This window comes from Bos javanicus, chromosome 24 (assembly GCF_032452875.1).
Source record: "Bos javanicus breed banteng chromosome 24, ARS-OSU_banteng_1.0, whole genome shotgun sequence".
Taxonomy (NCBI): domain Eukaryota; kingdom Metazoa; phylum Chordata; class Mammalia; order Artiodactyla; family Bovidae; genus Bos; species Bos javanicus.
In genome coordinates this window covers 2,873,786-2,945,874 of record NC_083891.1, presented here as the reverse complement: position 1 = coordinate 2,945,874, position 72,089 = coordinate 2,873,786, and the positions used below count along the sequence as shown (strand labels likewise).

General features: G+C 42.7%; 1 long non-coding RNA gene across 1 annotated transcript; it reads right to left on the bottom strand.

Annotated features, from left to right (window-relative positions):
• Nucleotides 1–25,863: 25,863 nt before the first annotated feature.
• Nucleotides 25,864–43,967, bottom strand: LOC133237453 (uncharacterized). The gene is made up of 2 exons (XR_009733200.1): nt 43,759–43,967; nt 25,864–26,182 (listed from the first exon to the last, which is right to left on the bottom strand). It is a non-coding gene; the product is annotated as an uncharacterized LOC133237453 (long non-coding RNA).
• Nucleotides 43,968–72,089: the final 28,122 nt, after the last annotated feature.

The window sequence follows — 72,089 nt, the reverse complement described above, 5'->3', positions numbered from 1 at the left end:
TGATCTGATATTATGCTTGAGTAATATTCTATTACTTTATATATCATTCACTTACAAATTGTATTATACTTTAAAAATATCTTTCAGAGCTTATACTCTTAAAACACAAAAATAGTATTCAAAATTTAAGATACAAACATCGGAATGGACAGAGAGAAATAACAGAAGATCTGTTTATTATTGCAACAATACTTGTACATTTGTGTATCAATTTATATTTTGCAAATCACATTTCAAAAAGCCTCATTTAATTACACATTACAGTCATCTGTGAGCCTCTTAGCAACCAGGGTGAAAAAAAAAACAATCAACTAAAAAAAGGAAGCTTATGAATTTTCTTGGCCTATTTCCTGAGAGAACCTGTTAATTGGACCTTACTTTAATAACTTCAGGAAACATCTAGTGTTTGTCTTTATTAATATTTTGTAGAGTAACAGAAATTGTCTTCCTATGGACTTCTGCTGATTCATTTCTCTATGTTTACAGAGCTTCTATCTGGAAATCCTAATTCAGCGCTAACAGGTCTTTGAGAGCATAAGCTTATATGGCCCAGATAAAATGAAAAGCACACCTGGAATCTTTTCATTGTATTGAATGCTCACGCTAAGAGTTAATGAAATAGAATATGCCTGAGTGTGTGTGTGTGTATATGTGGGTGAGCGCTGTGTTCTAATCAATTAAATAGGGAACTTTATAATTAGAAACATTAAAATTCAGGCACTGAATGTGGAAGTAAATGTCAGTTATTACAAACATTTAAAAACCATAGGCAAGCAGGAGTACAGTTTTTATTCATCTTTATGGGCGATGCAACGAACAGAAAAAGTAAATTAATGTTTGTGAGACGGAGCAGTGGACCTGGTGCTTGACAAATATTTTCTCGTTGATCTTCCCAGAAATAGTCTCATGAAAAGATTTTACCATTTTACGAAAGAGAAAGCCACTGTTTGGGAAGATTCACCAGCCCAGAGTCTGAACAGGGACCCTTGACGGCGTTGCTATCACGTTCCATTCTGCCACCCAAACACTCTAGCTCCTTTTTATTTCGTATAAAATCGAACCACAGTCATCAGACCCAAGATCAATATTGTCTCAAGTATGGATTTCAGTCTATGACTTCAAGTTTTTCAAACAAAATTCTTAGATCCATTTTTTATGTATTCTTACATTAGTGGTACCTGTTCCTTTTTGCTCACAGGAAAAAAAATTCCTGATATTCTCTTATGGCTTCATAGATAGGCAAATGGTCTTAACTTCAATTACATTTACTACATCAGAAAACAGAATATGCTTGATTTTGTCCTTTAGACATAACCTAATGACAGGCCAATATTGAAAGTAAGCAATTGCCCGAAGTCCATTTCAATTCACAGCATCCAATATGTCTAGTATAAAATAATAAAGTGTTCCTAGAAATATTAGAAGAAACACCATTATTTAATTACCATAAGGCCTTCCGGGACAGAAATAAAACATGATTTACGTGGAAGAGCAAGGGGGTGGAAGGGGGAAGGATTGAAAAGATATTATACAGATGAAACATAAAATGCTAAGAGAAAAGAAAGCAAATTGTGGACCAGTGAGCAAAATGATAGATGAAATGCTAAAATGAAATAAAATAATAAAAAGGGAGAAATAAATTCTACAATAATATTCTGTATCATTGAGGCTGAAACAAATAGTTGGAGCATAAAGGGGAAACAACGTTTCAGAGATTCAATAAAGGAACGTTTTTCAAAGTCGACAGGAGAAGAAGTCATGGAATAAGCTTTAATTTTTATTTCTCATAAGACGGCATATTCCTTGTAGAGAATCAGATGAGTTAAGAAATTGATTTGGTCATAAAAGCCATTGGTTCTATAAATGGATGACCTAGATGGCTAGAAACAAAGTAACAGATATACAAGCAAGATCTATTCAATGAAAGACTGATTAAGAAAAAAAAAAAACAACTAAGAAATGTGCTTGATATCCCTTGTAATCAAGTAATCAAAATTTACCATAAAACATCCAATGTTTTACCATATAGTTTTGACATTCACTCTTCAGAAATATAGATAGCCCATGGTTAGAGATGTTTTTGTTTAGTTGTGACGGACTCTGCGACCCCGAGGTCTGTAGCCCACCAGGCTCCTCTCTCCCCTGCATTGTCCGGCACATACTGTATTGCTGGTCTCCAGGGTAGTCAGTGGCTGGAGATGCCAGATCAATTGCAAAAGTTTGGATACACATCAACTGACACAGCAAGTTAGCATGCAAATTCACTTTATAAAGAGCTTCAGATTGTTTATGCTGTGTGTGGTTTAGGTCGCTTCCTCTCCCTGTGAAAATGTTTCTTTCTTTGTGTTAACCTGAGTATCCATACCTGCATTGTTTTATAGGATTCTTAAATGCATTACTCCTTGGAAGAAAAGTTATGACCAACCTAGATAGCATATTGAAAAGCAGACACATTACTTTGCCAACAAAGTTCCATTTAGTCAAAGCTATGGTTTTTCCAGTGGTCATGTATGGATGCAAGAGTTGGACTGTGAAGAAGGCTGAGCGCAGAAGAATTGATGCTTTTAAACTGTGGTGTTGGAGAAGACTCTTGAGAGTCCCTTGGACTGCAAGGAGACCCAACCAGTCAATTCTAAAGGAGATCAGTCCTGGGTGTTCATTGGAAGGAATGATGCTAAAGCTGAAACTCCAGTACTTTGGCCACCTCATGCAAAGAGTTGACTCATTGGAAAAGAGTCTGATGCTGGGAGGGATTGGGGGCAGGAGGAAAAGGGGGCGACAGAGGATGAGATGGCTCAATGGACATGAGTTTGAGCGAACTCTGGGAGATGGTGATGGACAGGGAGGCCTGGCATGCTGCAATTCATGGGGTTCCAAAGAGTTGGACACGACTGAGCGACTGAACTGAACTGAACTGAAATGCATTACAAAGTTGAGGTTTTGGACATGTTGGTATCTTATTTCCCTTGGCGACATAATGATAATAATAGTTATTTGGGACTTCTCTGGGAGTCCTGGTTAAGACTTCACCTTTCAGTGTGTGGGTTGTGAGTTTGATCGCTGGTCGGGAAGCTAAGATCCCACAGGCCTCAGGGCCAAAAAACCAAAAATGTAAACAACAGAAGCAATGTTGCAAAAATTCAATAAAAACTTAAAAAAAAAATAGTCCATTTCATAATAAAAAACTTTAAAAAATAAGGCTAATTATTTCATTTGAATTAATATAAGTAATTGGGGCTTCCCCAAAGGCTCAGCAGGTAAAGAATCTGCCTGCAACACAGGAGACGCAAGAGACAATGATTTGATCCCTGGGTCAGGAAGATCCCCTGGAGGAGGAAAATGGCAACCCACTCCAATATTCTTGTCTGGGAAATTCCATGGACAGAGGAAACCTGGCGGGCTATGGTCCATGGGGTCACAAAGAGTTGGACACAACTGAAGGGGCTTAGCACACACTCATGCACCTCTTGTATGTCAGTCTGTTCTCTAAATGTCTAAAACCAAGCCGCCGTCCTGTGTGGAAACATTCCTTGTATCTGTGGATAGGGCTAAGCCCACATCCCTCAGCTGGGCAGCCAAGCCCTCCAGCTCCCCCACACCTAGGGCTCTGGATCTCTGTATCCAGCTGTGGCCAGCTTACTCAACACTGCCCCCGCTTCAAGATGGCAGCTCTCTCAGCCCAGGGACAGTTATTTGAGTTTTCTTTCAATAAAGCTGTGAGGTGGTTTTTTTTTTTTTCAATAATCTTTGAGTTTTAGACAAGGGTTTCACTTCTTGAAAGTTTTTGACCAGGATGAAATTGAAAAAAAAAAAAAATTAGCCAGATCAACAAATAAGGAGAGACAGACCCAAATCGAAACCTGTTATGTATGAGAAATTTATATTTGACAAAAATGGCAATCCAAAACAATGAGAAAAAAGGGTTATTTGATAAATGATTAGCCAGTTGAAGGAAAAGTACAGAAGTAGCTTGCTCTCACAGTATACACCACAGTAAATCTCAAGCAGATCAAATTATTAAGTAAAATAATAGAATAACAATATTAACATAAGAAAAATATATATAAAAATACATGAGCTCTGGCTAAAAAATAAATGTCCATTAATTAATAAAATTAGCATATTTTATAAATTTATTTTATAAATTAATAAAATAAATCACAAAGAAAAGCATTACTAAACCTATTATACAAAAATATAAAACTTCTGTATATCTGTAAATGTTATAAATAGAACTTAATTTTGCCTTCTTTGGCAAATACTAGGTGAGGAAAATATTTTCAACAAACTGATGGACAAGGATATCTAAAGAGTTCTAAGAACAGATTTAAGAAATAGATTTCAAAGGAAACATGTTCAGTGACAGAGAATGTTACTGTGCAAAATATGACATATAAATATGTAATAACTATATTGAAAATGCAAATCTTATTAAAAATCAAAATTTTCAAATTTGAAAGCAAAATAAAGGGTTGTCTTTCTAATCCACCTCATTAGTGACTTGAAAATAGAACTGAAGTTATATAATTCACATCCTTTGAGCCTAGCAATTCCATTCTAGAAGTGTTTCTCAAGATATAAAAAAGAGATGCCGCTAAACACCTGCTTTCAAAAATACTTGTTACAATGTCCTTTTTTAAAATTGTGGAAAATTGGAAGCATCCTCTATGCGCAAGTAGAAGACTGACTAATTACAGGTTCGACAGCGCCATAGCAGCCGGGAGATGGTGTGGGTACATACTACTTAATGATGAGGGGAAACGCTCACATGTAATGCTTAGTGAATACATAAACCTCATAAAAATCCACATGTAAGTTTCCAGAGAACAGGCCAAAAAGGTGATGCAGCAAAAGTGTCCACGGTACTTATCCTTAGGTCAAGTGACAGCAACTACTTCTATTTTCTTTTCTTTATAGTCATTGGTATTTTCCAAATTTTCTGTGATGAAGATGTGTTAATTTTAGAATTAGAGTCGAATGATGAGTAACTTACAATTATAATACTTAATGTGAGTGTGGGTGCAGTGAGCCATGAAAGCTGGTATTCTGTGGGCGGGAGGAAGAATTGGTAAAACCGCTCCAAACAGCAAAATACTGAGACTGTCTTAAAGGCATTCATGCCCATTGAATCAGGGATGCTAACTTTAGAAAGATAGCCGAAGCATATAATAAAAGTGTTGTTTATTAGACACTAGATTTCTATACCTAAAATTAAGGAAAATATGACTATACTTGCATACACAAAATATGAACCTTCATTAATCTCTAAATTCACAAATAAAGTTTAATGTTTGCCTACTTAGGCAAATAACAAGTGGGGAAATTGTGTGATAAACATCTTATTTTTTAAAATGCATATCCATATTTATATTTCATAAGCACTTATATATTAATATGACTGTATATAATGTACAAAAGATACATGTGTTTTTGCAGTTATATTTATCCTGTGCATGCTCAATCCCTCAGTCATGTCTGACTCTTTGCAACTCCATAGACTGTGTAGCCAGTCAGGTCCCTCAGTCCATGGGATTTCCCAGGCAAGAACACTGGAATGGGTTGCCATTTCCTTCTCCAGGGAATCTTCCTGACCCAGGGATCGAATCCAAGTCTCCTGCATTCTGGGAAGCCCGTATCTATCATGACAAATATTCAAAACTGGGACAGAAATTTTCCTAGAGAAAGCAACCTCAATTAGGCAAAAATTTTGAAGTGGAGAAAAGACTCAAGGAAACACAGGAGTATGCTAGGTGCATATTATGGAACTTTTTCATTTATATCTGGGGATATTTCCCAGTGTTTCCTCAAAGTGTCCTTTTGTAGCAAAGAAAATCTATTTAACTTTTTCAAAGTCAAAAGAAATATTGATTGGAGTAAAAAGAGAATTATTAAATAATTTTGACTCTGAATCTTAAGATTCCAGCACATCCCAAGTACCAGCACAGTCATTCTGACCATTAATTTTTTCAGGAGGAATATTTTAACATTTTTCCTTGCCTCATTCTTTAATTAGTATGATATTTATGCATCAATTCAGATATCTAGCTCAAAGAAAACCAGTGAAGATTGTTTCATTACACATTTTGTGATGAGAAGGGAAATTTGCCTTGACAAGCTGGCAATAAATCTACTCAGAATAAGTAAATCATTTTGGGTGACTCATATACACCAATGTGCCCTTTTGTTGTGGGTAACCCTTCTAAAAAGCTTCTTGAATGAAAGAAACATTTATGACATCAAGTCACTAAATTACACTCCTACCTACAAACTGGTGGAAAGGAAATAAAAGCAACCCTCTTCAATCCAGGCGAAGAAAGATTTGGAGAGATGAAAGATCCATCAAAACAGAGCACTGATTGAAATGAACGGTACCCACAGGCTCACAAAATCTAGCCACAGCCAAAACCATTCCAATCCTCGTAAGATTTCAGCAAGAAGTAAAGGACATCCCCATTTTCTGATTCTACTAAAATATTGACAAATACCATTTTCCTCTGGTCATGGTTCTGGAATTAGGGGGAAAATGACTATAGAACCACAGATGTTAATGAGAAACCTGAGTTACTCAAAAATTCACCACCTATGCCTATAAAGATGGATAATTCCATTTATGAAATTATGAGGAATATTGAAAAGAACAACTGTCGAGGCTGATGACCTGATTTGTAGTTCCAGCTCTGTGACTGACCAAAAGACTTTCACAAATCATCAGATCTCTTTCTTTTCCTCAACCGTATATCTCAAAATGTGATTTTTGACGCTCAGACTCAAAAAGAAAAATAAATAAGCCCTATGTAAACAGAGAGAAGCCCTGTAAACTGTAAACAGTTTTACAAAGGCGTGACATTTTATCTGTGCGTTGAACACGGAGCTTCCTAACCAGCCAAGCATCCTGCATTGGGGATGTAAACGATGGTTTCAGAATCTCAGACATGCCTTGAATTCATCTCGAAATTACAGTCAGAAGACTGATTGCACCTCCTGGAGCAGTCCAACGTAAACACGCTCTGCTGGACTCACCTGGTCATCCACTAAGACAGCTGCCCCTGCAAGACCCACTCCTGACCTCTTGTTCTCCCAAGGTCCCGTCAATATCGGAAGGAGATCTGTAAGGCACACATGCTAATGATTCTGCAGCCATCTCAGTCCTGACCCAGAGAATCTCATCTGACATTAGTAAGAGGCCAATTGCTTTTTAATTTAAAGCAATTAGAAAGGAGGGTGCCACCAAACGCCATTTGTGAAGAAAGTATCACATGAGAATGACTGAAGAAATGCAGGTTGAGCATCAGTGAATTTTAAATGTGCTTCCGTGCATAACTGGTCTGAAAATGCCTGAAAATCAATGAGTTGGAAAGGAAAGTTATTATATCTGTCCACAGTGGTGTGTGGCCATAATTGTAATTGTTCCCTTTTAAAATACGAATCCTTTGAGTTTCCTTTGTAGTAACTCATCTTGAACCTTCATCACAACCCTGAAAGCTGCCCTGAAACTCAGAAGACAAAGCCATCCACTGGGTCTAGAAACCAGGAGAAGGAGCTACGTGTCTGATCAGCAAGAAATGAGAACCAGAAAGGGCTCCCTGTTTTTCTTCTTCTCTCCCTTTGTCTCTCCCTCCCCGCTTCCTTTATCCCTCCTCTTCCTTCCCTTTTCTTCCTTCCCTGTTTCCTTCTTTTATTTCCTCTTTTCTTCTAGCATTCAATAAATACTTACTACTTCCATGCCATGCTTATGGGAATATAAAAATGAAACAGAACTGCCATATTTCTAAGTACAACACAAAACTGTAAGAAAGGAGAAGCACCAAATTTATTATGTGTTTTTCAGAGGCTTTCAGAAATTCTTTCTATGATATATATCAAGGAAAATATGCAAGAGTTCAGGGAATAGTGGAATTTGGGGCTTTTCCTAAACTGGCAAAGAGAGTGACTTAATTCAGGGCCAGTATATATTTAAATCCTACAATTTGAAAAACATCTGTTCCCTGGACAATAGCAAATAAAATGAAAAAAATGATGGCTGGGTTCAGGGGTTGGTGTACAGGGGATAGGAGTAAATATGCTGAAAAGAATACAATGTCACATACCGTCTATACATTTTAGTGCGGTAACTATTTTAAATACACATGCAGGCAAGAGGACCGGGTTTGAATTGGATTTCTTTTTTCACAAATGAAAAGTTCTCTAGCAGGAGGTCCCAAACACTGTGCTAAACCTACTGGGAGCTACAAGGATGAGTCAGAAAGGGCCTCCAACTTCAAGAAGCTTATAGTCTGGAGAAGGAGAAAGAGTATTTATCTTCTCATGCAAAAAAGTGTGATGAACACGGGAAGTAGTGCAAGCAAAGAAGAGCCCAGAGCACAGAAATACAAGGCTGGAAAAGGATGAGAAATGCCTCTTGGCTTCTGGGACTTCACAAAGGTGGGCAAGGGAAGAAAGAGAGCCATGGGTTTAAGGACAAGCAGAAGCGGAGGTGAGCGAGGGTGGACCTGCCCACGCACTCTATGCTGGATGGAGACAGGAGAGGCCAGCGCGGAACTGGAGACCCCCCCGAGTAAGGGGAGCTGGGTGGGCGGAGAGTCACTCATCACAGGGATCAGGCCGTCGCCACCAGCCACAGCTGGTCCCCTCTATCACTGACTCAGCCTGGCTGTCCTCTGGCCAAACACAGCTGCAAACGTCAGAACCCGCAGGGACCCGGCTCCCCTGGGATCCCTGTGGTGAGCAGTCCTCCGCCTGTGTTCAGCAGCGTCTGAGGTAATCCTGGAAGGTCACGGGTGTGGGGTGATGTGCAAGTGACACTGTGGAGCACATCACTTTCCCCTGGGGCTAGTCACTAGGGAGAGGCATCGGGTGTATCTCTCATTAAAACATGTGCACGCCTTAACCTGTGTCTACCTTGTCTCCTAACACTCCTGCCGTGACGCTACTCTTGAACATTTCTGAATTTACAGCTATTAGGCAGCTAGTCACAGAGAACAAAAGCATCGCCAGAGCCTTGCTTATTTTGAACTCGGCAAGACCCCTCTTCCACTGGATGGCAAAGCCATGCCCCCAAGCAGCCTATCTCCTTCGGCGTGGGCATCCCTCAGTCACAACATGCCGCCATGTGGTCCCTATCTTCTGGAAACGTGCATGTTGCACATTCATTTTAATAGTGAACAATGAAGAAATTGCAATTGTTTCCATTCACGCATAGTTTAATGAGGATCATGGGATAATAGCAGCAGTTGCAAGAAAATCTAAAACTTTTCAGTTACAGAAAAAGCTCCAACACATGGGTAATTGTGTCGCAATTCAGAGGCTTTCCAGAAGAATGAAACAATATATACACAGTTTTATTTTGCTTTGTTTCCTCCCGGATCATAGCGGACGAAAGGAGAAAAAGGGGGGAAATAATATCCTGACTAGGTATGAAAAACTGATTGTGATGGTAATAGACGATTACATCATGTATCACCATAGCAACTCAACTTATAAAATAACAATTATGTTAGCAGAAGTTATTTGAAATAGCTTTCTTGATAGTTGATATACAACCCCGGTGAAAAGATGAGACAGATAAATAGAAAGATTTGTTCTTTCAATTGAGGTTTGATTCACATTTGTCTCTGTTCTTGATTTTTCCCTATTATACTCTGAACTTCTTTAGAGGGAAGAAAGATCCTTTTGTCTCTTTGATGGAATAAAAGCAATGCTTAAACCTTTCTCCCTACCTTTTTCGGTTTGGGAAAAGCTCTACTATTATTTACTTTACTCAAAAGGGAGCAAAGCCCACGTTCAACAAGTATAACATATGTAACAATAAGAAAAATACCATGGGGAACTATTTTCCCAGAACAACAAAAAAATAAAATAAAATGAAAATAAAGCGTCAGTGAAACCAGATACAAAGTTCACTTCCATTTTGAAGGCACAAAGTGTGTTCCTTGCGTAAGTTGGGTTTCATTTTGCTTCAGATCCACAGCGTGAAAGAAACATAACGGGCTAGATTTACCTTGTAGAACTGGAATTCTTACTCAAATCTACCTTGCACCCACCTTCCAACAAACTCCTTTTAATGCTTTTGAAAAGCTGTTTGATGACCTACAGAATTAAAATGCTCCTAGTGTAGGCACCTAAGAGACTTGCTTCACAATGAGTGTTTTCTTTCTTTTTTCCTTTTCTTTCCTTCTTGCTTTTCTTTTCTCTTTTTTCAAGAAATGTGGAAAACATTAGCTAAAATTGTGTTGGTCTGTACAATTTTATTCTGTTAAAGACAGGTTTTATGATACAGTTAGCCCTTTAAATGACACTAATAGTCTCTGGAGACACATGGGTTTTCCTCTCGTGTAACAATTAAGTCCATTTCAATGCTATTTGGAAAAGTTGAAACAATTCAGTTACTGTATGTCTGCTCCTAGGTCTGGACCATAGGCCCAGAGGAAAGCACTGAATATGACCTAAATAACAAAGCTTTAGCCAGCTTCAGACATGTACCAAAGCATTAGCTTTTTCCATATTTCACTCCTCATTTCACTTCTCTTATTTCTTGTGGGAGGGGGATAATAAGAACTTCTGAGGTGTGTGCTGGTCACAGGAAGGACTCGGTAATGGCCTTATGAATCACACGGGGTGCCTTTCTGCCCTCCCTGGAGTTCCAAGTTCCAACTTCCCACCAGAAGTAAAGGCAGTTTATTCGATTTATTATTTATTTTTTAATCAAGTAACAGGATAAATACACGTGTGAATTAGACACACACATTTTGCTTTTCAGATGAAAGGTAGCAATCTGTTCTGAATATGTATTTGTATATCACCCAATTATAAAGCTCAATTATAATCAAATTATTGCTGCCTGAGAAATAAGGAAGTCAGAGGAAGTCATTTAGTGAATTCCAGATCCACACGTTTGGCCCAGCTTCTACTTTTAAGTTTAATCGTCAGGAGGAAAGTAGAAGGCTAGGAATTCATCCACTTCAGCAAAAAGTCCCCAGGTAATATTATTCACTTCTCTCAGACATCTGATCTGTTGAAATTACCTTATTAGAAAAATTGCTGGCCTAAAGCGTTATGTGTGTGTGTGTGTTTAAACATGAGCACATGTTCTTTTGTCATTCTTTCAGAAAAGAAATGGAGAATGTTAATAAAGCTGAAAAAATGATTGGGAGATTTTGAAGACTTGGAGGAATTATTGCTGAGTTTCCTTGTTCCTTTCCAGTCTCTGAAAGCAGAAGAAACGTCGAGAAACAGTAAAGGAGAATGACCGCCAAACAAACAACAGACCAGTCCCAGGGCCCTCCACAGGAGCCTGGTTTCAACTGCCAATCAAATTGAGATCACGATAGACGAATTTTCACAGGTGCTGCATTTTTTCACAATTTCTTCCTGAATTCATTAATATAATAATATACAGGAAGTAGAGAATCTTGTCCCTGGTCATTGTGTGATATCTAGGATGGGTCAGAAAGATGAGTTTTCTTCATTGTTTGTCTCCAGACAGTAAGAGTGCCAACCAGCATGAAGTAAAACTCTCTCTGCATACTAAGCTGGTTCAGTCATGTCCGACTCTGTGTAACCCCATGGACTGTGGCCTGCCAGGCTCCTCTGTCCATAGAAGTCTCCAGACAAGAGTACTGGAGTGGGTTGCCATTCCCTTCTCCAGAGGATCTTATTGACCCAGGAATCGAACCTGTGTCTCAGGGGCATTCTTTACCACTGCAATACCAGGGAAGCCCAAATCTCTCTCAAGCCTAGAGCAATCCGTGTTCTTCCAAGAGATGCAGTTTACCTGCTCCTCCGGTAGCAAGCAATAGCACAGGGCATCACCAGCTCCTCTCCACATGGGTATGCCACTCTCCACTGCGGGTTTGTCCTGCACATCTGCACATCCTGTCTCCCCAGGGAGAATAAAACATCCTTAAGTCATGAAGCCTAGCTTCAGCCCTCGTTGATACCAATGAAACTACCATGGTGCGAAAAGTTTTGTGAGCTGAAGTCAGGCCCGCCCAGGTTTCAGGGGTTAAGAGCTAGAATTCTCATTGTTCAGTCACTAAGTTGTGTCCAACACTTTGTGGCCCCATGGACTGCAGCACACCAGGCTCCACTGTCCTCCACTATCTCCCAGAGTTTGCTCAAATTTGTGTCCATGAATCAGTGATGCTGTCTAACTATCTCATCCTCTGCCACCTCCTAATCCTTTTGCCTTCAATCTTTCCCAATATATATCATTGAAACATACAAAAAAGGAAGAAAGAGAGAGAGAAAGAAAGAAATGGAGGGAGGAAGAAAGAAAGAGGAGACCAGGGAAACCAAGGTAGTAAGTGTCTTACCATAAAAGCATGAAAAAAGAAATTACTTCTGCAAATCCAAAAGAGAAATAAACATGGATTTATGCATTTTTTGTTACAGAGCAAATGAGGATTTTCTTCAGTATTTGGATTAAGCACATTGAAGATATATGTATCTTTATAAAAATTGAGAAATTTATATAGCTAATGTTGAATAAACAGTTATTTTCTCAGCAAGTTTTCGGGTTCAAAACTGTATAATACACCATTTTATCGTTTGAAAGAAGAGAGTTGTAAAGATAAATGAAAACGTCTGAAAGGAACTTTAAAATAGTCAGAGAAGGCAATGGATTTTAATGCAATGCATTTTTAAGTAATTAATTTCTGTAAAATGCTTTCAAATTGTCCATAGGAATGCAATTTCTATGGTAAATGTAAAGTGGAAGGTTTGAAGCTTATACTAGAACTGCAATATTGAAAGGCTAAATATACACCTTCTCTTTCTTTCTCTGTGTAATTGGACAAAGAGAAAGTTAGTTTAGTGCCCTGACTAATATATTAAAACAGGAGAAAAAGATCAATACAATTTTCAAAGTAAATAAGCTCTCACTGCTGTTTTTATTTCTTCTGTCATTTATGAAACAAAAAGCTGTCAGTGTTTCTGTGCACATTTTTAATACAGCAAAAAATTCTCTAAGCCAGACAACGCTAATATAATTATAATGGTTACCTAAATTCCTCCTGAATATTAGAATGTTAAAATATCATTTCATATTGTTAATTTTCCTTCATAACCAGATGTCTCATCCAATTTATCTTAACAGGATTGTTATCAAATTCATCCAATATTTGAATATATATATATATGTCAGGAACCATGTAAAATGTTTACAGTTTAAAATAAATAAAGCGCAGTTTCCAAGATTTAGGAGTCATAGAATTTGGTTAATGTTGAGTTCAATTTATGTATGATTTCTAACCAAGAACATGTTGACCCAATTTGAAAAATTTATAATTCCAGGGGGAAAAAAGTTTGTGTTGTTCGTAATTTTATTTTCTTATTTATGATTTATCTCAAATGTTAAGTTTAACCACAAAGCAGTGTGTGCGTGCTAAGGGGAGATGGTGAAAGGCAGAGGAGCCTGGCGTGCTGCAGTTCATGGGGTTGCAGAGCAACCGAACAACAAAAATTCAGTCAACATATCTCCTAACTACATGCTCTGACCCAGGGATGCAGGCTTACAGGGTCCTGGGGCAAATAAGCCATCATCTCATGGTAACTCAAGTTCATTAACCAGACAAAATGTAGCCTGTCTTTGAAATTACAAAAATGTGATCATTATCAATAAAAAGTACCGGTATGTGTGGAGATTTAAGATTTAAAATGTTTGCAGGTTGAACCTACACTTTCTGCCATGGAGCAGCAGGCTGCTGGAAGGTCAGATCACTCTTAATCATTTATTTTCAAATTTGAAGTAAATAGAATCCATAAACTTCTTACAGCTTATGGATTCTATTTACTTCAAATAAAGAGGCCAAGTTTGTTTTGCAATAGGTCATTAAAGGAAGTGCTTGTCACAGTAATGGCAAGAGGAGACCAGCTGGGTGGACTTTGAAGTCTAGCACAACAGACTCTAGTGCCAGCTCCTCATGTCTGGGCTGTGTTAATTTGGATAAACTACTTAATCTCTCTGAGCCTCAGCATAGTCACTTAAAAATGGGGCATCAATCAGGCTATCATAATTTCATACAATAATGCCTTACAAAGAGCATAGCACAGTACTTGACACAGATAGTTCAGTTCAGTTCAGTCACTCAGTCGTGTCTGACTCTTTGTGGCCCCATGAATTGCAGCATGCCAGGCCTCCTTCTCCATCACCAACTCCTGGAGTTTACTCAAACTATCGAGTTGGTGATGCCATCCAGCCATCTCATCCTCTGTCGTCCCCTTCTCCTCCTGCCCCCAATCCCTCCCAGCATCAGACTCTTTTCCAATGAGTCAACTGTTGACATCAGGTGGTCAAAGTATAGGAGTTTCAGCTATAGCATCAGTCCTTCCAAAGAACACCCGGGACTGATCTCCTTTAGAATGGACTGGTTGGATGTCCTTGCAGTCCACGGGACTCTCAAGAGTCTTCTCCAACACCACAGTTCAAAAGCATCAATTCTTCGGCACTCAGCTTTCTTCACAGTCCAACTCTCGCATCCATACATGACCACTGGAAAAACCATAGCCTTGACTAGATGGACGTTTGTTGGCAAAGTAATGTCTCTGCTTTTGAATATGCTGTCTAGGTTGGTCATAACTTTCCTTCCAAGGAGTAAGCATCTTTTAATTTCATGGCTGCAATCACCATCTGCAGTGATTTTGGAGCCCCCCAAAATAAAGTCTGACACTGTTTCCACTGTTTCCCCATCTATTTCCCATGAAGTGATGGGACCAGATTCCATGATCTTTGTTTTCTGAATGTTGAACTTTAAGCCAACTTTTTCCCTCTCCTCTCATTTTCATCAAGAGGCTTTTTAGTTCCTCTTCACTTTCTGCCATAAGGGTGGTGTCATCTGCATATCTGAGGTGATTGATATTTCTCCCAGCAATCTTGATTCCAGCTTGTGCTTCTTCCAGCACAGCGTTTCTCATGATGCACTCTGCATAGAAGTTAAATAAGCAGGGTGACAATATACAGCCTTGACGAACTCCTTTTCCTATTTGGAACCAGTCTGTTGTTGCATGTCCAGTTCTAACTGTTGCTTCCTGACCTGCATATAGGTTTCTCAAGAGGCAGGTCAGGTCGTCTGGTATTCCCATCTCTTGAAGAATTTTCCACAGTTTATTGTGATCCACACAGTCATAGGCTTTGGCATAGTCAATAAAGCAGAAATAGATGTTTTTCTGGAACTCTCTTGCTTTTTCCATGATCCAGCAGATGTTCGCAATTTGATCTCTGGTTCCTCTGCCTCCTCTAAAACCAGCTTGAACATCTGGAAGTTCATGGTTCACATATTGCTGAAGCCTGCCTTGGAGAACTTTGAGCATTTACTTTACTAGCGTGTGAGATGAGTGCAATTGTGTGGTAGTTTGAGCATTCTTTGGCATTGCCTTTCTTTGGGATTGGAATGAAAATTGACCTTTTCCAGTCCTGTGACCACTGCTGAATTTTCCAAATTGGCTGGCATATTGAGTGCAGCACTTTCACAACATCATCTTTCAGGATTTGAAATAGCTCAACTGGAATTCCATCACCTCCACTAGCTTTGTTCGTAGTGATGCTTTCTAAGGCCCACTTGACTTCACATTCCAGGATGTCTGGCTCTAGGTGAGTGATCACACCATCATGATTATCTTGGTCATGAAGATTTTTTGTATAGTTCTTGTGTGTATTCTTGCCACCTCTTCTTAGTATCTTCTGCTTCTGTTAGGTCCATACCATTTCTGTCCTTTATCGAGCCCATCTTTGCATGAAATGTTCCCTTGGTATCTCTAATTTTCTTGAAGAGATCTCTAGTCTTTCCCATTCTGTTGTTTTCCTCTATTTCTTTGCATTGATCACTGAGGAAGGCTTTCTTATCTGTCCTTGCTATTCTTTGGAACTCTGCCTTCAGATGCTTATATCTTTCCTTTTCTCCTTTGCTTTTGGCTTCTCTTCTTTTCACAGTTATTTGTAAGGCCTCCTCAGACAGCCATTTTGCTTTTTTGCATTTCTTTTCCATGGGGATGGTCTTGATCCCTGTCTCCTGTACAATGTCATGAACCTCTATCCATAGTTCATCAGGCACTCCGTCTATCAGGTCTAGTCCCTTAAATCTATTTCTCACTTCCACTGTATAGTCATAAGGGATTTGATTTAGGTCATACCTGAATGGTCTAGTGGTTTTCCCTACTTTCTTCAACTTAAGTCTGAATTTGGCAATGAGGAGCTCATGATCTGAGCCACAGTCAGCTCCCGGTCTTGTTTTTGCTGACTGTATAGAGCTTCTCCATCTTTGGCTGCAAAGAATATAATCAATCTGATTTTGGTGTTGAACTTCTGGTGATGTCCATGTATAGAGTCTTCTCTTGTGTTATTGGAAGAGGGTGTTTGCTATGACCAGTGTGTTCTCTTGGCAAAACCCTATTAGCCTTTGCCCTGCTTCATATAAACGGCCCACAGATGGCGGCCGTTATAATATTGATGACACTGTTTATAATCAATGCTGATGATTGTGATGATGCTCCAAAGTAGACCTTCCAGGGAGACAGTGTAAACATCTATGTCTTTTAAATCATGGAAGCACTGCTGTTAAAGGATTTGGCTGGACCAGAGCTTTAGTATCTCAAGAGTGGAGATTTCCCAGCTCTATGGGGAGTTGAAATGGATCTACATTGAGGAAGCCCAAGACTGGAAAGACTTATTTCCCCATCCTGTGAATTCCACAACTTTAACCTGGAGCTCAGTTCAGGTGAGTCGTAGTCTAGTAGATATTTCAGCTTTAATATTTGGAATAGGCCACACCTGAAGGAAAAGAAGAGGCTTCCCATGTGGCTCAGTAGTAAAGAACCCTCCTGCCAATGCAGGAGATATAGGAGATACGAGTTTGATCCCTGGGTCAGAAAGATTCCCTGGAGGAGGAAATGGCAACCCACTCCATTATTCCCGTATTCTTGCCTGGAGAATTCCATGGACAGAGGAGACTGGTGGGTCATAGTCCATGGGGCTGCAAAGAGTTGGACACAACTGAGTGACTGAACACATACACACATAACGAGGAGAAGAAACTGATCATTGGTTGGTTCTCAATCCATAAAAACATGATATCTTTTTTATCTCAATTTATAAAAACTAGATAACTTCCCAGAGCCAAAATAAGCCAAGCAAAGTACTCTTATCAATGAGAAGCTAACAAGAAAAACTTCAAATATTCTCCAAACATCTTTATGGGAAAGTGCTCTTGGGTTACACATTCATGTATTCCATGGCCAGGATTGATTTTTATATTAGTGAAACCATTTAAAAACACAATTATGCAGAATCAGGGAACCACGGGTCCTGTTGCCTCCCCAGGCACAGAAGTACATGGACTAAAAACCTGTGCTGAATGACATGCTAGTTCTGCGTCCTGATGCAAAGAGTACATGAGTCATGGAATTAGGGTCCCCAGGATGTCATTTCAAGGCTCCAGTGATATGTCACTTCTCAAAAGATTTGTCCCCATCATGTTGGGCTCCAGTCTCATCTTTCCCCCACGCTGCCCTCATCAGATCACAACTTCATTCTTTGGTTTAAAGACTGTCTCATACTGCAACCTCCAAGAGGGCAGGAAGCAATGGTTTTCAATTCACTAGACTTTCTTGAGTAGGGTTAGAAAACGGTGGGGGTGGGGGATCTACCCTGTGAACCTGATCTTCTTTGAGAGCAGGGGTGTGAGCATGTTTCCTCAGTGTAGCACAGCAGTGAACAAAAACGGACCCAGAACATCTTGTTCAGCAGTACTGGGAAAGAGGCGAATAACGCAGAGACGTGTCCATACACGTCAAGTCGCAGAAGAACGTGCCACCTGGGGGGGTCCCTGCCGAAGCCAACATCCAAAAAGCTGTTCTTCCACAATGATCGCACTTGACACTCCAGGAGAGAGAGGTGCCATGAGAGATTTCATCACGGTACAGCACCAGAGTTAGCAATCAACTCTTCAAAGGTATAATAAACTAGGGAAGATTTCAGGTCAGTCCTGGAGTAAAAGGCCTCTCATCCCCTTACATTCCGATAGGCTTAATTGAGAGTGATGGGAGGTTAGGATAATAGAATTCAGCCTCATTGCCGTACTCTCAGCCTGTAATAAGCACAATTATTGACACACCATCGATATCCCTAGCAATTAGAAATATTGCATTGTTTCACTTTTGGGCAAATTCAGGGCCTGGGGAAAGGAACTGTGTTCCCACACATCATAAACCTCATCCTTCAAGTGTGTTCCTAGAAAAAAGACCAGAATCACTGCTCTAGATCAGAGATAAGCAAACAAGCAAACATTTTCTAGAAGGGTCAAGTAGTAAATATTTTAGACTTTGTGAGCCCTGTGGTCTCTGTGCGGAGAAGGCAATGGCACCCCACTCCAGTACTCTTGCCTGGAAAATCCCATGGATGGAGGAGCCTGGTAGGCTGCAGTCCATGGAGTCGCACAGAGTTGGACACGACTGAAGCGACTTAGCAGCAGTAGCAGCAGCAGTGGTCTCCGTGGCAACTAATAAACCCTGCTACTGCTAAAGCAGCCTTCAACAATACATACATGAGGGGCACTGCTGTGTGCCAATAAACTTTATTTCTGGAAACAGAATCACAAAATATGATTCATCTTCTGATTTTTAAAAAATCATATAAAAATGGAAAACCATTCGTAACTCAGGGCCATGCACAGTTAGGTGGTAGCTGGATCTGGTCCACAGACTGGAGGGCAAGAATCCTTTCTCTGAATCATCAAAAAAACAAAAAAGACCAATAGTGAATAAGTTCATGATAGATTAGAACTTGCAATAAACACAAAAATGATTAAACATATTCAAATATCCAAAAAGTTTTTGCAAATATAGAGGATAAGGAATTTACAATTAAAAAAAACTTGTTTTAAAACATAGGATATAAACAGGTTAATGAAACTGGAAATGCAGCAGAAAGTAGTTTTTAAAATGATAAATTCCTTATATGGCATAAAGGGAGAAAATTTCTCCCATTTAAAATCTTAATTAGACTAATGCAATATTTATTTGAAAAGTTTTAGCTAACCACTGGTAAAATTTAAAACATGGCATTAACTTTCTAAACCACAAGAGAACAAAAAAGAAGGCATAAAGTGAAGAAAATGCAATCTATATTGCAAAAGTCAGGAAACAAATAATCAAGAAAATAATTCTTTAAAATTACAATGTTAAAGAACTAAGACCCCACATTGTTTCATGTGTTTATTAAACAAGTGATGACCTTTGGAGTCAAAACAACGATTCATTTAGAAAATGTAATAAAACAGGAAACGAATAATAAGAATTTAAGGGAAAAAATTCTTCTTATATACTTAAAAGCACTCTTTCAAATGACTACATGGTCAAAGAGGAAATTAAAAGTGCGATAATAGAAAAAATAAAACATGACTATTATAGATTAAAATCTGTGCCCACAGCATTCACATTCTTTCCATACAGAAGGCAAGGACTCCCTCATCTGCATTCTGTATGGAAAGAAAGCAAACGAAGTGTTCATGTGTTTAAAGATAATTTCAACATTCCTAATTTAAAGAAAGCAGAGGGGGAGACTTAATAAAGAAAAAAAGCAGAAAACGATACATCAGAAGAGCAAACTCTTGACTGGGAGAATGAATCAGCAGACTGGAGATCTGGAGGAGAGTGAATGAGGCCCTGGGGGGACTGGGTGGCAGGTCCGTGGTCAGAAGCCCACTGGAGCCGGGGGAGGGCCATCCTGCTGGACGGAGGTGGGGTTTCCTTCACTGAGGACCCTCTTATCCAGTGCTGTTCCTCTGGCCAGTGCTCTCTGACGGTCACAATGCAAGATGCAAGCAATGCAGTGAGCACGCATCACCCCCGCGCCCCCAGGCCCACACACGCCCCTCCCCCAGGCCTCCTTGTCTTGAATCCTCCAATCCTGCTTCTTCCAGCCAAGCTCTCGGCCAACTCCCAGGATCCATGTATTAACATTACTCATCTTGAGAACTCTGTATGCAGGTCAAGAAGCAACAGTTAGAACTGGACATGGAACAACACACTGGTTCCAAATAGGGAAAGGAGTATGTCAAGGCTGTATATTGTCACTGTGATTATTTAACTTATATGCAGAGTACACCATGAGAAATGCTGGGCTGGATGAAGCACAAGCTGGAATCAAGATTGCTGGGAGAAATATCAATAACCTCAGATATGCAGATGATACCACCCTTATGGCAGAAAGCAAAGAACTACAGAGCCTCTTGATGAAAGTGAAAGAGGAGAGTGAAAAAGTTGGCTTAAAGCTCAACATTCAGAAAACGAAGATCATGGCATCCAGCCCCATCACTTCATGGCCAATAGATGGGGAAACAATGGAAACAGTGACAGACTTTATTTTGGGGGGCTCCAAAATCACTGCAGATGATGACTGCAGCTATGAAATTAAAAGACACGTGCTCCTTGGAAGAAAAGTTATGACCAATCTAGACAGCGTATTAAAAAGCAGACACATTACTTTGCCAAGAAAGGTCCATCTAGTCAAAACTATGGGTTTTCCAGTAGTCATGTATGGATGTGAGAGTTGCACTATAAAGAAAGCTGAATGCCAAAGAATTGATGCTTTTGAACTGTGGTGTTGGAGAAGACTCTTGAGAGTCCCTTGGGCTGCAAGGAGATCCAACCAGTCCATCCTAAAGGAGATCAGTCCTGAATATTCATTGGAAGGACTGATACTGAAGCTGAAACTCCAATCCTTTGGCCACCTGATGCCAAGAACTGACTCATTTGAAAAGACCCTAATGCTGGGCAAGACTGAAGGCAGGAGGAGAAGGGAACAATGGAGGATGAGATGATTGGGTGGCATCACATTGGGTGGCATGTCATGACTCGATGGACATGAGTTTGAGTGAACTCCGGGAGTTGGTGATGGACAGGGAGGCCTGGCGAGCTGCAGTCCAAGGGGTCGCAAAGAGTGGGACATGACTGAGTGACTGAACTGAACTGATTTCTTATTTCTCCTTTTCCATTCAGAACTCACTTTTTATTCATTCTTCTGAGACATGTTTTTATACTGTTCATCTTTCTCTTCACCTTTTCAGTATCATCTACTGCAGACATGTTTTTCCCAAAGCATTGTACTGTTAAATTAAATTGTGAGCTCCTCAGAGGTGAGATTTATTCACCTTTGACTCTCTGGAGTTCAGTGAAGCACCTGTTACCTGGTGAACATTTTGTGTTTATTAATTGGATAAATGATCTACTATGTGCACAATAGCTAGTACATTTGTAGACTGCATTTCTACATAAACGTATGATCTACTATGTGCACAATAGCTGGTACATTTGTAGACTGCATTTCTACATAAACATATCCCTTACCCTCCATGAAAAGCTCATGTCAACAGTTATCCCCACCCTGTTTCAAGCCTAGCATGACCTTTGGTCTAAATTCTATTAATGCGATGCTGAACATACAATCTGATGAGCCAATGGCACTTGTAATTTAAATCCTTACGACCACCAGTCTGGCCCAGACGTGGTGGAGACCAGCACCGGGGGCAGAAGGGCAGATGGAAATCTGTGGTCTCGGAGGAATTCTAATGTGACTCCTTCCATCCCAATCATCTGTTCTCCTGAGGCCAGTTGTCATCTGCCGGCCACGAAGTGAATTCGAAGTTTTCCATTCCTTGTGCTGGCACATGACATACTGTATTTAATTCCCGTAAGAGGACATCCCTATCTGGGTTGAAATGAAGGAAAAGGTTGAATGCAAAGGTCGCATGTTTTTCTTTGTAAAGACCACTAAATAGTAGGATATGAACACGCTGTATATTTGAAGTAGAATACAGAGATGTAGAAAGATGAATTTATTTCCTTTTCAAGCTTGGGTTTTATTTGATCTCACTGAAATAATTGCCATTGAGTATCTTCCCACAGGTCAACACTCTATCCTCTCAGAAATGGACAACCATGGGGAAAAAAAAAAAACAACTTCACTCAGCATTCAGGCTGAATTCGAAGGAGGCCAAATCAAAATGTGCAATAACATTTATCTCCTCTCTCAAAGCTCCTTTGTCCTGTTTTTTTTTTTCTCCCTCAAACCCACTCCACATTAATTCATTGTTATTAGCCTCTTCCGCTGGAACTCGTCTGTCATACAGTGGATGTAATAATATGCTGCTTAGCATTCTCTGCATAAGGTAATACAGGCCTTGAATGACAATGCTGGTCATTTCTTTGTATGAAAAGCCCTGTGATAATGTTAGGTATCATGAATATTTAACTGGAGATGTGTGTTTGTGAATGTGTGTGTGTCCGCGTGCCCATGTGTTTGCCAGACTATGCTATCCACAGTGAAATGATCCCTAACCAACAGTGTGCGAATAAACAACTCATGTAAATTCCGAACACCGCGGGACATCCAGCATCAGCGCTCTGGGATATGATTAGCTTCTGAGTCCTGGGACTCTGTGAAGCCAAGATAGATCTCGATGGAACTTAACATACAATGGGAGAAAAACAGATATGGAAAAGGAAAAAATAGAGTCAGAATGAAACAATAGACAAATAAATACGAGCTGAAAATCATTAGTGTCAATTACCCTGGTTCGGCTTATGTGTGACCAAATATAAAAATGGTTTGGGGGATTGAGTTGCTGAAAAATTCAGCAGATAGAGGGAACTGGGGCATGTTAGCATCTTTCTGGAAGGCTTAATTTGGGGTGTGGGGGAATACAGTCTCATATTTTATGTTTTTAGTCCCTCTGATGGGCAGCACGTTCTAGTAAGACAGTGAAAGTGACAGCGAGTGGATTCTGGGGCTGAGAGGACAACAGACGGATGCTCTCTCCAAAATGCATCCTTTTTAAAGCAGGAAAAGAGCTACTCTTATGATATCAGATTAAAATGACAGCATAAACACTTGGTAAACAGGAAGAAAAAAAAATAGTTGCTTTAACCAGGGCTACTTAGGGGGCTGCACGTCTTCTACGACAGGCACTGCACCTTGACACATGCAGAGGGCGGAGAGGTTGATGTGAGCACCAGCCCTGTGCCTCCCCCTGCACATGCATAGACTGGAATAAGGACCAGGAGACATGCATCCAGTTAACGAACCCTTAAACACTTACGTATACGTGAGACTCAAACAAAAGGGCAGACCAAGGAGCGTATAACTTCTGGGCCAGGGAATTAGAACACTGGGGAGGATTTCATGGGACCTGGTGGAGAATCAAGTGACGTGTCATCCAGTCTTGGCGACCAAATCCCTGAAGAGGCTGTCACTCATAACTTTTGAGTTTGATTTCTCTACCATTAAAGTAAAAGCATGGAACTTAATGATCCTAAGGACATTCCTGGTTTTGTATTTAAGGAAAACAAGATGTGAGTAAAATCTGATGCATGCCCACATTTAGGACAGATATGTTTAGGCTGAATATATCTTTACTATGCTGCGTTTTCCAGTTCATGAACTTTCCACCGGTATAGCTCTTCTTTGATTCTTCCCTCGCCATTTGCTCGTTTTCAGCACTACATTTTATACGTGTTTTGTTAGATTGACTCCTAAGCATTTGGACAGTTAGTGGTTTTTTGGAGCAATTATAAAAGGTATTATCCTTGCCATTTTGGCTTCCACATCGTCATAGTTAGTATATCTTCAGGTAAATACAAAGTAAATCAACAATGAGATGTCACCACTCACCTGCTGGAATGGCTACAACCTGGAACTCAGACACCAAACGCTGTCAGTGACATGGAACAACAGGGACATTTTCTGTCACTGGCGGGGGCACACAGTGGTGCAGCCACTTCGGAAGACAGCTCGTCTTCTTTGGTGGCTGCTTACAAAACTGAACACACCCTTAGCACACAACTCACCAGTCATCAGATCAGTCGCTCAGTCGTGTCCGACTCTTTGCGACCCCATGAATCGCAGCACACCAGGCCTCCCTGTCCATCACCAACTCCCGGAGTTCACCCAGACTCACGTCCATCGAGTCAGTGATGCCATCCCGCCATCTCATCCTCTGTCGTCCCCTTCTCCTCCTGCCCCCAATCCCTCCCAGCATCAGAGTCTTTTCCAATGAGTCAACTCTTCGCGTGAGGTGGCCAAAGTACTGGAGTTTCAGCTTTAGCATACCTCTTAATAATTACCCAAAGGGGCTGAAGGCTTATGACCACATGAAACCCTGTACATGATGTTTACTACAGCTTTATTTATAATCATGAAAATGTGGGAGCAACCAAGATGTTTCTCAGTAGATGAATGGATAAATACACTGGGGTCCATCCAGACAATGGAATATTACTCAGTCCTTAAAAGAAAGGATCTATCAAACCATGAAAAAACATAGAGGAACCTTGAATGCATATTACTGCATGAAAAAAGTCACTCTGAAAAGACTACATATTGTATGATTCCAAATATAGGACATTTTGGAAACTATAGAAACAGTAAATCAGTCATTGCCAGGAGTTGAAGGAGGAATGAATAAAAGAAACACAGGAAAATTCCAGGGCAGTGAAAACCATCTGCATGATACTGTACTGGTGAATATGTGTCATTATGCATCATCCAAACCCACGGAATTCACAACGCCAAGAGTGAACTGCACTGTAATCCATGGCCTTTGATGGTAATGACGTGTGTAAATGCAGGTTCATCAGTTCCTGACAAACGCAGCTCTCTGGTAGGGGATGTTCATAGTGGGATGCAGGAGCTACAGGGATATCTCCATAACTTCCCCTCAATTCTGTCGTAAACTTAAAACTGTTCTAAAAAGGTCTTACTTTAAAAAATTAATATAAATGACAAACACAAAAATGTTGCAAAACTTTTGACAAATTACCTTTCTATATGTAAAATATCTGACAAATCAAAGGACTCAAGAAATTAAAAAAATTAAAAATTGAAAATAATGACTATCAAATCATTTTCTTAAATTGGTCGTTTTTTTAAAAATCCAGGGTTGAAAATTTTCAAAAGATAGTTTTTTCAAAATGAAATAAATGTGTATACACATATACACATATGCACACATATTATACAAAGTTTTCATCTTAAATATAACAGGAAAAAGTGAAAGTGTGAGCCACTCAGTTGACTCTTTGCAACACCATGGACTACAGCCTGCCAGGCTCCTCTGTCCATGGGATTCTCTAGGCAAGAACACTGGAGTGGGTGGTCATTTGCTTCTCTAGGTGATCATCCCGACCCAGGGATCAAACCTGGGTCTCCTGCATTGTAGGCAGATTCTTGACTATCTGAGCCAGCAGGGAAAACTCAAAAAAACTGTTACAGGGGAAAAGAGAATTTCAGTAGGAGACAAGGGGAAGAATGAATGTAGTTGATAAAGAGAAGTCCCAGAATGACGAGCGTCAAAGAGCAACGTCCTGGCCGTGCCCCGAGTATTGCCGTCAGCTCCGGCGGTGACCGTGGGCCGCAGGGGCTGTTTCCTCCCGTGACTAGCTGTACTGGAGGAGATGCTGGTCTTCCTGGGCCCCCATCCGGGACACACTGGAAGCAGGACCTGGAGAGGGTGACTTCATAAGGCCATGGGCTCCCCGGGTCCAGGCGGCAGTGACAAGATGCCTCAGTGAACTGCTGGGGAGTGAAGTGCTCACTCTTTCCACACGAAGCAGAGTGTTGTGTCCCACCCTGCCTGCTGTCCTGGGTCCCAGGAGGACGGGCTTCTCCTGCCCTCATCACCGCTTTCTACCAGAGGGCCCCGGAGACCCCTGCTGCTCCGTGCCACCAGACTCTCCAGCCTCCCTCTGTGGATGTTTATACATCGTCTCCATCAAGTGAGAAGGAGACTTCCTCCTCTAGTGTTTTGATCGATTTTATTAATAAAAATGCTGTGTCTTCACACATTTTCATTCCATAAATACAGGCCAGACAATATCTTCCTTCCTCTAAGCATCCCATATTTATTGCAAGGTTTTATTAAAAACAGGAAATAAAGGGAAATAGAGGAACAGTAATTAATTCTCCCGTAGAGACTGAAACTGTGAGAACAAAACAGAGTTTGCTGGTCCCACAACTGTGTCTTCTCAGACTAACGCTGCTGAGCACCAGGTCTTCGCTTCCCGGGGTCCCTTCTGTGTGCTCTCGTTTCCTCCCGTTCCGTTCTCTCACCCTGCGCGCCCTTTAGATGTGACACGGGTGACGTCTGGCCACGCTGTATCTTCTGATACAGGTGTCTGCGGAGAACCTCTGTGGCGTCTGCAGGTAAGGTAAACAAGGGGGCTCAGGTGATGGCAGTCCTCGTCAGCTTGTCCCTGGCTTCACATCACGCTCTAATCCGGAGTGGAGAGGTTACTCTTGATGGGCCTGGTCTGCTCAGCTGCCCCCATTCCTGTTGCTCCTGGAGGCTCGGCTCTCAGGAAAGACCTGCTCTAGAGAGGCTCCCTGATGACCTGTCAGCCATGAGTGCTCCAGGTGCGCCAGGCACGGGCACCCCCAAGCCAGGCACGAGGCCTCCGGACGCATCACGAGGGCAAAGCTGCCTCTGTCGAGACCTGCAGGCCAGGGGTTCCTGCCGCCTGACGCACAGTTGCCAGCGGGGTGGTCGCAAGTCAGGAAACGCTTCACTTTCCCCCGGCTCTTCAGTCTCCCCTTTCGCTGCCTGCCAGCCTGGCCCACAGCTGATACCCCGTGTGTGCGGGACAGAACTCAGCTGTCAGCTCAGTGATGCAGAAATGTGCTGGCCAAAAAAGAAAAACAAAAAAGGACCATAAACTTTTAGCAAGATGTGAAATGGTAGTTTCTTGGTGAAAAACTGGCGGCCCAGACACCGCAGAAAGATTTAATTTTTGCAAGTAAATTCCCCCATGAAATCTGATCACCCCCTCCTTCCCCACCGGCATAAGGCTTTCACCTGCGGACACAGCTCTGAGCCATCAAGGGAGATAAGGAGCATCCACAGATACCTGATCCATCAGCTCTGAGTACCAACCTCCATCAGGGCCTCAGCCCTGCTTATCCCTCTAGAGGAGCCCTAACAAAGGTAACCAAGGCCGCCCTGGTTCCTGTAATAGTCACCACGTTGAACAACTTAACTGGTAGAGCCAGGCAGGCCCCGTCAGTCTGACACTCTGCTGCACGACAGGGCTTCCTGGGAAGAAAACAGGCTGCAGAAACCAGGTAGCATTATGGGAATGCTTTTAGGTTTTCCAGTGAGGATGCGGAATGGGGAGGGAGCAACAGGGGGAGAAAATGGAAAAGAAGAAAAGGAGGCAAATTACTGAGATCTAGCAGAGACAAGTACAAATCAATTATCCCAAAAAGCAGATGTAAAATGAAGCCGCATAAATATCCCAGGCACTTATGTTGTATTAAAATAATGCTGAAATCACAGAGCTGTCACCCGCAGACCCACCTCAGGGGCCACTCCCTGCACCCTGTGGTTTAGCGCCTTCTCAGGAGGATGGAGGGAGACTGACCCGAGAGGCCGGGCAGAGGCCGCCAGGAAACCGTGCAGGCCACCTTCTCCCACCGTCTGTGGCTTCAGGGGCTGTGAGCTCCCAAATAGCAGCTGTGCATTCAGCCACAGACACCCTCTGCTCTAGCAAACCAGCCTCCTCCCACCCCCACCAAAATGTATAAGATAAACCCATCACTGATCGTGGTTTGTGAGAAGGTAACATTGTAGACACTCTGTTTCCTTATGGGAGTAAAAGGATTACTCTGAAAAGGACAACAAGAGCTTTCTTTCTCAAGTGCCAGCAGTGGGAACTAAAAGGGCTTCCCCGGGGATAAAGCAAAGATGCCTAAATTCCCACCTCCACCAGCAAAGGCAGGAGTGGACGTTTTAGACGGACGATTCAGAGACAACTTTTCTACAGCACCATTTTCCAAATTTCGCTCCTCTTAACCTTTGAAACGACACTGGTAGGTCATTTTTTAAGCCAAATACTTTGCATATGTTTTCACCTCTGACAAAGAAAACAGAACCCTTGGGTTCTTGCAGCATACACTATTTAGTTTAAAAACGAAAACTCCTGCGACTAAAGAAAACAATGCTTTCTGCCATGAAGGAATTGCCTGATGTTATGCTCAGGAGGGCCGGGCAATCCCTGGGTGGGACTGCGGGAAAGATACAATAACTCCACCGCGGAGGAGAGCTCTGTGCGCCCGGAGGTGCCATCTGGCTTTGTGTGCGGCTCCCAGTGTCTTCTGACAGGCTGCGATGCCATTGTTCCACTGAGAGCTGGCTTGCAGATAAAGGTGGCCCTGTCAGAAGTTCTGAATAGCTGGAAGCTAATTGCTGACCCTAACAGGCCCAATTAGCTGTCGCAGGCTCAGCCAGGCTAGCCCCTGGGACCCAGCCTTTCTGGCTCACATTTTGTGAAACTCTCCCTGCGCGGCACCTTGGCTCGGGGGCTTTGTAGTCCCCATTCAGCAGATCAAAGGTTTATTAGAGAGAATGGCTGCCGTGTCGGTCTCTGTCGGCGCAGACACGGGCGTCCAGGACAGCCACAGGCACAAGAGAAAAGCCCGACGCGCCCGTGGGGAAGAGCGTGAACCCAGAGTGCTGTTTTTAGGGCAGGTCTCAGAGGACCCCTTGATGGCTGTAATTTGCAGAAATAATCCCAAGCCTTTAGCTCCAATAAACTCATCAATCATCCACACTGGTTTATCGTCCACCCACTGGAAAGAATGGATACACAGCGGGCATGGGCCTCCCACCTCCAGACCTGCCTGGCCCCTCAAGAACAGCCCTCCCACCCCAGAACACACACACAGGGCTTTCTCTTGCTTTTACCAAAAATTTAACCATGTTCTTCTTGCTCTAGAATTCATACGTGATCACGGTAGAAACTACAGAAAACAGAGGAGGAGAAAAAAAAAGGGGAGAGGCTCATCCCCCTATACAACATTTGGACTTTAGGTTACTGGAACGTTCTATTATTTAAGATGCCTCAAACGCATCATGAATATTGACAGCATAATATTCCATCTTGTGTTTCCCTTCGTTTCCCATTCTCCAATGCTTTTAGCCATTTTATACTCTTTTCAATGTTTTTGTTATTATGTGCACTCTACATAAAACTTTTTCTACAATTTTGGGTGCCTGTCTTAGGATTTCTTATTTATTTATATTTATTTTATATTATTCAAAGGATAGTGATCCATACCTTGTCATAAAACAGAACTGAAACATCTTTTTTCTCTGTGAAGAATTTTTTGACAATGGTTTATGAGATATTCACCAGAATTGTCTTATATTGGAATATTTATCAAATTTTGTTAGGTAATTGTTTCAATTAACTTTTTCCATTGGTTTGTTAGTGGAAAGTTTTTACATTTTATCCACTTATCTATTAACTTTTTAATGTTTTTTCTAATTGATTATATGATTTCTTTCAGTTCAGTTCAGTTCAGTTGCTCAGGCATGTCCAACGCTTTACAACTCCATAGACTGCAGCATGCCAGGCCTCCCTGTCCATCACCAACTCCTGGAGTTTACTCAAACTAATGTCCATTGAGTCGGTGATCCTATCTAACCATCTCATCCTCTCCTCCCACCTTCAATCTTTCCCAGCATCAGGGTCTTTTCAAATGAGTCAGTTCTTTGCATCAGGTGGCCAAAGGATTGGAGTTTCAGCTTCAACATCAGTCCTTCCAATGAATATTCAGGACTGATTTCCTTTAGGATGGACTGGTTTGATATCCTTGCAGTCCAAGGGACTCTCAAGAGTCTTCTCCAACACCACAGTTCAAAAGCATCAATTCTTCGGTGCTCAGCTTTCTTTATATTCCAAATTTCACATCCATACATGACTACTGGAAAACCCATAGTTTTGACTAGATGGACCTTTGTTGGCAAAGTAATGTCTCTGCTTTTTAATATGCTGTCTAGTTTGGTCATAACGTTTCTTCCAAGGAGTAAGCGTCTTTTTATTTCATGGTTGCAGTCACCATCTGCAGTGATTTTGGAGCCCAAAAAAATAAAGTCTGTCATCATTTCCACTGTTTCTCCATCTATTTGCCATGAAGTGATGGGACCAGATGCCATGATCTTCGTTTTCTGAATGCTGAGTTTTAAGCCAACATTTTCACTCTTCACTTTCACTTTCATCAAGAGACTCTTTAGTTCTTCACTTTCTGCCATAATAGTGGTGTCATCTGCATATCTGAGGTTATTGATACTTCTCCTGGCAATCATGATTCCAGCTTGTGCTTCTTCCAGCCCAGCGTTTCTCATGATGTACTCTGCATAGAAGTTAAATAAGCAGGGTGACAATATACAGCCTTGACGTACTCCTTTCCCAGTTTGGAACCAGCTCCATATCCAGTTCTAACTGTTGCTTCCCAACTTGCATACAGATTTCTCAAGAGGCAGGTCAGGTGGAGTGGTATTCCCATCTTTTTAAGAATTTCCCACAGTTTATTGTGATCCACACAGTCAAAGGCTTTGGCATAGTCAATAAAGTAGAAATATATGTTTTTCTGAAACTTTTTGCTTTTTCGATGATCCAGTGGACGTTGGCAATTTGATCTCTGGTTCCTCTGTCTTTTCCAAATCCAGCTTGAACATCTGGAAGTTCACGGTTCACATACTGTTGAAGCCTGGCTTGGAGAATTCTGAGCATTACTTTGCTAGCGTGTGAGATGAGCGCAATTATGAGGTAGCTTGAGCATTCTTTGGCATTGCCTTTCTTTGGGATTGGAAGGAAAATTGACCTTTTCCAGTCCTATGGCCACTACTGAGTTTTCCAAATTTGCTGGCATATTGAGTGCAGCACTTTCACAGCATCATCTTTCAGGATTTGAAATAGCTCAAGTGGAATTCCATCACCTCCACTAGCTTTGTTTGTAGTGATGCTTTCTAAGGCCCGCTTGACTTCACATTCGAGGATGTCTGGTTCTAGGTGCATGATCACACCATCGTGATTATCTGGGTTGTGATCTTTTCTGTACAGTTCTTCTGTGTATTCTTGCCACCTCTTCTTAATATCTTCTGCTTCTGTTAGGTCCATACCATTTCTGTCCCTTATCGCGCCCATCTTTGCATGAAATGTTCCCTTGGTATCTCTAATTTTCTTGAAGAGATCTCTAGTCTTTCCCATTCTATTGTATTCCTCTATTTCTTTGCATTGATCACTGAGGAAGGCTTTCTTATCTCTCCTTGCTATTCTTTGGAACTCTGCATTCAAATGGGTTTATCTTTTCTTTTCTCCTTTGCTTTTGGCTTCTCTTCTTTTCACAGTTATTTGTAAGGCCTCCTCAGACAGCCATTTTGCTTTTTTGCATTTCTTTTCCATGGGGATGGTCTTGATCCCTATCTCCTGTACAATGTCAGGAACCTCCATCCATAGTTCTTCAGGTACTCTATCATGTCTAGTCCCTTAAATCTTTTTCTCACTTCCACTGTATAATTATTATGGATTTGATTTAGGTCATACCTGAATGGTCTAATGGTTTTGCCTACTTTCTTCAAGTCAAGTCTGAATTTGGCAATAAGGAGCTCATGATCTGAGCCACAGTCAGTTCCCGGTCTTATTTTTGCTGACTGTATAGAGCTTCTCCATCTTTGGCTGCAAAGAATATAATCAATCTGATTTTGGTGTTGACCTTCTGGTGATGTCCATGTGTAGGGTCTTCTCTTGTGTTGTTGGAAGAGGGTGTTTGCTATGACCAGTGCGTTCTCTTGGCAGAACTCTATTAGCCTTTGCCCTGCTTCATTCTGTACTCTAAGGCCAATTTTTCCTGTTACTCCAGGTGTTTCTTGACTTCCTACTTTTGCATTCCAGTCCCCTATAATGAAAAGGACATCCTATGGGGGTGTTAGTTCTAAAAGGTCTTGTAGGTCTTCATAGCACCATTCAACTTCAGCTTCTTCAGCATTACTGGTCAGGGCATGGACTTAGATTACCATGATATCGAATGGTTTGCCTTGGAAACGAACAGAGATCATTCTGTCATTTTTGAAACTGCATCCAAGTACTGTATTTTGGACTCTTGTTGACTTGATGGCTGCTCCATTTCTTCTGATTCTTGCCCACAGTAGTAGATATAATGGTCATGTGAGCTAAATTCAGCCATTCCAGTCCATTTTAGTTTGCTGATTCCTAAAATGTCAACATTCACTCTTACCATCTCCTGTTTGATCACTTCCAATTTGCCTTGATTCATGAACCTAACATTCCAAGTTCCTATGCAATATTGCTCTTTGCAACATTGGACCTTGCTTCCATCACCAGTCACATCCACAGTTGGGTGTTGTTTTTGCTTTGGCTCCATCTCTTCATTCTTTCTGGAGTTATTTTCCCACTGATCTACAGTAGCATATTGGGCACCTACTGACCCGGGGAGGTCATCTTTCAGTGTCCTATCTTTTTGCCTTTTCCTACCATTCATGGGGTTCTCAAGGCAGGAGTCCTGAAGTGGTTTGCCATTCCCTTCTCCAGTGGACCACATTTTGTCAGGACTCGCCACCATGACCTGTCCATCTTGGGTTGCCCTACGTGGCATGGCTCATAGTTTCATTGAGTTAGACAAGGCTGTGGTCCATGTGATTAGATTGGTTAGTTTTCTGTGATTGTGGTTTTCAGTCTGTCTTCCAACTGAGGGAGAAGGATAAAAGGCTTATGGAAGCTTCCTGATGGGATAGACTGACTGAGGGGGATACTGGGTCTTGTTCTGATGGGTGAGGCCATGCTCAGTAAATGTTTAATCCAATTTTCTATTGATGGATGGAGCTGTGTTCCCTCCCTTCTATTTACTGCAGCAGCTGCACAGGGCTGGAGCGGTGACTGGTGGGGAGGAGATACCCCACCTCCAAGGTCAGGGGTTGTGGCTGAAAGGAGGTACCCCACGTTCAAGGTAAGGAGCGACACCTGCGCTTTTCTGGAGCAGCCGTGAATAAGATACCCCATGTCCAAGGTCAGAAAAACCCCAGTAAGACGGTAGGCACTGGAGTGGCTGTAAGGAGACACCCCACATCCAAGGGCAAAGGAGAAGCCCCAGCAAGACAATAAGAGGGCTGAATTCACATTTAGAATGAAGTCCTGTTCTTGCCAGAGACGCTCAGAGGGCTCAAACCAACCTTGTGCGCACCAGGACCCAGGGACCCCACAGAGACTGAGACAGAACTGTGTTTGAGTGTCTCCTGTGGACACTTGGCAGTACGAGTTGGCAGTGGCCTGCCACAGGGACAGGGGCTCTGGGTGTGGGTATGGCCTAAGTCCTCTTGGAGGAGGTCACCATTAACCCCACTATAGACCTGCCAGAACTTACATAGGACTGGGAAATAGACTCTTGGAGGGCACAACAGAATCTTGTGTACCAGGAACCAAGAGAAAGGAGCAGTGACCCCACAGGAGACTTGCCTGGGGGTGTCCAGGATTTCCCGTGAAGGTGAGGGTCAGTGGTGGCCTGCTGCAGGGTTGCAGGCACAGGCTGCAGAAGTACATGCCTGGGATCTTTTGAGGGAGGTCACCACTATCTTCATTACCTCCACCATAGTTTCAGTTCAGTTCAGTCGCTCAGTCATGTCCGACTCTTTGAGACCCCATGAATCACAGCACGCCAGGCCTCCCTGTCCATCACCAACTCCCGGAGTTCACTCAAACTCACGTCTATCGAGTCAGTGATGCCATCCAGCCATCTCATCCTCTGTCGTCCCCTTCTCCTCCTGCCCCCAATCCCTCCCAGCATCAGGGTCTTTTCCAATGAGTCAACTCTTTGCATGAGGTGGCCAAAGTACTGGAGTTTCAGCTTTAGCATCAGTACTTTAAATGAACACCCAGGACTAATCTCCTTTAGAATGAACTGGTTGGATCTCCTTGCAGTCCACGGGACTCTCAAGAGTCTTCTCCAACACCACAGTTCAAAAGCATCAATTCTTCAGTGCTCAGCTTTCTTCACAGTCCAACTCTCACATCCATACATGACCACTGGAAAAACCATAGCCTTGACTAGATGGACCTTTGTTGGCAAAGTAATGTCTCTGCTTTTGAATATGCTATCTAGGTTGGTCATAACTTTCCTTCCAAGGAGTAAGCGTCTTTTAATTTCATGGCTGCAGTCACCATCTGCAGTGATTTTGGAGCCCCCCCAAAATGAAGTCTGACACTGTTTCCCCATCTATTTGCCATGAAGTGATGGGACCAGATTCCATGATCTTTGTTTTCTGAATGTTGAGCTTTAAGCCAATTTTTTCCCTCTCCTCTTTCACTTTCATCGAGAGGCTTTTTAGTTCCTCTTCGCTTTCTGCCATAAGGGTGGTGTCATCTGCATATCTGAGGTGATTGATATTTCTCCCGGCAATCTTGAATGCAGCTTGTGCTTCTCCCAGCCCAGCATTTCTCATGGTGTACTCTGCATAGAAGTTGAATAAGCAGGGTGACAATATACAGCCTTGACATACTCCTTTTCCTATTTGGAACCAGTCTGTTGTTGCATGTCCAGTTCTAACTGTTGCTTCCTGACCTGCATATAGGTTTCTCAAGAGGCAGGTCAGGTGATTCGGTATTCCCATCTCTTGAAGAATTTCCCACAGTTTATTGTGCCACACAATCAAAGGCTTTGGCATAGTCAATAAAGCAGAAAGAGATGTTTTTCTGGAACTCTCTTGCTTTTTCAATGATCCAGCGGATGTTTGCAATTTGATTTCTGGTTCCTCTGCCTTTTCTACAACCAGCTTGAACATCTGGAAGTTCACAGTTCACGTATTGCTGAAGACTGGTTTGGAGAATTTTTAGCATTACTTTGCTAGCATGTAAGATGAGTGCAATTGTGCAGTAGTTTGAGCATTCTTTAGCACTGCCTTTCTTTGGGATTGGAATGAAAACTGCCCTTTTCCAGTCCTGTGGCCACTGCTGAGTTTTCCAAATTTGCTGGCATATTGAGTGCAGCACTTTCACAGCATCATCTTTTAGGATTTGAAATAGCTCAACGGGAATTCCGACACCTCCACTAGCTTTGTTTCTAGTGATGCTTCCTAAGGCCCACTTGACTTCACATTCCAGGATGTCTGGCTCTAGGTCAGTGATCACACCATCGTGATTATCCGGGTCATGAAGATCTTTTTTGTACAGTTCTCTCCTTGCTATTCTTTGGAACTCTGCATTCAGGTGCTTATATCTTTCCTTTTCTCCTTTGCTTTTTGCTTCTCTTCTTGCAGGAAGAACACAGCTCCACCCATCAACATGATTTCTTTACATAGTATAAACATTTCTCCCCCACTGTTATTAAATAAACTCAATAAAAACAAGCTACCTGATTAAAAAGATAGGCAGAACTGAATAGACATATCTTTTCAAAGATACACAAATGGTAAACAGATACATGAAAAGATGCTCAACATCACTAATTATCAGGGGAAAGCAAATCTACATCACAGTCAGAGATCTCTCACACCACTTAGAGTAGCAATTACCAAAAAGATAAGCCATATGAAGTGTTGGAGAGGATGTGGGGAAAAGGGAACACTTGTTCACTGTTTATGGGAATGTAAATTGCTGCAGTTTTTATGGAAATATGGAATTCCTCAGAAAATTAAAATTAAGCTATACCATGTGATCCAACAATTTCACTTAGGGATATATATCCTAAGAAAATAAAATCACTATCTCAAAGACTTGTGTTCATCCCTGTGTTTATTGCAGTATTACTCATGGTGGCCAAGACATGGAGACAATTTAAATGCCCATCAAGGGTTGAATGGACACACATATGTTATATGTGTAATGGAATATTATTCAGCACTGAGAAAGAAGGAAATCGTACCAATTGCAACAAATGGAGGTAACTTGAGGGAATTATGATAAGGAAAATAAGTCAAACAAAGACAAACACTGAATAATCTCATATAATAAGCCAATATATTGATAACTATAGGAGTCAATAAAACACAATTATGCCATCATAAAATAATACTTGTATTCATTTTAGTAAAATGAGTTTAGTACTTCTACTTTTTCCCCTCCTCCTTCATTAATTTTTGCTGGTTTCTAAATCTTCTTTCTCTTTCCTTTGTTACAGGTAATAACTTCCAATAAAAAAGTGGGAAATATCAATTGAACCATATTTTGACATTTAAAAAATTTTAATTTACACTTGTGCTCATAAGTCCTCTCCATAGTTTTTGTATTTTTATTTATTGCAATTTTCTGAAGTGTTTCATTAAATATTTTATATAATAACACTACTTGGCTAAATACAAAATTATAGGATTTTCTCCACTTTTTTCCATACCTTTGTAGAAGATGCTCTACTGTTTCTTGTACTTCAGTAGTTGATATTTTTCTTGCAAAACAGAAGATTGAAGTTTATTATTGGTTAAAAATTGGCTTTTCCTTTCTAGACCCTTACATGCAGTTTTACCGTGAAGATTAAAAATCCTAGAAAGGTTATATCTATGTGTGGCTATCATCTTATCAGCTTCCCACTGAAAACAGTAAGTTCTCTCAAGTTTTATTTGAGCTCTACATTTCTTAATAGGAAGTTTTTTTTTTTTTCTTTTACGGTTCTGATTATTGCTTCTGTTGTTTTATATTATGTCACATTCATACATGTGTATCATAAGACATATCTATTATTCTCATCTTTTCATCCCAGTTTTCAGTGTTTTCATAGAATTTTTATGCTTTTATGATTTCACTGTTTTGATGCTATAGTACTGCTAATTTCTTTTTGAGACATCCATTGTGATTTCTGTATGGCAAATATCTTTTTCATCTCTACTGTACTTTTGTTTATCTTGGTTAATCCTTTCTTTACTGACTTTTTAAAAGATAATTGTAGAGTCACTTGCAGTTTTCTGAAATAATACAGGTATTCCTTTTATGCTTTGGCCACTTTCCCCAATGACAACATTTGGCAAAACTACAGCACAAGATCATCACCAGGATGTTGGCCCTGAAAGTCCGCTGACCTGTTTCTAACTTCCAAGTTTTCCTTGTGCCCGTGAGTGCAGTTGTGTATTTCATCTACTGCCATCCCAGACAACATACCAAATGGTTCCCTCATCACAAAAACCCCTCTTTTCTCGCTCATCGTAACCATATCCAGCTAACTTATTCCATCCCTCACCTTCCTGCCCCTAAACTTTGGCAACTTGTCCTCCATTTCTAAAATTTTGTGTAATAAACATGTTCATTTCAGTTCAGTTCAGTCACTCAGTCATGTCCGACTCTGTGATCCCATGAACCACAGCACACCAGGCCTCCCTGTCCATCCCCAACTCCTGGGGTCCACCCAAACCCATGTCCATCGAGTCGGTGATGCCATCCAACCATCTCATCCTCTGTCGTCCCCTTCTCCTCCCACCTTGTCTTTTCCAGCATCAGGGTCTTTTCAAATGAGTCAGTTCTTTGCACCAGGTGGCCAAAGGATTGGAGTTTCAGCTTCAACATCAGTCCTTCCAGTAAATACCCAGGACTGATCTCCTTTAGGATGGATTGGTTTGATGTCCTTGCAGTCCAAGGGACTCTCAAGAGTCTTCTCCAACACCACAGTTCAAAAGCATCAATTCTTCAGCGCGCAGCCTTCTTTCTACTCCAACTCTCACATCCATACATAACCACTGGAAAAACCATAGCCTTGACCAGACGGACCTTTGTTGGCAAAGTAATGTCTCTGCTTTTTAATACACTGTCTATGTTGGTCATAACTTTCCTTCCAAGGAGCAAGCGTCTTTTAATTTCATGGCTGCAATCACCATCTACAGTGATTTTGGAGGCCAGAAAAATAAAGCCAGCCACTGTGTCCACTGTTTCCCCATCTATTTGCCATGAAGTGATGGAATAACAAACATGTTTTATTAATATAATTACCTGGTATCCAACCTTCAAGGTTCACTTTTTCACTCTGGAGATTCATTCAAGTCTCTTCCTGCATTAACAGTTGATTCCTTTCATTGGGAACAGAATCCATGGTATTCATATAAATGGTTTGTTTAACCATCACCTGTTGAAGAATGCCAGGGCTGCTTCCAGTTTTTGGCTAGTACAAATAAAGCTACTATGAACAGTCTTCATGGAACAAAAGTTTTCACTTTTGTGGGATAAACACTGAAGAGTACAACAGCTGGATCATACAGTGGTTGCATGGTCAGTAAGAAACTGCCAAGCCATGGTGGAGAATGGCTGCACCATTTAACGTTTCTACTGGCAATTTATATCTGATTCTATTTCGCTGCATCTTCCAGCACCCCTTGACGTGATCATTATTTTTTTATATTAGCCATTTTGATAGCTATATTTTGATGTCTGTATAAATTGTGGTTTTAACTCGTGTCTCCCTTCTGGTTAATGATGAACATCTTTGAGTGTGCTTATTTGCATCTATATTTCTTATTCCTTGAAAACTCTCTTCATGTATTTTGCTTATATCCAAAGGATCTAGTTTTGTTTCATATCCAGGGTTCTTTGATGATTTACAGAAATACAACTGATTACTGTATACTGGCCTTTTTATTTCACAACCTGCTAAAATGATGTATTACTCTTATTATGTTTTGGTAGATTCCTAGGGATTTCTACAAACACAATCACTTCATTCTTCTCACTGGGATTTTAGCTTTCAAGAACGGATAGGCTGATATCCTTCAATTTTCTTATAACTCCATTGGCTTCTCTGCCTGTTAGTCTTGCTTTGGCATCCCAGAATCTTCCTCAGCACCAGAGCTGGGCAGATCCAGGGATCAGGTGGCTGCAGAAAGTTAAGTTCATGCAATGCCATTACCTTCTCTTCAGGGTCATCACCCGTCATTTCCAACAGCCCTGGCGACCTCCAATGATTTCAGACAGATGCGCTTCATGTTTTATTCATATTTTTTCTTGAGTTTCTAATTGACTGCAGCCATAAAATTAAGATGCTTGCTTCTTGGAAGAAAAGCTATGACCAACCTAGACAGCATATTAAAAAGCAGAGACATCACTGTGCTGACAAAAGGCCCATATAGTCAAAGCTCTGGTTTTTCCAGCAGTCGTGTATGGAAGTGCAAACTGGACCATAAAGAAGGCTGAGCACTGAAGAATTGATGCTTTTGAACTGTGTACTGGAGAAGACTCTTGAGAGTCTCTTGGACAGCAAGACCGAACCAGTCAATCCTAAAAGAAATCAATCTTGAACATTCATTGGAAGGACTGCTGCTAAAGCTATAGTTCCAATACTTTGGCCATCTGATACGAAGAGCCGACTTATTGGATAAGACCCTGATGCTGGGAAAGACAGAGGGCAGGAGCAGAGGGTGACAGAAGATGAGATCGTTGGATGGCATTACCAAATCAATGGATATGAGTTTGAGCAAACTCTGGGAGATAGTGAAGGACAAGGAAGCCTGGCATGCTGCAGCCCATGGAATCTCAAAGAGTCAGACACAACTTAGTGACTGAACAATTGTTTTCAGCGGGATAGACAGTCTGCCACAATTTACTCTGAGCTACAGAGTTCAAAGGAAAGGCACAGATGTGTGTGTGTTGGCTCAAAAGTGCTACTTCAGGTTTTACCTTATTGAATAATATATTCTTTGAAGCTACGTTAAGTTGTTTCAGTCATGTCCAACTCTTTGCAACTCTATGAACTATATAGCTTGCCAGGCTCCTCTGTCCATGGGATTATCCAGTCAAGAATACCGGAGTTGGTTGCTATTTCTTCCTCCAGGGGATCTTCCCAACCCAGGGATCAAACCCAAGTCTCTATGTCTCCTGCACTGGCAGGCGGGCTCTTTACCACTAGCACCACCTGGGAAGCTCTTTGATGGAGTCCATTTATTTTAAATGATATACATACAAGCACTTCTTATGATAAAAATATTTTACAGGTTTTAGTAGCTATTATTTCAAAATTAAATGGTGTAGCTTTTGTAAGTAATTAGTAACCAGGCAAGGATATTTGGTGGTGACTTTCTATGATATATTAATAGAACGAATTGAGCAGTATCCACTGAGACCACCCAAGTTATGTTGATTAGTAATATTTTCCATGCAGGTCAATTCAACAAATGTTTATTGACTATTTAGTGTATGACTTATTTCCAGGACTACTTATAACCCAACCATGAAATCAGAATCATCCATTTAATTCATCTTACAACACAGGAATGCCATGAGCAGATTGCTTTCTGCTCTGTGAGTCCTGGCTCCTTGTCTTGCCCTGGACATCTACCTTTGACCATCTCAAATGAGATGTAGAGACCGTATGTCTACAGTATTACTGATTCTGCAACCAAGGAAGCATGTGAAATAAGACAACTCACATAAACAGAAAGCAGCTTTAAAATAGACAGAAAAGGACTTTTCAGCTTTTATATTACTGAGTTCTCATTTTCAGGATTAAGAAAATAGAAAGCAACAAAGATTCAATTTCTCTTTGTATCACTAATTCTCATTTGTTTGGGATTCTCAAGGCTGAACAACATGTAAGTAACCAATGTGGTACTTTTTCTTCATACCTTTTGGGCCTGAATATCTGAGAAGAAGCAAAGGCCAAGCGGAAATTATTACACAGCATGGAAAAAATCCACAGCAGTGAAACGCAAGTCCTCCTCCCCAAAAGAGACCCCTTCTCTAAAGAGAAGACTTCGGATTAACAAGTCAAGCACACCAGATTCAAATGCCAGCTCTCATATTTCTGAAATAAAGGAATTTGGGCAAATGTATCTTAAGCTGAGTCTTTGCCCATCTGTACAATGGAAACAGCAACAGTTACATCACAGCAACCTTAGTATAGCTTCTTCATCACCACCAGTAATCGCCAAGATCAACCTTGGCTAAATTTTCAAAATAATGGAAAAGCTCAACGTTCTCTTTGACTTACTTTCAACTGCTTTGGAGAGCTGCCAGATTTATTAATGATTACTAAAAGAAGAAATGCCACACAAATCTTGGTGCAAATTGCCTTTTGCCCAGCTTCAATAAAGTTCTCTGCTGCAGGTCAAATTTCTTTAAGGGAAAGACTAAGTCTACTCCTTGGTCAACCATCACAATCTCCCTGACTACATTCTGAGGTTTCCTTCTTCTAAATGCTGAATTCAAGACAGGCTGAGTAACTGAATATATTTTTGCCTTTAAAATGGTCTCTTTTATTGAATACAGTGTATGTATAGAAATAATCAATACTAGAGACAGAGAATTTCTCTAAACAGGCTTCTGCAGAGAAAAAGCATTCTTCAAGCTTGTGGTTAAACAGATAAGATTATTATACCTCAAAAGCCCAATAGTTAAATAACAGATTTCCACCTGAAAACATAGATAAGCAACATTTTTTTTCCCATCTGTAATCTGAACAGTTCTGTCTATAATTTGTGGATAAGTTGTTGTGTTTTACTAAAATATAAAGGACCAAAATAACTGCTTTCTGTATAATGTTATTAAGTTTGGATACATGTATTTCAAATTTATATAAAAATTTAAAACATAATTTAATCACTTATTTTCTAAATCAAAGTAAGGGTTGCACAGTAATCGCCCTGCCACTAGCCCTGTGTTAAACTTTGGTCTAGGATAATGCAGACAGGCCTTGTTTCGCATGCTCTGCCTTATCACACTCCAAAGAGATGGCATTTTTCACGAGTTGAAGTTTTATGGTGACCCTGCATCAAGTCAGTCTATCGACCCTGCATTTGCTCACTTCCTGTCTCTGTGTCCCATTTTGCTAATTCTCACAATAATTCAAACTTTTTCATTATTATTATTTGTTACAGTGATCTATAAATAGTGACCTTTGATGTCACTATTGAAAAAGGTTACAATTTACTGAAGGTTCAGGAGATGGTTAACACATCTTAACGAAGTATTTTTAATTAAGGTATATACATTTTGAGACATAATGCTATTGCACACTTGTAACTGCCCTGCAGTGCAGTGTAAATGTCACTTTGATATGGACTGAAAAACCAAAGCTTTGTGCAACTCACCTTATTGCAATGTTGGCTTTACTATGGGGTCTGGAGCTTCCCTGGAGGCTCAGACAGTGAAAGCGTCTGCTTGCAATGTGGGAGACCCAGGTTTGATCCCTGGGTCGTAAAGATTCCCTGGAGAAGAAAATGGCAACCCACTCCAGTAATCTTGCCTGGAAAATTTCATGGATGGAGAAGACTAGTAGGCTACAGTTCATGGGGTTGCAAAGAGTAGGACACGACTGAACGACTTCAGTTTCACTGGAACTGAACCTGATGTATCTCTAAAGTAAGACTGTGTATCTTTTACTCTTAAAATGGTACAAACAAGCATTTAACTTGACTCCAATATAGGACGGTATTCATCCAAAAGTCCCCTTCTAGGTGAACAAATGTTCACCTCCACAATTTCTTACAATTCCTGGAGAACACAAAATTTGGCATCATTTGGCTCCCCAAAAGAGAAATCTGTTTTCACTGGCTCTGTTTCTGTAAGAATACCTTGAAATCTTTTAATTCATACTAAGCGTGCTCACATTTGGGCTTTCCTGGTGGCTCAGTGGTAAAGAATCTGCTTGCAATGCAGGAAACCCAGGTTCGATCCCTGGGTCGGGAAGGTCCCCTGGAGAAGGGCATAGCAACCCACTCCAGGATTCTTGCCTGGAGAATCCCATGGACAGAGGAGGCTGGTGGGCTGCAGTCTATGGGGCACACAGAGTCAGACCCGACTGAGCAACTGAGCAGGAGCAGTGCTCACATCATGCCATTCACATCTGCTGACCATAATGTTGCCACACGGCCTCCCCACTGGAGGCAGGCTGCACCACCCCTTCTCCAGGTGGGCGACACAGCAGAGGAAACCAGGAGGTACGGACGCTCATGTACCACATGAGTCTGTCAGTGCCACAGACTCTGTCGTTCAACAAGCACCTGACGTAGCTGCTTCCCCAGAGATGCCCAGATCGCTCTTTCCACGTTGACTCCAGACGTCACAAAGTCTCCGTAATTGGTTTCCTGACCTAGACTCTGTATGAGTTCCTGAATCCCCTTGGTCTTTCACGTTGATAATCCCTTTAACGAAGGGATTGAACTTGAACTGACATCATTTTTTTTCTTTGTGCACTTCCTGTGGCTCCTCGCAATGAAATCTTCTGGGTATTTACAGACCCTTCAAAACCATTCAGGGAATTTGCTCAGGACCGAAATCAAGTTCACGCACCTTTGTTAAGTACATTCTGCCGGCCTCTCTGTCTCTCTGAAAGGCAGCCTACTTGCTCACGCTGCCCATACATCCCCTTCACTTCCCAGACCTCCTCAAGGGCAGGCCCAGGAACAGCCCATGTCTTCCCGCTAAGCCCTCCTGACGAGCGACACACAAACCAGAAGTCAGAACTCTTCAGAGTTGCCAGGTGCTCCGCATCAGTCCCTTCACCGGGCTTGGTTCCTGCTGCCTTGGAGCAACATTTATTTTTACCCTTTTCAGTTTGAGAATTATTCTCCTTGACAGAGAAGACAGGGGCAAAAAAGATACAGAGCCGTTCCGCTTTCTGGATGTCACTGGCTTCAAGCTACAGACCTATTTGTAACCGAATCTCTTTTTCCCTGAACATATCAAAAGTACCTTTGATATTTCCTGGCATTATTCTTACAGTTTCATATCAGTCTTATCTAATTTTCTTTTGTCCAACTATCCATTAACTTACTTTTTTCTGTCTCTCCTATTTGTTCTCATTATCAATTCATTTTCCATTGAAAATTGAAAAAAGTGATCCTGTAAAAATTCAGATGTTATTCCACCAGCCTCAGATTTAAAACTCTGCCCATGGTTTCCCAGGGCTCCTAGAATTTGATGCTACTCCTCTAAAATTGCCTAGAAGTCCTCCCCGCCTCCATCTCAGACTATGTTTTCATGTGTTCAGCTCGTCACCCTGAGTGGCCTTCTTCTCACCTTCCTGGGCTCCATGCTCTGTCTCCCAGAGTCTGCACACCCTCTCCTTCCCAGGAGGACCACTGCCTCCCCTCTCCTCACCAGCTCAGACTCCCCTAGAGAAGCCCCCGTACCCTCCACTTGGTTTCTTTCTGACCTCATCACAGTTGCTAGGTCACCCTTCTTTATGTCATCATTGGATCGTTTCTGTCTCTCTGGCTACGCCATAAACTTCTTAAGGGCAGTCACTGGAGAAAATAGCACACTGTAAACACTAAATAAACATTTTTTGAACTAGGAAATAATCAGAAACACATTTCTGAGTGCTTTCTAATTATCCTGATATATAGAACTTCAAAGAACCTTCAATAGAAGAGCGTGCATTGAGAAACTCTAAGAAGAATCCATAAAATATAGAGAGTCTTATGTAAATTTGACCATTGAGTCAATTATTTTATGTGTAAATTATTTCAGAGAAATACTATTTGAAGGGAAATATATTGAAAACATAACTTTCCACTTAACAAAACATAGGTTTAGAAAAATAGTGTAATCACAAGAGATTAACTTGATTCTCTGGGATATTCTAGATGGACATCATACTATCCAAGAATAAGGGCTCTTTCCCTCCCATTCCTAATGGGTTCTCTGCTTATTCTTAGAAGTGTCAAGAAAATATTAACTAGTAGTAATTATAAAAATCCCCTTATAATTTCATTGAACATTCTCCTAATGCATGGCTTTCTAATCAAGTACATTACATGTTGAATACAATGATATTTGTTGCTGTTTGAAATAGATAACCTTCTCTCAGTATCTCCCTACTCTTAGGTTACATAGAGAATTTTTTTTAATTTGCAAAGTTATTACTTTTTAATAAATATCTTTTGGACCTTTGTTAAAGAAATTATGCTTCTCCTCCTTCAGCATGGTAATTGCAGCCAACGTTTGTTTATCACTTCAGTTCAGTCATTCAGTCGTGTCTCACTCTTTGTAGCCCCACGGACTGCAGCACGCCAGGCTTCTCTGTCCATCACCAACTCCCAGAGTTTGCTCAAACTCATGTCCATTAAGTCAGTGACGCCATCCAACCATCTCATCCTCTGTTGCCCCCTTTTCCTCCCGCCTTCAATCTTTCCCAGCATTAGGGTCTTTTCCAAGGTCCGTTCTTCACATCAGGTGGCCAAAGTATTGGAGTTTCAGCTTCAGCATCAGTCCTTCCAATGAATATTCAGGACTGATTTCCTTTAGGATTGACTGGTTGGATCCCCTTGTAGTCCACGGGACTCCTGAGTCTTCTCCAACACCACAGTTCAAAAGCATCAATCTTTTGGTACTCAACTTTCTTTATAGTCCAACTCTCACATCCATAAATGACTACTGGAAAAACCATAGCTTTGACTAGACAGACCTTTGTTGGCAAAGTAATGTCTCTGCTTTTTACTATGCTGTCTAGGTTGGTCATAACTTTTCTTCCAAGGAGTAAGCGTCTTTTTATTTCATGGCTGCAGTGATTTGGGAGACCCAAAAAAATAAAGTTTGTCACTGTTTCCCCATCTATTTGCCATGAAGTGATGGGATCAGATGCCATGATCTCAATCATTTGAATGGTTAGTTTTAAGCCAGCTTTTTCACTCTCCTCTTTTACTTTTATCTTCTTCACTTTCTGCCATAAGGGTGGTATCATCTACAAATCTGAGGTTATTGATATTTCTCCCGGCAATCTTGATTCCAGCTTGTGCTTCATCCAGCCCAGCATTTTACATGATGTACTCTGCATATAAGTTAAATAAGCAGGGTGACAATATACAGCCTTGACGTACTCCTTTTCCTATTTGGAACCAGTCTGTTGTTCCATGTCTGGTTCTAAACTGTTGCTTCCTGGCCTGCATACAGATTTCTCAAGAAGCAGGTCAGGTGGTCTGTATTCCCATCTCTTTAAGAATTTCCCACAATTTGTTGTGATCCACACAGTCAAAGGCTTTGGCATAGTCAATAAAGCAGAAGTAGATGTTTTTCTGGAACTCTATGCTTTTTCAATGATCCAGTGGATGTTGGCAATTTGATCTCTGGCTGCTCTGCCTTTTCTAAATCCAGCTTGAACATCTGGAAGTTTACGGTTCATGTACTGTTGAAGCCTGGCTTGGAGAATCCTGAGCATTACTTTGCTAGCATGTGAGATGAGTGTAATTGTGCGGTGGTTTGAGCATTCTCTGGCATTGCCTTCCTTTATTTAGCAGACCAAGTGCTAAATGCTTTATGTGTATCTCATTTAATTTCTGGACAGTAACACGAGTTGAATACAGTGTTTCATGTTCCTTTTCCAAACAAGGAAATATTTAAATAGATTCACTATCTGATGGGTTGTTGTTCAGTCACTAAATCATGTCTGACTCTGCCAGGCTTCCCTGTCCTTCACCATCTCCCAGAGTTTGCTCAATTTCATGTCCATTGAGTGAGTCAGTGATGCCATACAACCATCTCATATGGTAGATAGTAAAGCCTAAATAAGATGCTAAATCTGAGCCCAGGACAGACGTGGGTTCCATAGGAATGTGATCAATCATAGGATTTCTTTTATAACATTAAGTGAAAGTTGCTCAGTCATGTCTGACTTTTTGCGACCCCATGAATTGTAGTGTGCCAGACTCCTCAGTTCATGGGATTTTCCAGGACAGGATTCTGGAGTGGGTTGCTATTCCCTTTTCTGGGGGATCTTCCCAACCCAGGGATCGAACCCAGGTCTCCCACACTGCAGGTGAATTCTTTACCATCTGAGCCACCAGGGAAACCCATTAACTCTACCTCTATTCTTACGTGTGTTGAATTTGCTAGTGTTTCATTTAGGATTTCTATATTTATCTTCTTAAAAAAATTTCCCCTACTTTCTGTCTTTTCTTATTCTTGCTATAATTAACAGACTTGGTATCAGATTATACAATCTTTTTAAAATACATTAGAAATATCCCCATCACTGAGATGCTTTTTAACCGTTTTAATTCGTGGGATTTTTTTCCCCTTCCTTGGGGGTGAAAGAAACAAACAAACAAACAAAAAAAATGTGGATGGTCATTCCTTCCCAGATTTGGTCAGGGTTTTTCATAGTTACTTACCTGCTTCTATGTCCTCCCTTTTCCTGAGTTAACATCAGAATTTATATTTCCCTCATAACCATTCATTTTCCAAAAGGCTGTTTGTTCTTTACAAAGTTTTAAGTTGCATTCTATGTTTCAACTCTTAACGATGAGATTTTTGAAAGTATAGAAGTTGAAAAAATAGTAAAATAAACATATATGTATTCATCAACTCAATTCACAAATGATCATTCTGCATTTTTCTTAACCCAATATAATTATATTTTTAAATAATTTACAGACATCCTATCACTTCATCCAGAAATACTTTAACATGTATCTCCTAAAAAGTGAGAATATATTCCAATACAGGAGTGGTTCACACCTAATAAATTAACAGTAATTCCTAATAGGTAATATGTAGTTTACGTTAAAATTCTCTTTTAGGAACCAGTTGTCTATTATAAGATATCAGTTATCTATTATAAGCATTTTTAAAAGTTGAATTATGTTTCAACCAATGTTTTGTACTGTATATAATTAGATATGTCTATATCAGAGACATTACTTTGCCAACAAAGGTCTAGCTAGTCAAGGCTATGGTTTTTCCTGTGGTCATGTATGGATATGAGAGTTGGACTGTGAAGAAAGCTGAGTGCCGAAGAATTGATGCTTTTGAACTGTGGTGTTGGAGAAGACTCTTGAGAGTCCCTTGGACTGCAAGGAGATCCAACCAGTCCATTCTGAAGGAAATCAGCCCTGGGCTTTCTTTGGAATGAATGATGCTAAAGCTGAAACTCCAGTACTTTGGCCACCTCATGCGAAGAGTTGACTCATTGGAAAAGACTCTGATGCTGGGAGGGATTGGGGGCAAGAGGAGAAGGGGACGACAGAGGATGAGATGGCTGGATGGCATCACTGACTCGATGGACATGAGTTTGAGTGAACTCTGGGAGTTGGTGATGGACAGGGAGGCCTGGCATGCTGCGATTCCTGGGGTCGCAAAGGGTCGGACACGACTGAGCAACTGATCTGATCTGATCTGATTTGATTTATCTCTTTCAGTCTAGACAGGTCCCCTCAACTCTCTGTTAAATTTCCTTCCTGACTATTTTCTGAAGAAATAAGTCTTGTGGAATGTTCCATGTTCTGGATTTATCCAAAGATGTTCTTTATGTTTGTTTGTTTTTTTTCCCTGTGCTTTCTGTCCACTGCAAATTAGATCTTAAAGCTTGTTTAGATTTACTTAAGTGATGAGTACATGTCATATGGCAAACACACCTACGGTGTCAGGTCACAAGACATGCCTGGATCTGTCCAGTGGAGGTGAGAGATGTGTGACAACTTAAAAACCAGCCAACCGGACGAGTGGACATAATTGGGGAAGGAGAGGGTGGGACGAATTGAGAGGGTCACATGGAAACACATACATTACCATGTGCAAAATAGAGGGCCAGTGGGAATTTGCTGTAGGATGCAGGGAGCTCAAATCCAGTGCTCCGTGACAACCTAGAGTGGTGGGATGGGATGGGAGGTGGGAGGGAGGCTCAAGAGGGACGGGACATGTGTATACCTGGGGCTGATTCATGTTGATCTATGGCGGAAAGCAACACGACATTGCAAAACAAGTATCCTCCAATTAGAAATAATAGTGAAAAAACAACCACCCTCCAGACGTGAGGAGGTTGAGAGAAACCCCCAACGCCCCCAGCCTCCGCCTGACCGTGTTCTCACCGCACGTGCTCTCTGGCCACCGGGAGGCCACTGAGCAGGGCTGGGCTCTGACGGGCTGAGGAAGCAGGTGGTCCTTGGCAGCCCCAGGTGGTGCGTTCAGAACAGCAGACGCCTGACACCCCACTGCAGGCCCTGCGTTCATCCACCCTGGGGGAGCGGAGCCCCTCAAACCCCGATGTCATCCATCAGCTAAGAAAAATGAGACTTCAAATGAAATAGTTTGTCTCTCGGTTCTGTAGCCTAAACTCTTCCACCCTTTTCCTTCCTAGGTGGGCTGCACAGCTCCTCACTTCCATTAACTTCCTTTGAGGCCACTTCCTTCCTAGGGACCTGGTTTTCAAGGCTACACTGGGTATAATGTTCATCTTCTCCCATCTGCATTCTATCGGCAGGAATCATGACATTTCAATATCTGCTGGTCTCTTCTCTCCCAGCTTCTGTGGTTGACAAGCACCTTCCCCAATACCCACATGCTTGTACAGCGCTTAGGTTATCTGCATAGTAATAAGGCGTTAAGGCTTCCCTTGTAGTTGAGTCAGTAAAGAATCTGCCTGCAGTGCAGGAGACCCCAGTTCGATCCTTGGGTGGAGAAGATCCCCTGGAGCAGGAAATGGCAACCCACTCCAGTATCCTTGCCTAGAAAATCTCATAGACAGAGAAGCCTGGTGGGCTGCAGTCCATAGGATCGCAGAGTCGGGCACGACTGAGCGACTAAGTCTTATACTTACTTACTCACTAAGGCATTAAGACTGGAGAAGGAAATGGCAACCCACACCAGTATTCTTGCCTAGAAAATCCCATGGACAGAGGAGCCTGGTGGACTAAAGTTCATGGGGGTCACAAAAGAGTCAGATATGACTCAGCAACTAAACAACAACAAGATGTTAAAACAACTTGATGATTTTCAAGTCCCAGTATTTCTAAAGACAAAAAAAAAATAATAATAATAACTTCCTCTCATTAACTTCAACTCATCACATTTGCCACCATAAATGATCCTTAAAACTCTTCAAGTTTTCAGGTTAGGTCATTTCTTCCACACTAGTTTCTTTTCTGCCGGAATTCACTTAAAGAAATCTTGCAGAGGGTCTCAATGTTCTGATAGTCTGGATTTTAAGGACAGATTTTGTTTTATTTTGAGACTATATGACTTCATGTTTGAGAACTCAGGTTATTTGGTCTTTGAAATCAGACCAGGTTCTAATTGCAGTTCTGTGGCTTCAGCCTAGACACTAGTAAGTAATTTAAATAGTCTGTGGCTCAGTTTCCTGGTCTTCAAAATGAGGACAGTATTAGTACCCATCCCGTGGGGTTAAGTAAGGCTTACATGGTTAATATTTACTGCATAGCATGTTGTAACTCATATTAGCTATTATTTTCACATTTGTAATATTTTAACTTTGACATTTGCAAATATTTTATTTTTACAAATTTGATATCCCATTAACCATTTTCCCCATAAGAGTCTTACTTGTTGATAGTTTATTTTAAAATATTTAAATATTCTAGATTTTCCCAGCTAATCAAAACATGGAAATTATATATGCTGTTGCTAAGTCGCTTCAGTCATGTCCGACTCTGTGCAACCCCATAGACACCAGCCCACCAGGCTCTGCCATCCCTGGGATTCTCCAGGCAAGAACACTGGAGTGGGTTGCCATTTCCTTCTCCAATGCATGAAAGTGAAAAGTGAAAGTGAAGTCGCTCAGTCATGTCTAACTCTTAGCGACCCCATGGACTGCAGCCCACCAGGCTCCTCCATCCATGGGATTTTCCAGGCAAGAGTACTGGAGTGGGGTGCCATTGCCTTCTCCAGTAATTATATATATATGTATACATGTATACATAATTATATATATAGGTAATTATATACATGTATACATTATACATAATTATATATATATAGGTAATTATATACATGTATACATGATACATAATTATATATATAGGTAATTATATACATGTATACATTATACATAATTTTATATATAGGCTTCCAAGGTGGTGCAGTGGTAAAGGATCTGCCTGCCAATGCAGGAGACACAAGAGATGTGGGTTTGATCCCGGGTAGGGAAGAGCCCCTGGAGAAGGAAATGGCAACTTGCTCTGGAATTGTTGCTGGGAAATCCCATGGACAGAGGAGCCTGGTGGGGTACAGTCCATAGGGTGGCAAAGTGTCAGACAAAATTGAGTGACTGAGCACACGCACACACACCCTCTTACGTATATGTATGCATATATATCTAGAATATAACAAATCTTTTCTTTTCTACCTGCCACATGAACGCTATACCTTCTGTCAACAGTGCTGCAAACTCAACAGAGACCAGCAAAAACCGTGGGGGATGGAGTAAGGTGAAAACTGAATTTTCTTCCTAACATATCTGTCCTTGCAAATTTCCAAGCTCTTTTCTTGTAACAATAACACTTTCTTAGTTGCTCATCTTCCAATTCCTCCTAGCCATCCAATATCCTGTCTCACTAAGCTGTTGAAATGAATTCTACCCTGCTGTAATACCCAAAGTCCTTGAGGTGCTAAAGAAAATACTGCATATAAAATGCACGGACAGGCAGAATAGGTTTACATAATGTTAATGCAGACAAATGGCATGTACAAAATTATATCTAGCTGCAATTTAATTAGATTAATTAGATCAATATAATTAGTAGTGCTATATTACCCTAGTTAGACTTGGGCGGTCTCTGCTCCCCTCCCCACCCACTACACTCAAATGGTTTACAACCCTAAAACAGTATAATCGCACATGAAGTACCAATGCAGTAACATATCAATTTCACCATGAACACACCATTAAGAGAGGAGTTTGTGGGACACTCAAGAGACGCATAAAATGCTACCCTACCCGGGAAAATTTTGATAATATGGACTGAAAAATAGCCCTACTGTCAAAAAAACTGTTTACTTCACATTAATCCCAAGTGTAAGTCTGGTCGTGATCACACAAAAATGAATTTAACAAACAGGTTCTGGGGTGGACCTAATGACCAAAACAGACTTACTGTGGCTTTAGTTAGAAACCCTGCATAAGTTCAGTTTCAAACACCCACTAAATCACAGATGTGGCTGAACCATCAGGCCATCCACTGACCACGTGGCAGACAGCAAGGTCCGTAAGCATCCCATAACCTCTAGGAACTACGGGTGAGTTAGGTCTCAGTCAACAAGAGGACAGACAACCAGGCTAACTGGTGTTCTGGGTCAGAGGAAGAAACTGCTTGGTCCAGCCTCCATGATTTGTTCTTTTCAGTGATACTGTCCAGTCTCCATAATTACGACAAAGACTTCTCTTCAAGGTTACATCAGAAAAAAAAAAAAAAGGTTACATCAGGTAAAACTGAGGGAGATGATTATTGACTAGTACAGCCAAGTTCACATGATGTTCACAGCCACTAACTAACTTGCTAATCCTCTACCTTATGGTATAACAATTACGTTTATAGTTCTACTGGACGCTTTTTAGTTTGGACTCGGTATGGAAATTATGGTAGTTAAAAAGGTCCAAAATTGTAGCACTGAAATTGATAGAAACTATCGATCCCTGGGTTGGGAAGTTGCCCTGGAGAAGGGAAAGGCTACTTGCTCCAGTATTCTGGCCTGGAGAATTCCATGGACTGTATAGTCCATGGGGTCGCAAAGACTCAGACATGACTGAGTGACTTTCACTTCACTCACATGTGAAAATAACCAAATCTTCAATTCAAAGATGTGCCTGGTTTTAGAATTGTAATCAAAAACTACAGGACTTAAGAAGAAAACAAGGGAAGACAGAGAGATCAGAAGTCTTACAGTTGATTTGTACAGGCTAAAGCTGAACTTAAACCAAGGCTGAATAGGCCACTGTGACGACCTCACAGGAGAAGGAGGTCCCCACTGTTCGCAATCACCATTCCCCAGCTTCTTGGATTCTCAGTGCCTTGAAGGCAATGTCTCATCATTTTCGTGGCCCAATTTGTATTTCAACAAATATTGACATCTATTTCAAAGAGAATGCAAAGAAATCTGGTACTCATCTGATTTTTGTTTTCATCTTTCCGTTCTCAAGCATAAATTAAGATATTCTGCTAAATGTTAGCTTCTGTAGCCTAATTACATGGAATGCACTGTGGTTGATAGTGTTTACACACTGCAAACTACTTAACATCTTATATATAGTAGGAAAGATGTGTTTAAATATGTTAGCATGGCTTGTGCTTGTACATCTCTAAAATAGACTTGAGTAATTATCAAGCATTACCATCACCATGCTTTTTTGAGTTATAATTAAAATGTATCTTTTTTATTATAGTTACAAGTTTTGCTCTAGAAAAACATTGAATTGTAACTGCATTCAAGATTAAATTAATGTGCTCCTTCAACAAGAAATCTGAGTCATCCTTTATCTATAAATATCATAATTTGGTGGTGGTATGTGTGGAAGAGAATTTGTATCAATAAGTGCATGGAAAATTTTAAACACTTCTCCTAAATTTAAGATCTGAATGGTACATATTCCTTCAGAAATGCTGACAAACATAGCCATGTACATTTATCCATAGCCGGTGAGCCTAAATTTGAGCAGCCAGATTCTCTTCCTAACCCCTTTCTACACCCAGAGGTGAAATTACATTCCTGTTCATTTCATTTTCAGGATTTCAAATTTTATTTTGCTTCTTACACTGACCCATGAGATTTTGTTATTGCAGGACTCTATCTCGAAAGTATCCAGAAAGAGTTATTATAACTGAGCTAGAATATGGTTCCTACTTCCTAGCTGGAAAGAACATAAGAAATATGGGATTTATTGATCATTTTGCTCTTGAACCAAACAGAAGTGTGTTCCTCGAGCCCATGATTCTCCAAACAAGGGAATAAAGTTCAAACACAATATCATCAGAACATGCAAAGCTAGAGACCTAGATCCAGCTCAGGCCACGTGGACACACGATGTGGGGCGCTGGAAGGGAAAGTGCTGGAGGACCACGAACCTAAGCTTAGTGTTGAGCACAGCTCTGGGCAAGCTGGTGACTCTGAAAACTCCCTCATCTTCCCTTCCACGATTTCCTCCCCTGTGAATGGAGAATAATGATGGCCTCCACATACCAGCAAGAGGATCAAATGGGCTGTGGAAGAAATCAGCTTCTCCTGTGTGTGTAATATAGTCACAGCATGGTGTCTTGCTCATAATAGGAAGTCAATCAGGCTTCCCGGGTGGCATTAGTGGTAGAGAACCAGCCTGCCAACGGAGGAGATGTAAGAGATCCAGGTCCAGTCCCTGTGTCGGGAAGATCCCCTGGAGGAGGGCAGGGCATCCCACTCCAGTACTCTTGCCTGGAGAATCCCATGGACAGAGAAGCCTGGCAGGCTACAGTTCATGGGGTCACAAAGAGTCGGACACAACTAAAGTGACTGAGCACATATTGGCTACAGTTGGTTTACTTTCATCTTCAAAATGACCCTATCCTAGTGGAACTAGAGGAGAGAAAGCACTATTGTTTACCAATACCTACAGAGAAAAAAAAATCACAATTCAGTATTTAATGCTCTCAGATCAATGCTGGCAAGAAGGCAACTGCCAACACTGAGGAAAAATAGCAAAGACTCCCCTGGTGGCTCCTGAAAGAGAAAGGGCATGGAGATAAGAACAGGAGAATCCCAGCTCTGGGATTTCCAGCCAGGTGCCTGAGGTTGAAACCCACGTGCTAATGTGGCTGGAAGTGAGTGCACTTAATCATCAAGGGACAACTCTGTGACTATTGAGTGCCTTCACATGCCTGGCCCCAGGGATCAGCAGTCAAGGAGCAGACACATGTCCGCTTTCATTGAACTTCCATCAGTTCAGTTGCTCAGTCGTGTCCAACTCTTTGCAACCCCATGGACGCCAGGCTTCCCTGTCCATCACCAACTCCTGGAGCTTGCTCACACTCATGTTCATCAAGTAGCTGATACCATCCAACCATCTCATCCTTTGTCATCCCCATCTCCTCCCGCCTTCAATCTTTCCCAACATCAAGGTCTTTTCCAATGGGTCAGTTCTTCGCATGAGGTGGCCAAAGTTTTAGAGTTTCAGCTTCAGCATCAGTCCTTCCAATGAATATTCAGGACTGATTTCCTTTAGAATGGACTGCTTGGATCTCCTTGGAGTTGAAAAGACTCTCAAGAGTCTTCTCCAACACCACAGTTCAAAAGCATCAATTCTTCGGTGCTCAGCTTTTCTTCATAGTCCAACTCTCACATCCATACATGACTACTGGAAAAACCATAGCTTTGACTAGACGGACCTTCATCGGCAAAGTAACGTCTCTGCTTTTTAATATGCTGTCTAGGTTTGTCATAACTTTTCTTCCAGGGAGCAAGCGTCTTTTAATGTCGTGGCTGCAGTCACCATCTGCAGTGAACTTACACTCTGATTAGTGAATCTCTCTCTCAAATGGAAACAGTAATACTCCCTTCCTCATCTGATTGTTCCAAAAGTTCAACGAGGTGATGCTTACAAAACACTTCATGCCTCTCATATTTAAGTCATGTGAAAAGTATCAGCAGTTAATTTTGAAACACTCATTTTTATCATGACTACTCTTACAGGAACTTAGTCACCCATTGACCCCTTCCTTCTCTGGCTCTATGGCACTAAACACAGCATTATATTCCTTCACCAGTATTATAGAGAAGGAGTGAACGGATCACTAATAGGAACAATAAGACATGCAAATAGCCTGATATTGACCTAGGTGTCTGCTGTATTTATCCACACACTGAGTTGCCTACTCTCACATTCCAAGATAAAGATAAACATGTACCTGGAAACTCTTCAAGACACAAATGTGTGCTATGTACCACAAATGACATCAACCACCAAATTAATGTGTGTGGGTTTGACATGAAATTATAATTAACAATGTTTATAGCTTTAATTTCAACATAATGATGTGAAATTAGAACATTATGATCTGAAGTTAGAAACCAAGAAAATCTTAGTGTCTGCTTTTCGATGACGCTATTTAAGGTATTGTAGATGGTTTAAGCACATACTACTGAGTACCATTCCACACAAATATATTTCATTTCATTTTCTTCCTATCATTTCTAAATGGATTGTTAAGATATTGTTTAAAAGTGATGTTCAAGATGGTCTTTTCTTTAAGTTAAGAAAGTTAAATGGATTTCAGATTTTCAAGGCACATATTGAAGTTTTGATTTGAGAGTGAGCCTGACTTTGAAAAAGCAGTCCCCATTTTAATTTATTCAAACAGTGTTGCTAAACCTTTAATAAACCACATAGGAATTAGTCTGGCCATTTCAATGACAGCAACAAATACTATTAACAAATGTGAAATCGCCAACCATCTAAAGAGTAAATGCATGGAAATTCAATTACAGGAAAAAGTGGGGCAGGGGAATAGCCACGTTTCTGACTTCATTTGTGTTCTCGTGACCAGGCCAACTGGAGACAGGGAAGAAATTGTGCTTTTTTTGCTCAAGGTATTAACTGGGAAGGAAAAATTATCTGAAGTCTTAAGGTTCTGTTCCTACAGAAGATTCCAGGGTCCTGAGAAACCTCCTTAGGAGTTGGTCAGAGGGAGAGAGTGGCTTTCCCACTGGAACTGGGGGGATGAAAGATGATTTAGACGGAGCACCTGCCCCCCAGAGATGCAGCCTCATCACTGGTGGCCCCGCAGACAGCTTTGACTCATGAGAACCAGTGTTTCCAGCCACAAGAACCCAAGCAGTGGATATTCTTCACCATAAGTGTTTAAAGCACTGGTTTAGAGTTACAGAATTTAAATATGCTTCTCAAAGCTCCTTCTTTGGGGGAAATTCCCTACAGCTACAGAAAGGTGAACATAATCCTGAAGTGTAGTATTTTAGACACCTGCTCACCACCATTGCTGTGTCCAGCAGACTGATGTGGGCCAGTCCCTTGCTCCTGCCCTCAAGAACAACCTCACTAGGAATCCCACAAGTTTCTGAGAAACCAGCAAAAGGCTGGGGTGCTTCAGATGAGCAAGAGGGGGCCCAGTACAGACAGGAAGGATGCAGAAAGTCATTGCCCTTATTAAACTCTGTCTGGAAAGCTTTTTCTCAAGGAAAAGACACAAAGAAATCCTTTTCCAGGAATATCACATTTGGCTTGTACATTGTTACTGACCATCAAGCTGAAATCGTCCAATGGCTGGGCCCTGGATATAATCAGTGAATGCCTTTTCTAGTAGCAGCAAGATGCTAAGAAGAGAACTATCTCCAGGCTAGCTTCCCACTGGTCCCAGCTGGCCCTGGCTCTCTGTGGGAGGTGAGCATGGAGGGAGAACATCTCATGAGAAAGAATGGGGCTGGAGCACAGGAGGTCTGGCGGCCTTGGCTCAGCGCCCGGGACGTGCCTGTCCTGTGCCAGGACAGCTCTCTTTTCCCATTTGCCATCTCTCACCTGGGGGCTTCCCAGGTGGCGCTAGTGGTAAAGAGCCCACCTGCCAATGCAGGAGACTTAAGAGACACAGGTTCGATCCCTGGGTCGGGAAGATCCCCTGGAGGAGAACATGGCCACTCACTTCAGTATCCTTGCCTGGAGAATCCCCATGGACAGAGGAACCTGGTGGGCTACAGTCCATGGGGTCGCATAGAGTGAAACATGACTGAAGCGGCTTAGCACAGCACAGCAGCCCGCATCTGGCCAAGTGCCCCGCCTGAAAGGACCCTCCTAACCTCATCCTGTTCTCTGTCCCTGCTGACCCGAGTCTCTCTGTGTCCTGGACAGCTGGGGATCTTTGTGTTGATTCTGGGAAGTTGGTAAGCTTTCTGTGGAATCTCACAAACAGATGGGAGGGTATTCACTGCTGGAACCTGTTTTCCATATCATAGGAGGCGTTCTTGCTGTGAAATGGATGAAAAAGCCCTTGCAGGTGGGGACACCATGAGTAGCATCTTGATAAGACAGACTCTAACATATCAGGTTCAAGAAAAGCCACATGGCATTAAAACTATTGCTGCTGTGTGAAAATTAAGAGATATTTGGTAAATAATCCTCATTTCGTGATACTTCATATCACCCTCTTTCAAACGACTAAATATGTTAAAATGTCTCCCTTCTCTTATCTCAATGCTAATTGCCCACATTATGATCCATTTGCTTTATTCAAGGACATCTGCCTTGTTTATGTTCATTTTTATCTGTCTTTATAAAATCTTTCATCAGCTCTGGATCTCATCGTCCCAGACATCTATTTCCTGATTCTTCTCTTAAAAATCTACTGTGGATAAACACTCTTCCTGGAAGGCAATGAGGTTCCCCAGGTTGAGGGTGGTTAAGAATTATCCAGCGATCGCATAAAGATGCACAGGTCTGGGCTACAGGGTGGGATCTAGAAATTCATATTTTCCTAGGTGACATGTTATGATTTTGAGGTGGCAGTCTACTAACTACAGAAAGACGACCTCAGAAGGGGTCAAGTTTGCCCACATGATCTTTAGATGTCTAGTAGAGGACTCACCGAAGAAACAGTTCAAACTGAACTCCCAAGGTGGTGATTTCCAACGACCTCTCTGAAATTTTGAGACATCTTATTTCTTGCACCCTTTGTGATCAGTAGGGCATTCCTGGGGCATCTGTAACAAGGCATGACCTTGAAATACTCCTTCACGGTTCTGGGTCATCCCCATGCCATGTAGACTCAGGATCCAAAATCTCAGATAACCTGTTACCTGGGCACGAACCCTGTGGTCTGCACACGTTTGGCTGAGGTAGAGAGGCAAGGCGTTAGATAAAATGTCATGCACAAACATAAGATAATAAGTCTCATTCATCCGTGCTGGCAATTTAAAATGTGTATATGCTTTTTTTATAGACATGAAGGAAACTTAACTTTTGACAAAAGAGAGAGTCTTTCTGTGGTTGTTTTACTCAATTTTAGACTGCATTATCCTCAAAGGAAAGTCAATAGATGTAAGGAAAATGTCAGAAGAAAGATGGATTTCTACATTTTTACACCTATGTAAATGAAGTTTTCTTGCAGAACATGCCTCCTCTGGTTTTATAGGTACTGAAGACTCACTAGCAAAGCTAATTCATGGTAAAAAAAAAAAGACGCACAGTGCTCTGCTAAAAGCCAAGCACTGGAGAGCTCCTGGAACCACTCCATATTGACATCTTCGGCTCTCCATTGCTGTGAAGCACCGTATTCAACACCTTTTGGATTATATTTTGGATGGAATTAAATCAACAAGCTGCAGATCTTGGGGTACAAATCAGAAATGTCTCCTCCTCTAGGGGCAACTGCGCCGACCTGCTTCCTCACGGGGTGCTGTCCTTCTGAGCTGAGCTTAGACCAAAAGACAGGATTCTACCCAAGGGTGTACACAAACAGGAGAAAGAATTGGGAGTGAAGATTTCAAATGCATTCGGGTAAGCAGATTCCTTTCCACCTACAGAGAGTTTCAGCATCTCTCAGAAACTATTGAAAGGAGCGGGGGAGGGAAGACTGCTTTTTGTATCGCTGCAATTTCCAGAAAACATTAACTTCATAAAGCACAGATTCCAGCTTTTGGATCTTTTGACAATCTCAACAGGGGTAAAGATCAAGGATTTTCCCTACTGGCAATTTGCAAGTGCAGCTCTAAGCTTTTCCTTTCAGAAGGGATGAGGGAAACAGCACAGTAAAATTCGTTCCAAAAGAAAGCAGAGCTTATAGTGAAAACAGGGCTCATCTGAGTTTCTGAGACTTAGTGAACTATTTTTCTAGGTAGTATTTCTGAAATAGTCTTCCTCTCCCCTCCCCCACATATATGCATCTTTTTCTGTCTTTCTGTCTTTTTTGGTTCTGTTTGTATTGTGGCTTCATATAGAGAGCCAAGTCTTGTTTATTTCCTGCTATGCAGTTATCCCAAGATCGTGAGCCTGTTTTGGAGTTTTGCTTTTGTTGTTGTTGTTGTTAATTTGGAAAGCATCCTGATCTGTAGTATTTCAAATTTAGAATTCCATTTAGCTGCAAAATGAAAACAGAGAGATAAAGTGCAGTCTTGTATGTTTCAAGTTCGGCTGAATCTCAGCCACATTCCATAGATTATTTTGATTTAGTTTTAACAAAATACCACATTAAATCACTCTAATGAGCTGTTTCTGTTCCTCTCCCAGTACAAGGTCATTAGGTACAAGACAGCATCTCTCTGCACCGTCTTCACTATTTCATGTGCTACATGTCAAAAGAGACGTTGATGGTTTTCCATAGTGGAGACCAGGACACAACTGGTCCTCAAGGAAGGGGGTTGTACCACAGCGAGGAAGTGATTTGTCATGCTCCCCAGGACTGGTTCAGGCCCTTCACAAACACGTTGGTCCTGGGAAGAAGCCTCGCCAACCCTTCCTGTTACTTGCTCAGAAATAAGCTACCTCATCACACATCCTGCCCAGGTTATGCTTTCTGGGGATGGAAAGAAAAACCTGAAATTAGCATACTCATTTAAACTATCTGTCACTAAATGAATTGTGCTTTTTTTTTTTTTTTAGGGTAACAGCTGTCTTTTTAATTAACGAGAGTCACAGATACACGATGCTCACAAAATATTGCACCGCACATTCTGTTCACCCCTGGCGGGCCGGGTGCACCCTTCCATCTCGCGATGGAATAGACAGCAAGGTGAGAGCAGGCAGGTAGCTGAACGTGACTGACTTAAAGTTGCGTGTGAGATGCTAATTATAGAGGAACAGCTCCTGTTCCGGCTTCCAATTAGGGGTCTGAACAACCTCGTCAGTACTTTCCGCAGTTGTTAGCATGTCTAATTATTTATCTCCCGGTGTAATTTCTGTGAAAGCTAGTATTCAGTTGGTGGGTTCCTTTCGAACAGTGGATGAACTGAAACAGATCTGACGGTGATGCTCTGAACAGTGCAGGGTCTGGGCTGATAGTCATCAAAGTCTTCCCAGATGGAAGGGCAAGCCCCACGGAGGCCACGTTGGTGAAAGGATGGCCAGGTCTCCCACTCAACAATCACGCGAGCCCTGGCCCTCCTCCAACTCCTTCCCTGAGAGGGGACGGGGTCAGCCACCACTCCCTCAAAAGTACCGGGAAAGAATGCTTTCCTTCCCTGCAGGTGTGGTTTTAGGAGAAACGTGCCAACTAGGCCTAAGCCTACTAACCACACCTGAGCAAACACAGCAGCTGCTTCTCTGGTCATCTAGCATTTTCTACCCATTTTTCATCAAAGTCTAAAGACCTGAACCATGAATTATTGAGAATAAAGCTGGCTATGATTCACATTATTAAACAATGCTTTATTACTGGTTGGTAAGTCTTTGCAAAGTCATATGAGTGTATTTCTTACTGTGTATCAGTATAATTCTTACTAATATATAATATTATGCTAGTAAGAATTATACTGTTATACTTATATGCTTACAGTATATATTATATATTTATAGTATATATTATAACTTACAATATACATTATATTACCGTATATTATATACTATAAGTATACAATAATTACTGTGCATATATCATATGGTATAGTTATACACAGTATTTTATATATATATATATATATATATATATATATATATATATATATGCACCTGTGCTCAGTCACTCAGTCGTGTCAGACTCTTTGCTATCCCATGGACTGTAGCCTGCCAGGCTCCTCCAGCCACGGAATTTTTCAGGCAAGAATACTGCAGTGGGTTGCCATTTCCTACCCCAGGGGACCTACCAGACACAGGGATAGAACCCCTGTCTCTTGCATCTTCTGTATCGGCAGGCAGATTATTTACCTCTGTGCCACATGGGAAGCCCTATAATATACACAGATATGCATATATATATATATATATATTTAATTTTGTGGGCCCTCTTTCTTAACCAACTAACATTTGTGTACACTGGGACATTGGTAAATATAAGGTCCATCTCTGATCAAATTTTAGAGGCATTTCCACCAAAATCAAAGACAAGATTCTACCCAAGGAGACTGTGTAGGGAGATTTACTAACTCACAAAAGTGCTGAATAACTGTGTGGAAATGCACTTGTGAAGGAGGTTGTCTTAATGTGATTTACCACGTTCATCTGAGGTTTGACAGAGACATTCTAGATTTAGACAATCAACCGAGTGCCATGTCAGAAAACACCAGCATCCTTCTCTCTGCACAGACTTCATGGTGCTTTGCTGAGTTTGCCATCCGATCCTTGGCATGAGCTTGGGAGGTGAGCTGGAAAACTGCCACCTCCCTGAGGACATAGATGAGGGGAAGTTGGTACAGAATATGTTTAAGGCTGAACAAAGCCCATGGCCATAGGAACAGAGAGTGTGTTCATCCCAAGAAGTGGGTAAAGGCATAAAGAATGAAAAGGACCCAACACAGATACCCAGAGGTGACGTGGTACATGGAGGCTGCACAGGGATACTCCTCAGGACTCTTGGCCTCAGTTTTCCCTCTGAGAGTTCAGCACACCATCAATACAGCACAGAGCCTAACAAAACAAAACCCCATCAGTGAGGTAGGTCACGCTCACGTCCTGCAAGAATTAATAGCATCCTTATTAAAGATACAAACAGAAATATCAGTATAATGAGTAGATCCAAAATGGAAGCATGGTGAGGATAGTTAGTTACACTGGCAAAGTTTTGCACAATTCATCTAAGTACTGGTCTGGGGAGTGAGGTCCTGTCCCCTGGACTCAGTGTCCACTCTGATTAACAAGTGCATGGCATTATGTAGCTGGGCTCTGGAATAATCAAACTCAGTGTTCTTGCACTGACAGCCCATCCCCCAGGCACCCGTCTGATTGTTTGACTTCCTAGGTAGCCTGCCTACAGGGAGAAAATGTGTCGGTCAGGATGAAGCGAACATCTGGTCTACCTGACAGTTATATTACTCACTGTAAATTAATGCACTGGCTCTCTGGTTTCCTCTGTCCGTCTCCTGTGAGATGTGCTCACGTGAGTCAGTGTCCTTGAACTCTGGGACCCTGGAAAATCTAAACCTGCAAATCGGAGGGCCTGACCCAAGCCAGGTTGGAGGACTGCTCTGTAAAGTTTCTGAAGGTCTCTGTTAAATTAAACTATTGTCCTTGAAGATCAACCCCTAAACAATTATTTCTTCCATCAAAACCTGATCCGAGAGTTTTGAGACAGTGTGATATAATCCAGAGACACCAGGTCAGCCTCGGTCTAATTTAGAGACCTGGAGGAATTACACTTGACACCCTGAACCAGACAATGGGGCAGGACGAGGTGACCACTGAGCCCTGGAGCATTTTTAGTAATGAAAGATGATCTTATAAGTATTGAGGGATAAAAAAATCCATGTAAGGGAGACTCCTTACATTGGGAGAGCTATTTCGAAATAACTACAGAGCTTTTCCTCAATTGATATTTTCTTATACGATAATGGTGACAATGTGACAATAAGAAATTTGTCCTAAAAGAGCAACATAGAGCTTAGACTGTTGCTCTCCAATAAAGCCACCATTTACGTGAGAAGAGAAGCAAAGCATGCACGCAGAGCAGGATGACCTTTGGTCCCAGGTGGGGGCCCTGGTAGGTCCCTCGATGCCATATTACAAACCAAGCCCACAGCGTGGGTACAGGGGACGCACAACACCAATCGCAGGAAAAGTGCAGAAACGGGAGCAGGATTTTGCAGGTCTCTAACAGCTTTGGTTCAGGGTGGATTTGCAGCAGGGCCACTCAGATGAGGCAGTGCCAGGCGAGCACTCTGGGGGTGGGGGCTGGGGAGGCTGGCACACTGATGCAAAAGGCAAAGGCACCCTGATGATCAAGGGTACCCTGATGCAAAAAGCAGTCTTGGACGTGTGCAAAGTGGTGGCCCTGGCCGAAAAACGGCCGGCACACACCTTTCCCATGAACATCGTCTTGGATTACAGAGTAAAACCCACAGGCGTGGAAATAAAGCAGTGATGCGGCTTTCCACTCCCACGGCTCCATCTCCCATTTTCACATCCATTACCTCTCCTGGATGGAGTCATTCCTATTCTGACAAGTCTCAGAAAAATGGCAAACACGCTTGTCTCTGGCCGCTGGGTGGCTAGCTCCCTGTGCTGTTTCGTTTACTGCCATCCGGTCACGTGTTCCAAGATGCATACATTTCCTTCATTAGGAGTAACTCGGGTGAGTGATGGCTGCCCTTCAATTTCCAAGAACTGGGGACTGCTTGGGTGCTGGCCCCATCTCTGCATCGTGCAGACAGTTGTCTGTTTGGGAGAGCGGGAGTAAATCACAGCCGAAGATAATGGCACAGTAGGGAGAGTGCCTGGGGGAGGAGAAAAGAAAAATACCTGGGTCATTTCATGTGCTATTTTCAGGAATAGAATATTTGGAAATTTCAAAGGCATCTGATAATTCTAAACAGCTCGTTAAATTACCCTGCTCACTCCGCAAGAGAAAGGCTTCCAGGTCTGCATTCATATTGCCGAGAGGGGGGAAAGCATTAGGAATGACTCCTGCACAGATTTTTGGCGAGCATCAGGGCCCTTTTTTTCTAAAGACATTCTCTCTATTGCCTGCCGCTTGCTGCTTCATAACACTTGACAAATTCACAGTTCTTAAAAGCCCCCATAAATGTTTTGTAAATTGCTCCATTTTATCAGGGAGTTCTCAGAGTCTGGTCCCTGATAGTCACCCTGTTTTCATTCCCCACTCCCTGTTTATCTTTATTTTTGATGCCTCTCCCAACATCAAAAGGCTGTCATCATTAGTATCAGCGATCTCATTATTATCATCGTGATGTTAGCCACAGAGAAGATCTGCCATCTGCAAGGCGGAAAGTTCCCACAGTCTTGAAGGGCCTCCTCTCCTCCTGACAAGCTCATAAAAATAAAGAAATAAATAAATTAAGCCATCCCAAGAAACCTTTGAAGACATCCTAAATCCTTCTGCTGCTTCAGGAAAGATACACATGCCCAGCTCTGCTTCGCTAAGAACCTTTAAGCTAAGCAGGAACGTGACTCCAGCAGCCATGCCGAGAAATCCTTCCTGCATTCCATCCTGACAGGAGGAGTGATTGGAGAGCTGTGGCTGGGAGAGGCCCGAGCAGGAGCCGGAGCTCGGTGGTGGAAAACGGCCGCGGGGACCAGGGTGGAGCAGGGACGCTAGTCACACCGCCTGGAGACCTGAAATCGTAGACCTGTTTGGAATATGAATCCCCACAGCTGCGAGAAGGAGGCCAGCTGATTGAAATTGTTTGGAATACTTTCCCAGACAAGTTCTATTAAAAATGAGATAGTGTACCGTAAATATCGGATGCTGTGTTCAAGCATCTTCTCAGTCCTCCAGCTCCTGATTCATTCCCAAAAGCACAATCTCCTGGATATTATACTGGGACTGTAAGAAGCAGCCCGCCCAAGTTTCCATCACTCAGAATTGCTACCTTTTTAAACGCAAGCATGTAAATGAAATATTGACCCCAGGCAAGTCCGCCATGGGCAGGGACCAAGCACACGCTGATGTGATGCAAGGGGAGTTCACGATAATGACGTGCATCCATCCGCCCCACCACCCCCAGTCCAGCAGTCACACGGATGAGAGCTTTACCACAGAGAAGCCAAGTCAGTCCAACAGTATCCACATGAAAAGGAAAAGAAGTCTAACACGAAACCAGTGTTTCCTCAACAGCTGTTTGTTGACATTTAATTTTGACCCTGAAAGTCCACTTTTCAGAGATTAGCTAATAATTGCAGCAGGGCATAGGCTCAGCAGAAACACATAAATAACACCCCCCCCTGCAGTCCTGCAGCTGGCGGTCACGGTGATTATCACTGAGTTATTTCACGGCACTTCCAAGAGCGCCTAGACTTTTGGGGGCTCGAGGGGATTGTCAGGAGGTATCCTTCCCCAAATGACACAGCGCGGGGCCCTCCTTGTCCAGCCCATCCACTGCCTTGGCACCGCCCAGGGAAATCTAGCCGCTCTCAGAATTCCCCATTCATTTCCAGGATAGCCCCACTTGACGCTGGTGGCATTAGCATTACATCACAGCCTGAAGTCTAATCACACCCCAAGAGAGAGGGAGGAGAGGGAGCAAGACCCGCCTGGCCGCCTGGCTGGGACGGAACAGCTTCCTGGGTCAGAGGTGACAGCACTGTGATGCTCAGTGGGGGTGGAGTGGGGTTACTCAGGAAAGCAGGTGCCTGTGACTAAGGTGGGTGGAGGAGTATATCAATCTTTAAGGGCAGCGGACATGTCAGTTTCAGTTTAGTCACTCAGTTGTGTTCAACTCTTTGCAACCCCATGCACTGCAGCACACCAGGCCTCCCTGTCCATCACCAACTCCTGGAGCTTACACAAACTCATGTCCATTGAGTTAGTGATGCCATCCAACCATCTCATCCTTTGTCGTCGCCTTCTCCGCCTACCCTTAATCTTTCCCAGCATCAGAGTCTTTTCCAATGAGTCAGTTCTTCACATCAGGTAGCCAAAGTATTGGAGTGTCAGCTTCAGCATCAGTCCTTCCAATGAATATTCAGGGTTGATTTCCTTTAGGATGGACTGGTTGGATCTCCTTGCAGTCCAAGGGACTCTCAAGAGTCTCCTCCAACACCATAGTTCAAAACCATCAATTCTTCTGCTGATGCTGAGATACACTCATGACCAAAGTCATTTCCTCCCCAACATCCTCCATCTTGAATTAATTTCAAGACAACTTAGGACATGGAAGACGCATGGGTGGAGCCAACCCAAAGCCAAGGGTTGCACTGTCTGACCCTCCTGCCATTCCCCCCTTTCCGGTAAAACAGATGACATTCTTGAGAAGGGAACAGAGGGGAGGGGATTTTAACAAGAAAGAACAGAGGAAGCATTCAGAGTTGAGGGTTGGATGACACAAATATTGGACATAGCCAGAGAAAATTAAAGATCATCAGAAAGATGGGGCGGACAGTGGCTAGAGCCACACATCACCTATTCTGCAGGCTGCCTTACAGTTGACCCCGGGTCCACTCTGCAAGGAACATACACATACATATGCGTGACTGTAGGTGTGTGTGGCAGGGAGGAGGTGGAGTCCCTTGTGGGGAGGCTGTGATTACAGCCATCTCTCCTGGAAGCTGTTCCTTCTCAAGCCCCCCATGACCCTTGCCCTCTGGCTGTCAGAGTGCTCTCACGAGAAAGTGGCATCGGGGCAGGACCCCGCCCGGTGATCACAGCCATCCTGCTGTCACTAGACCTGGTTCATATCCTGTGCAAGTCCCTGGGCCACTCCGCAGAGTAATTACCAGGCTGTAAATCCAGGAGTTTAGCATTTACAAAGCACAGAGAACTGCTAAAACCAAAGGCAGTTTCGGAAACGGACGCTGATGAAACTGTTTAGAGGCAGACTCATTTCCTGATGAGTCATCTGAGGGTGGGTTTCCCACAGCGCAGGGGGGCAGCCTCCTCTCTGCCCAGCGACCCCCAGATGGAAGGATGGCCAGAAGCCCACTGAGCAGTTTTGGAAACTCAATCACCACCTGTGGTAGCTTGAATGGCAACCCCCAAAGAGATACATCCACATCCTAACCCCCAGAACTTATGCGTGAGGCTCTGTTGAGTCATCAAGTCACATCCAACTCTCTGCCACCCTACGAACTGTAGCCCGCCAGGTTCCTCTGTCCATGGGATTTCCAAGGCAAGAATACTGGAGTGGGTTGCCATTTCCTTCTCCAATACATGTGGAAAAGAGCCTTTATCTGGAAAACTCAGTCACTCCCCAACTCCTTCCCCAAGCCCCCAAAGTTCACTTATCTGCTTTCTGTCTCCATGAATTCATCTATCTATTATCGCAAAAGTTATGATTAAAAGTTGTTATCTAACATCCCAAAAGTTAGAAAGAGAATGAAAGTGAGTGTCTTAGAGAAACATACGCCGATCAACCAGCAATATTCTAGAGCTGATGTGCTTGATAAGAGGTTAGGGCTATAGTTTTAAAAAGAAGAAAGAAAAGCAAATCAATCCCAGGAACAACCCCAGGCTCCCCAGTCTCTACACCACAAGAGCCCTGATATGCCCCTCAAGCTGTGTGCTGGGAAAATGGCAGAAATGGATTTGCCCCGAGGTCAACAGCTCCTCAGAGATGGAATGCTCTCCATTCCATCTGGGCACTTTGGTATCACTGAGTCGCAATGATACACGCATAACCAGGCGCTGTCCTTAACCAGGTATCACTCCACCCCAGTGCTCAAATATGTCTAAGCCTTGCATTAAAGGCAGGACGACCTGGCTGCAGTAACACTGACCAAGGACTTGCCTATTAAGCTGTCCAAGACTCTAGAATCCAAGAGATGTTTGACAGCACAGGGACAAATACATATTACCAGCACTGCTTCATCCTCCTTTTGAGGGCAGAATTTGAAATCACAGTTCCACACCAGGCAGGCTCAGATCACCAGGGTACTGTGGGAAAGATCTGCCCAGCTCACTCCCTGACGTGCACCTTGTTGGTTCACCAAGCTCCCTCGGGCAAAGCATATTTCATGAGACAGAAGGTACACAGTGCTGAGAGGAAGAAAAGAAAAAAAATTTAAAAATTAGTAAAACACTTTTTCAAAGGAGTGATCAGATTAAGCCCCTTGGTCTTCATTCCTGGTGGCGGTGGTGGTTTCGTCTCTTAGTTGTATCTGACCTTTTGCAATCCCATGGACTGTAGCCCACCAGGCCCCTCTGTCCATGGGATTTCCCAGGCAGAAATACTGGAGCACGTTACCATTTCCTTCTCCAGGGCATCTTCCCAACTCAGGGATCGAACATGGGTTTCCTGCATTGCAGGCAGATTCTTTACCACTGAGCCACCAGGGAAGCCCTCATTCCTGGTGGGCCATCATTCTTTGGGAAAACTCGATCTCGGACTATGGAATGTTTGCTTAACACTGAAGGTCCCAGGCAGTCAGGAGGCAGGGTCTGCCCTCCAGAACATCGTGATCTGTGCACACATTCTTGCCTCTATTCACACACAGGCTGTGAAGCTCTTGCACCAAAAATACAAAGAAAGACAGACTCAATGTAGCCACTGTCCAGCAAAGACTCAAGATGTAGCCACTGTCCAGTCTAAACCCAAAGGACTTAATGAGTCTTGGTAAAGGTGTAAAGCCTCAGGCGATCAACAGCGTACCTCTTCCTTTGACTTACTTCTTTTTCCTCCAAGACAGCATTTCATAGCCCTGGCTTTTCTCAAGTTTCTTTTTGGAACAAAGTTTGGCATGTGCTAAGTCACTTCAGTCATGTTCCCCTCTTTGCTACCCTATACTGTGGCCCTCCAGGCTCCTCTCTCCATGGAATTCTCCGGTTTGGCAAAACCGAGTCCTAATGGTTACTGACCAGAGCAGTTGGTGATGAACACTGCATTTCTACATTTCCTGGATGCAGTTCTGCCCTCAGATTTGGCCAAACCATCTTGCAGGTGATGTTTTGGTCAAGTTTCTAAATATTTCCATAGAACATGAGTAAAGAAAACCAAGGGCACCTGCTCTTCTGGGACCAGGGACCGCGCATGGTTCCATATTTCTGTTTCTGGGTGATTAGAAATTTCGATTTCTCATCCCCTCATCGTTAGGCAAACCGGCAAATGGACATGTTGGTAATGAAATGTTTTTCAAAGTCAGAGTTCAAAGGGTACTGTGAAGATTCTGTCTGCAAAGTGAGATGGGACGTGTTAAGAATTGTCTCACCGGGTGAATGTCAGGCAAAGGAGCAGGGGTTTTGACAGTCTTGTATCTCAGATGACATTTGGTCTGCAGTGTGTCTGTATATTTGCATCAGGTTTTAATATCCCCCATAACTGCAATTTCAGTGTACTTTGCTTCTGAAATCATCCACTGAGCACCTCCTAGGCACGGGACAGGGAAGCCCTGAAGCAGAGGGTGTGGAAAGAGGAGGGAGCCACAGCCTCTGCCCTGGCAAAGGGCTGACAGACAGGGAGAAGCCCGAGGCAGTCAGAGTTCAGGATGCCCCGCTGACAGACCTCCCTGCTCGAGTCCCACATCCCTACTCACACCGTTCAGGCTGCGAGGCCGCAGGCGCCCCCGTCCTTCTGACGGTCTTGTCATTTCTCTGCTCTTAGAGTGCACTGACCTGGAAATCCTTCTGTGTAATTTGCACCCAGAGCACATGGTTCTGGGTCTTTAGGCACACAAAATTTGCTTGGTCAAATGACCTAGTGACATTAGAAGAGTGAAAATCTAATAATAAATTAACAATGTGTTTTTTCTTCCTCCCCTCCTTCCTCCCTCCCCCATCCACGCCTCCCTCCCCCATCCATCCCTCCTTCCCCATTCACCCCTCCCTCCCCCATCCACTCCTCCCCATCCACCCCTTCCCCCATCCACCCTCCCCCATCACCCCTCCCCCCATCACCCCCTCCCTCATCCATCCCTCCCTCCCCATTCATCCTCTCCCCATCCACCCCTCCCTCCCCCATCCACCCTCCCCCATCACCCCCTCCCTCATCCATCCATCCCTCCCTCCCCATTCATCCTCTCCCCATCCACCCCTCCCTCCCCCATCCACCCTCCCCCATCACCCCCTCCCTCATCCATCCATCCCTCCCTCCCCATTCATCCTCTCCCCATCCACCCCTCCCTCCCCCATCCACCCTCCCCCAGCACCCCCTCCCTCATCCATCCATCCCTCCCTCCCCATTCATCCTCTCCCCATCCACCCCTCCCTCCCCCATCCACCCTCCCCCATCACCCCCTCCCTCATCCATCCATCCCTCCCTCCCCATTCATCCTCTCCCCATCCACCCCTCCCTCCCCCATCCACCCTCCCCCATCACCCCCTCCCTCATCCATCCATCCCTCCCTCCCCATTCATCCTCTCCCCATCCACCCCTCCTTCCCCCATCCACCCTTCCCTTCCCCCTTCACCCCTCCCCCATCCACCCCTCCCCCATCCATCCCTCCCTCCCCCATCCATCCCTCCCTCCCCATCCATTCCCTCCCCCATCCATCCATCCCCTCCCCCATCCATCCATCCCCTCCCCATTCATTCATCCCCTCCCCCATCCCTCTCCCACCCCTGGCAGCCAGCGCAGCTGCAGAAACAGCAAGAGAGCAGGAGAATGCGGACTCTCAGGGCACCCCGGGCAGAGGCCGGAGAGGCAGGCCTGGGGCAGGTCTCAGAAAGCTCTACCCTCCACAGAGCTTGCACTCATCCTCAGGAAAATTCAGGGAAGAAGCAGCTACTGATCTGTGAGCCACAATCTGACTTCACAGGGAAAGCTCTCTGGACACCACAGCCACTCCTGAGTCCCCCGGCAAACTCCAGTCAGGTCAGCATCTCCACGGCCTGTCCAGCACCTCGGCCATCTTCACAGCATCCCAGAGCCTGGGGGTAGACGAGCTCTCCTGGGAGCGGAGCGAGGGGATGAAGGGCTAGGGGCGTCTTTGAGATTGATCCCAGAGGAGCAGCTGCAGCCGCCCGTGCAGCCCCTCCATCGGCTCTGCCCATCCCCCCTGTGTGCCAGCAGCTCTTTAGGATCCAGGAGCATCGGCATCCGTGCTGGAGGAGGGCTCAGGCCACGCCTCTCCTGCCACGCTCACAGTGTTTCACCGGTCCCGGTGCCCACACACCAGCGGCCACATCTTAGCCCCTGGACTAGCCATGCCCTTCTATTTATGACCAAGGTGAGTCCTGGCCACGGAGAAAAGGAGGCGCGGCCAAAGTCAAGAGGCAGCACCGTAACTGCAGGCACCTGCCCTGCTGAGAAGAGCCCAGGTCTCCTGTGAAGCTTGCACGACGTGGAATAAAACGTGTTAGCTCACTGGGGACAAAAGTGAGCCCTGAATGTCGCCGTGACTTCTGACACGTAAAGGAGAACAGGTTGCCCTTGGCTCCAGTTCCCCACCCCCCACCCCCTTGCAGGTACACTTGAGAGAAACCCTTGCATATTTGGGAAGGGAAGATCAAGTCTTCTCCAAAGCCGGGAGACAAAGAAATGACCTCTATGGGTCCTTCCGATGTATGTTGCTAGACAGCGAACAGAATTTCTTAAGTATTTGTTAAAGATCACAGACAAGTATCTCTTGAGATGCAATTCAATTAACACAAATGAAGCTGACTGCTCTTCACTTCCAAAGAGGCTTGATTTCATAAAGATTGTTTAAACCCAGGAAATTGAAAGGCTCTCTTCAGGAGGCCCCTATCTTGATCTCAAGAAGCCAAAACCTAGAGAGACCTCATATCAATGATTGAAGTGTCACCGTTTCCTACAAAGGTGTCCCGTGGCTCCTCTGACCTGGGATGAGCCCTGAACTCACTGCTGGTGAGCAGGGCATCTTCCTGACTGCAGAGACGCGTCGCTGCTTCCTATTGACAGCTTTTGGGTGTTCCTGTGGCGATCTTTTTTTCCTATCTAGATTGAAAATAAAGAATTGTTTAAACAAACAGACAGCTTAAAGCAAAAGCAGGGAATGGTTGTGTTTTGTTGGCAACGGTTAAAGAAAAAGCCCCCTGAACTTTGTGGGCAGAACAGAACCAGGAAGGGAACTCGAGTTGGCCCGGGGAAGATCTCTGCCTGCATCACGTCTGCAGCCTCTGGTCAGACAGTTAAGGAACATCTGTTTTTCCAGC